General features: G+C 36.9%; 1 protein-coding gene across 1 annotated transcript; it reads right to left on the bottom strand.

Annotated features, from left to right (window-relative positions):
* Positions 1-40,090: 40,090 nt before the first annotated feature.
* On the bottom strand, positions 40,091-40,603 carry LOC143869879 (uncharacterized). Its single transcript, XM_077376438.1, has one exon. It carries the CDS (start codon positions 40,601-40,603, stop codon positions 40,091-40,093), a length of 513 nt encoding a protein of 170 aa, XP_077232553.1.
* Between the last annotated feature and the right edge of the window lie 31,486 nt (positions 40,604-72,089).

The following is a 72,089-nucleotide window of genomic DNA, read 5'->3' as shown; positions in this document are numbered from 1 at the left end:
GTGTGGGGTTGATTCGTGCGAGGAATGTCATCCAAACATTTAAGCTGCCTACGTACCCAAGCCTCACTGAGATCAGAGTCGACGTAGTTCGGTGCCCTAAACTAAGCTACATGCCTAAGACATCTAGGACACCGATCTAGACTGAATTGACTGTTTCAACAGTTTAAGAGAGATTATTTAGTTCAAGTTGAATAAATTTAATTATCCTAGGACTTCATCTAAGATGCTATATGTTCCTATCTAAGTGCAAAACGTTTCCTAAACTAATGCAGAAGAACCTACATCATAGGTTAACTAGGCTTGTCCTATAGGGAGATGGGTTAACTAGTGTAACTAGATATATGGCACGGTTACTATCCATAGCAAACGGCCGTGATGAGGCTGGACTCCTAACTCTAGGACACCTTAAAAGCTAGAACACGACGTGATGTAAGTGTTCCTAATCAGCTCTAAGGGTTCCTACGAGGTGATACCGTTATCCAATGGTTCCAAAAATATGGGTTTGATTAACCCAGATTGTGAAGTTAATGATTTTCAGTTCTTTAAAGGTTTCTAACTCCTAAAATCTAAGGAATTCCAATGGCTCTAAGGCTGACAAGTGTCATCCTTGGGTTGCATCCATGGAAGGGAATTGGGCTTTCCACCCTTGCACAATTTAGCAAATAAGTTATAATATATTATTGCCTAGCATGTTTCTCAGGATTTCCGTGGACTACAATCTTGGAGCCAACAACATACTATAATTTAAATACTCAAATTGTCAAGGATTGATCGCAATTAGGATATGATTATGAATGCCACCTTGGCATCTAAACTATGCTTACATGGCAAGTTTACAAAGAGATCAATAATTCCTAAGGTTTATATTTCGACGGCTTAAGGATTGAATACATGATGAAAAATTATAGTTTTCTGGAAATTTTCATGACACTTTGAATTAATTTCAATTTTTAATTGATTTTATCAGTTTCAGGCCAAGTATGTGATTTTACAAAGTAACCCGTAGCAAACTAAGTTCTCTATTCCAGAAACTTTGGAATATGATGTGTTCTATAAAATTATGTTCTTCTTGAATTGTTCACAATTTTAGAGATTAAAAATTGATTTTTAATTAATTTTACCAATTTTAGGCCAGATTGGTGACATTACAAAGCAATACATAGCAAACGAATTCCAAATCAAACCAAAATTTTACTAGAACATGCTCATAATAGTAAAAAATTATAGTAAAAATTCACACATTATTTCTAGATTTTACTCTTTTTAACAGATTTATTTATGTTCTGGTTAAATCTATTAAAAATCAATAAAAATATTAAAACATGCACAAAAATCTTGATAAATTCAAAATATGAATTTTTTGGGAAAATTCATCTTACTACTAAATTTCAGATTTTGAAGAGTTTATTTTGTGGTATCGCCTTTATATATGTGAAAATCAGTGATTTTATTTAAAAATTCTAATAAAAATAATAAATAAACTCAAATTTTTTTAAAATTTTTTACATGATGTTCAAATATTAAAAGGATTCTGAGAACAAAATTTCGTCTATTTTCGAATTTTTTTTTACACATGAACGAATTTTTATTCATCATATTTCCCATTTTTGAGTATTTTTTGAACGAATTTTAGAGTCATCAAAATAAATGAATTCTACTGGAACTTTTAGATTTTTGGTGTTCTTTTAACCCAATTAGAACTCAGAAAATATAACTTTGTGAAAAATTCTTAGTTTCGAAACACTTGCTTTGTAAAACGATTCAAAAGCTACTTGAAACCTAAATTGGTTAAACACCCAATTTTTACGTATAATATGGATCTTTTTTCACCAAAATCGGTAATAAAGGAAATTGACCCCATCAAAAATCATATTAGATCATGCAAGATAACTTCTCGTGAGATTCTCTACAAAAAAATGAAGAAAACGAAGAAAAGACAACCCTAAACAGGCTTTTCTAGTTCTTAGATAACAAAAAAGAAGAAAACCTACCGTTGATCGCGAATCCTTGTCTTTAGAGCTGGTAATCCAAGATATACGCTTTGTCCAGCCCTTTATACGCTTTAAAAAATCTGAAGACTAAAGAATATAGCCCAAATCGATATATATTGAAGATGAGAAGAAGATATCTAAGTGTGCTTTAATGGAGGAAACTTGAAAGTGATGAATTGTGGCCCAAAAAGAAGTGGGATGAATTTTCTTGAAGGGGGAGAGTGTTGAATGAATTTTTCAGTGATTTTCCAAGGTTGAATTGATTTGCTTTACAGAAAAAGCTAGGGTTTGCAAAGAATATGTAGTTTCCTTTGTGAGGAGTCTCACATTAGCTAGTTTCTTATTTCTCTTCCTTATCTTTCATTCCTTTTAGTTTTCAAATTAACTTGAATTCTAATTGTGATTACTTGCAAACCAAGGCATACTATCTTACATAAGGTAGATCTTTCAAGACTCTTCTAGAAGCTTTCACACAATGGAAATAACATATATATGAAATATTCTCTTCCAAAAAGGATTGCCCAACGTTCGAGCTCATTTTTGACCTATTTAGGGGCATAGTGAAGAAAAGTCATAAACTAGAAAGTTGTAGATCTCTTCGAGCTGTTCGAAACAAATATAATTGCAAATTTTTGAACTAGTAGGTAAAACATTATGGCTTTTTTACTAACCTGACCATACTAGCCATTTGTAATTATAACTCTTCATTCTTTTCATTTTTTTTTTCAAAACGCATCAAACATGACATCACCATCCCACCTCATCCATGTGGGGCACCCAATTATGTGGGGCGCCCAACCATTTGGGCCAACCCACATGGGTGGATCCACATGGGTCTCCCATATGGGCTCATGTCCAATAGGCCTTTTTAAAGTGTTTTTTAGACTTTTTAACAAAAATTCAATATATTCTCATTCAATCCAAATTTTTATGAATGAACGCAACCCATTTGACATTCATGGTGTACCCCTCAACTCCTGATCGAGCCACCCTTTTTTGAAAAAATAATTTTTTGGACCAAAATGCCCTCATTGGATAGATACACCTAAAGGAGACTAAAAATATTTTCAAATTGGATTACCCCTCTGTTTGGATGCCAAAATTTTTTTGGTTCTTGGGACTTTTGTGGAACAAAAAACTTCCTGGGAGATTGGTGGGAAAAAAAACTCCTTGGAAGTATCCCGGTAAAATAAAAATCCCATGTTTGGTTGACCGGACTATAGTGGGAAAAAAAATTCCGGTAAAATAAAAATCCTGCTTTGTTTGGTTGCTTGAACTGTTGGGAAGAAAAAAGTTCTTCTTTTCGTTATTTTGGTTCCTCGGATTTCATGCGGGATTATTTTGGTTCCTCGGATTTCGTGCGGGATTATTTTGGTTCCTTGGATATTTTTTTTCCAGCTTTGGGTTTCGTGCGGGGTTATTTTAGTTCGGGGGATTTTTTTGAGCCCACTATTTAACCAGCCACCAAACTTGGGTTTCCTGCAGAAATTCCACAAAAGTCCCAAGAACCAAAAAAATTCTGGCATCCAAACGGAGCAGGGGAAAGTTAAAAATAGAAACTTTTCAAGGAAAACCTTAAAAATAGCAACTTTTTAAGTTCGCTTCTCTTGGTGGACAAGATCAAACAGGATCATTTGGCATTCCCTAAAATGCCCAAAATGCCCTCGACACTAAAAAATTTTCAAATCAAGTGAAACCCCTGAGAAATTTCAAAACTAGCAGGTTTTTTAAAATTCATGGAATAACCCATAGCTTCTTAGATATACCCCGGGGATCAAATGAAAGACACTGGAAATGACCAAAATACCCCCAAGGTGTAAAAATAGGCAAAAATGAGGGAAATCCTGAGCAACCCAAAAATAACAGGTTTTCTTATTTGATTGGAAACTTGAATTTTCATCTTCCTGAGATCAATGGCACCCCCTAGAGATCTTTAGGATTGCGAATCAAGTTCAAAATTCCTAAAATGAGGTGAAATTCACCCTAAATTGCAAGAATACCTAATGCAGATGACTGACATAAACCAAACAAACCTTTCACTTTTTAAAGCGTAGCAAAATGGGGGTGTCTACAACATTCCAGATCCTAGTCACATTATTGATATAACCCCATTGGAATTGAGTGAAGACCTGTCATTCGAAGAGCAGCCAATTCTCATTATTGATCATAAAGACAAAGTTCTCAGGCATCGAACTATACCATATGCAAAAGTTCAATGGTAGAATCATTCAGAACGTGAGGCCACCTGGGAATTGGAAGAAAAGATGAGAGATAAATATCCATTCCTATTCGTCAACTTAGGTACGTGCTAAGTAAATTTCGAGGACGAAATATTTGTAAGGAGGGTAGAAAGTAAATACCCGAATTTGCCCTCCCATTAAAATTCGTTCCCCTTTTGTTTTATCAAGGGTATTTCGGTCATCAAGAATTTGATTAGAAATAGGTGTAGACACCCCATTTTGACCAAACCTTAAGAGCCTAGTTTGATTAGAAAATCTTTCAAATAGATGATCTAATGTCCCAAATCATACCCTAGTGTAGGTTAAGATCCCAATTAAATCCCTTTAAAAATTCATCAAAATCCGACAGTTTGTTTTTGCTTCGTCAACGAGCGTAGTAGGTAATGTGGTGTAGTCTAATGTAGCAGATAGGGGAGTGTTTTATCCTGTCTGAGGGTGGTCCAGTTAGTATATTCTGCAGTAAGGGGTTGTTCCTGTAATTAAAGAGGTACGAATTTAGCCCTTAATTTTAATAGAGTTTTTCTTCAAGACCACCTTTTGCTCAACCAAACCAAGTTAAAATATATCTAATGGGGGTGTCTTTTAAACTTAAGGGGGCCCGAAAACTTTGCCCGAATATCTATAAATAGGCATTAGCTTGCAAGAGAAGGGAGGAACTCATTTTTCAGATCTCGTTTTTTTTAGAAAACCCTAGCAGAGCGAAATCCCCAAATCCTCGAAGTTTTTCCTCTTCCGATCATCTTCTTCGGCAAGCTTGCCTGAGTTCCGATCGAAATTCCGGTTTATTTTCAGATCTGTGGATAAGAAAAAGGAAAAGATCTGTTTGTATTGAAGGAGTGAGGAAATAGAGCAGAAGAAGTGAGATTGAAGCTAAAAAAGAATTCGATCAACTTTCTTCTCCGGCAATCCGATCGGATCTTGGCCATTCTCTGGCAATAATTTCAAATCTGACCAAGATTTTCTGATTGTCACCTCTCTATTCAATAAGATCCAAAGAACTTGCTAATTTCTGCTCAGATCTGACCTTTCTGCATCATCTACTTTTAAAAACCCCAGATCTCAACCTACAACCTGAAATCTGTTAAATTCTTGGTGCTAAGCATCTAAATCTTAGGTTTTCGTTCAAAAAAAAAAAACATTGCTGCTCGAGAGAGAGAGAAAGGGAGATTTAATATTTTGAGGTTCTAATTTGAGGATTTGAAGAGTTTTGAAGATAATATCTGAGAAAGAAGTGAAGGAGTGGAGATTAGCGTGATTGAAGGGGTAGAAATAGATCAAAAGAGTCAAAGGAGCAAGATTTGGTGAGAAATTATAAGAAGAATAACAAGAAAGTTCATTTAACAGGTATTTTATCTTTGATTAGCGGCTAAATAGTTTATATGTTCAAAATCTCTTAAAAAAGATTATTTTCAGCAAAATTTCAGAGGTTTAATGATGTGATTACATGAGTGTTCCTGAAAATAGTGTGCTTAATGCTATGGATTTACGTCTTATAGTCTAAGTTCTTTTAGGTTTTGAAAATTTTGAAAAGGTTTCACAAAATTCGAGAATGAGATGAATTTTTTTTAAAATAAAATTTTTTCTTTTTAGCTGAGATTTTCTGTGTTAGAATGAGAAATATATAAAAAAAATTGTTGATGTATCCTCATGATATCTATTGAACAGTTGCTTTATTTATTAGAAGCTTGTAAAGATGGAGTCCGTAGTATAGATAAGAATTAGTAGTTTGGATGCAAACTAAGGTATAGTTCCCCTGTAATCTAAATAGTCATGTTCACATTGGGAATAACATAGAATTTGACTTTTCATCACTTTGATTGAATTTGTGCTACTATTATTCATAACAATGGTTGGTAATACAGGTGTTTAGTTTAAGATAAAAATTTTGAGACCTCTGTTCTTTATATGTTCTGTGTTTGGGTGGATGTCATAATGTGCATGCCTAAAAGAGAAAATAACATTAGTCAAGTCATTAGAACCAAATGATAGAGATACTCTGATATTTTATTACTAAACTCTGTTTCTATTTGGGTTCAGAACTGTAGTTTCATGTATAATGTAATCAAGAGAATACGTCTTGATTTTGTATTCTTGTGTCCCTGAAAATTTGGCAAGGCTTAAATGTCATGATTGTGCCCTACTTGGGCTGATATATACAAGATTTGTTTTGGTTATGGCCTGGTTAAGAATTAGGGGATGAGATCACGAATATGTCTTGTCATTACATCCTTATGTCCTTGATGATTAGATAGGGTTGAAATGCTTTTCATAAGTTGCTTTGAGGGCGTGAATTGAGTTAGGTTGATATCACTGTGGTATGACAATCATGCAATTTCAGTTTATAATACGCAGTGACATTGTGAATTTAATATAATCATCAAACAATTTGAGAAGGCCGTGTGTATCCAATGGTGTGAATTTTTATTTTTATTTTTTGTCAGCCCCTGCATATTTTTCATTTTCCTAAATAATGTCTTCAGTTTGGGGTGTTCTCATGTCATCGATCTGTGAGGATTTTAAGATTTTTTTTTAAGAGGATAGAGTTGTTTGGTTTTCTTTTAGTTAATAAGGGAAATTTGATTTAAGCCAAAGTTAAAATAATGTAAATATTTACATTCAGGTTTTTCTTTGGAGTAGTTGTTGTATATATCTTTCTTTGCGGTAATGATCATATTATTACTAATTTGTTTATCACTCCAAAATCAGTTTGGAAAATGAGATAAATATTCCAACGAATTTATCAGTGGTTGGGCAAGAAGCACTATGTATATTTTCAGTTTAGGCTATACATTTTTTTGACTATTTTATCACTCAAGAGGTACATATTCTTGCATATAACACCCATTTGTGAAGTGTTCCTGTGGAGTTTATTGGCAAATTTTTTTTTATGTTAAATACTTGTTGTGTGTTTATCATTTTCATATTTTGATTAGACTGCATGTAAAGATATGTTACTTTTCTTTTAGGGTTGTGACAACTTTGTGTCAATGAAAAAAGAAATTAAATAGTTAAATCATATAGTTGTAAGTGCCTTGTTTTTTTTTGTTTTTTTATGGACCGAAACATGAGTTGTCTGTATTGCTTATATTTTAGCTTATTTTGGGTCAAAGTCTTATTGGTAGTGAAGATTAGGGCAGTAAGCTAGCACAACAGATTGTGTGTGGATGAGAAAATCCAAATTCTATGGGACGTTGACATACGGAAGAATGATTATTTGGGCATTGTGTGTGGATAGTTATATCTTCATTCAGGAGATATATATCTCTGTTTGTAATAATTTATATATTTATAAGGCGTTTCCTGTAATGAATGATAATGCCCCCTAAGATTAAAAATTGTTAGGAACACCAAAGCATGATTGAGATAAGTATTGGTACTATTAGTTTTCTTCTTAGATATTTTAATGCCTAGCTGTTGTTCTATAGGTGTGTACACTATCAGTTATGATCTTTGTTTGATTAAAACCATATAGCTGCTGTCCTACAAGTCATCACATTTTTTATAGTGACAGCCCATTCACTCATTTGATAAATGCAAGTTTCACCCTCTCTTATGGCTTTAATATGCAGCCCCAACTAGTTTTGATATGTACAGCCTACACTCTTTTGTTAATATGCAGCCCCTAACCAGTTTTGATATGTACATCCTACGCTCTTTTGTTAATGTGTAGCCCTTACCATTTTGATTGTAGCAGCTCATACCCTTGTAAAATCAGTAGCCCCTACACCCTTGGTGCTAACAGCACGCACACCTTTGATAATAACAGCCCTCATTTCCTTTATTAGCACTCATCCCCCATTGATGTAGATAATCCTCGCAATTGCATTTTGATAATTATACTACAATGTCTGTGTCCATATGTTTTGAGGAATAAACTACAATGTTTTAGAGAAGGGAAGCAGCGTTAGTACTCTCACAAGACCAAAATCCATGAAAATCAAATGGACCATGGAATTTCATGATTGCATCATATATGTTGCTTGTCTATTAATGGTAAATTCTGAATTTCAAAATTGAACAGATTATGTCTTAGATTATGTCTTCGTATTTCAAATTAGATGATGATAATAATTTGACTAAATGTTAAGATAACTTAATTATGCCATATATAATTCTCTTACTGGTTTTGTATCTTATAGGGTGTATTTTCAATATTTTGAACTTTAGTGAGAAGGGCAAATTTATCTTGTCTCCTCTACACTATTATGTACTACAGGGTTAATAGTTACACTTATTCAGCTTTTCTCTACATTATTAGCACTACGAGTTTAGTTTCCCTCTTCATAGTTTAACATCTTAAAATCCTACCCAAAACAGCCCTTGTTTTATGTGCATTTCAGTGCACAATTCAACCCCCATTTTCTACACAATTCAGCCCATGTTTTATGCACATTTCTGTGCACAATTCAGCTCCAGTTTTACACAAAAACAGCCCATGGTTTTCATTAGGTTGTGTGGGAGCCGATCCCGCGAGAGAGTTGCGGCGCGAGCCGCCACGGTCTCTCTTGGTCTCTCGTACCCACGCGAATGGTGTGTGCTTTTTATTATTGATTTTAATTACCCAACCAAGCAGGCAGCAACCAAGCCATAGGGTGCAAACAAACGTGCAACCCAGTACCCATCAGGCCAGTGGTAAGCCGCCGAGCCTAGCGAGGTATGATTTAATTCATCTTTTCCGTGAACTTGGGATCACTAAGGTAATCCGAATTCCACACAAAAGAGAGTGACAGAGTCGCCACCTAGATGTGGGATCTAGGACCCATAATTAACCAGAAATCTAGACTCGTTACCTGGTTACAAGAATGGAAGGTATGGGGAGTTATCCACCACATCCACCATTCCTGCCCGATAACCGGTCTTCAATTTCAAAAGTTAACTCTTTTGAATTTCTTTTAAATGGCTCATTTAACTCTATGTTAGTGTGCTAACTATGTGACACGCAACCTATGATCTAATTTCAATGTAGATCCTAAATGTGTATCTTGATTTCTTAATTTGTTTGAATTCAATCTAAGTGAATGTTCTCCTAAAATTCTAATTTCATGGAAAGTCCTAAGTGATTTAATTAAGAATTTACAAGAAAATTAATATACAAAACCCCACAATTTGTTGTGGAGCCGACTCGTGATTGGTATGCCATCAAGCATCCAAGCTGCCTACGTACCCAAGCCTCACTGGGATCAGAGTCGACGTAGTTCGATGCACCTGGACTAAGCTACTTATGCCTAACTCATCTAGGACACCGATCTAGACTGGATTGATTGTTTCAATAGTTTTAAGAGAAATTATTTAATTCAAGTTGAAGATTTTATTATCCTAGGACTTCATCTAAGATGCTATATGGTCCTATCTAAGTGCAAGACATCCCTTTGACTAATGCAGGTGAACCTACATCCTAGGTAACTAGGCTTATTCTATGAGAAAAGTGAGGTGACTAGTGTAACTAGATCTATGGCACGGTTGCTATCTATAGCAAACGCCCGTGATGAGGCTGGACTCCTAACTCTATGACTCCCTAAAACCTAGGACACGACATGACGCAAATGTTCCTAAATAGGGCTCTAATGGTTCTTACGATGGAAACCGCAATCCAACGGTTCCGAAAGACATGATGTAAATTGATTCAATTTGCTGAAGTTAATGATTTTCAGATTTCAAGGATTTTCGGTTCCTAAACATCTAAGGAATACCAAAGGCTCTATGGTTCACAAGTTTCGACCTCGAATCACAACCATGGAAGGGAATCGTGCTCTCAACCCTTGTATAATTTAGCACGTGAATTATAGTATCTTATTGCCTGGCATATTTCTCAGGATTTCCGTGGACAGTGGACCTCGGAGCCAATATTATACTATAATTTACGCACTCCAATTATGCTGGATCGATCACAATTAGTATACGATTATGATTACGATCTCGGCAGTTAAATTGTCACAGTATAGCCAATTTACAAAGGCAATCTATGAACCCTAAGGTTTCTGTTTCAAAAAGTTAGAGATTGAATTTATGATGAAAGGTTAAGATTTTTTGGAGATTTTTACTGACTTTTTTATTGATTTGCTATTAAATTGTGATTTAATATCATTAAGACCAGATTGTTAGGAATACACAGTAACCCTAAGCAATCGAATTCCAAATCAATTAAAACGTTTCCAGTAACAAGATATGGATAATTGTAGCTTACTGGAAAAGTTTCATGAATTATCATTAAGATTTGATATCAATTTCTAATTTTCCAAAATTTAAATCAGATTATAGATTAACACATCAACTTGTAGCATATAAATTTTAAATTAATCCAAACTTTCACAGAATAAAGATAATCATGAGATTAGACTAGTGTATGACTTTCATGAACTTTATTACGATTTGACGCCAATTAAAAGTCACACAAAAATCGGATGAAACCAAAGAATTACTTAAAAAGCAAACCTAATAGTATCCTAAAATCAAATAAAAAATTCCAGTAGATATATAATAGATTATAAAATTTTCTATCAAAATTTCAAAACTTAAAAATTAAATCTCCTCCATAAAATTGATTTTAAAATAGAAAAGGGGAATTTGTTTCCTAGAAATTGAAACCCATTTATTAAAATAAATTACAAAACCATATTAAAACTTTTCAAAATCAATTTAAAATTTTTATCTAACATTCCAATAACCTAAGTTACTGGTTTGTAAAGAAAATTTTCAAAAATTTACTGATTTAATACGAAAAAGAATTACGGCACGTAAAACGAAAAAGCGATTAGAAAACAAATAAAAAAACTTTTTTTCAAAAAACAAATCTCATGAAAAATTCAATTTATTATTGAAAATTATTCTGGAGAGTTTCATTAATTTTTAAAATATTTTGATATTTATTAAAAATGGCCGAAATTTAAAATAATTTAAAACTGGATTAAACAAATTCAAAAAAATCTGAAACTTTTTGGGTATTCTGAAAATCAAAACATTAGTTTGGAAATAAGATTTTATAAATTTTGGACATGGTTTGATATACTTTTGGATTCGTTAATCAAGAAATATGGTTATTGTTTGAAAATTAGAATGAAAATGAAAACGGCCAAACCGTGATTGAAAATTAAGTTTCCACTAGTATTTTATTTTATAGAAATCCCAAAAAATATCAGTTTTTAAAGAAACCCACGTTTTCTAATATTTGCTTTGATAATCCGATTTAAATCCATATTGAATAAAACACGAAAGAAAATCATTATTAAATGGAGGAAATTTAATTTTTGGATCAAATTTTGGATTTTGAAAACTCATAATCTATAATATAACATACTGAAATTTCAAGAAAAAATTCATTGATTTGATCTATCAAAAGTAAAACCCTAGCATGCTTTTCTACTTTTTGATATTATAAAGATAAAGATCCTACCGTTGATCGCGCTCCTTGTCTCTAGGGTGAGTAGATCCGAGGTATACGCTTTGTCGCACTCTTTTATATGATGAAGAAGACCCAAAGAACACTCCAATAATTCTTGATTGTGTGATGCCTTCAAGAAGAAGAAGGAATTCAATAATTCCTTTTGTGAAGAACACTTGAGAGAGAGATCACACTTCAAGAGAAAAGAGATTTTTTTTTCTTCGTCTTGGGACGAGAGAGAAAAAAAATGAATTTGGATATTTTTTCCCTCTTTTTTAGGATTGTTTGCTTTGATTTTTATACAAAAAAGCTAGGGTTAAGAGAGAAATAGTAGTTTCCAATGTGAGAACTCTCATTTTTGGCTTGTTTCCAATTTTCCCCTCTTGCTTGCTTCTTTCTTGTTTCCAAATTGGATTTGATTCCAATCTTAATTTATTGTCCATCAATACATGCTAATCTTTATTCCACATTGCTTTTTTGGAAGAAAATCTTTTTTAAGCAATTATTCCTCTTTTCCTTCTTTCCTTCTTTTCTTTTTTTTTTATTCTTTTTATTTTTCTTTTAACAAATATGATGTCACCATTGTGACATCATCAAGGTTGGGTGCTCAATTCATGTGGGTCAGCCATGTGGGGCGCCCACCATGATGGTCGACCCATATGGGTGAACCCACATGAGCTCCGTCTTTACGGGCTTTAGCCCAATGGGCCATTTCACACGAGTTTCGGGTTTTTTCGTAAAAATTCAATAAAATCTTTCTAAATTCAACATTCTATATATGGACCCAACCCATTTGACATTTATGGTGCATCCCTCACACATGTTCGAACCATCTTTTTTTGGAAAAATAATTTTTCGGACCAAAATGCCCCTATTTGACAATTACACATCCAAATGTGACCAAAATAACCTTAAATTGGTTCACCCCTAAAGGGAAAAAGTTAAAAAATGGAAAGTCTTTGTGATCAAACTTCAAAAATAGAAACTTTTAAAGTTGGGTCCTTTTGATGGGCAATATATCAAACATGATCATTTGGTACCCCCTGAAAATACCCAAAATGCCCTCAACACTTAGAATTTCCAAATTAAGCGAAACTCCTGAGAAATTCTAAATTTAGCAGGTTTCCCAAAATTCAGGAAATCATTCATAATCTCTCAGACATATTTCGGGGATCAAAAGAATTACGCAGGAAAAGACTAAATTATCCCGAGGTGCTAGAATTTGGCGAGACTAGGGAAAACCTTGAGAAATTCTAAAAATAGCAGATTTTTGAAAATTTATGAACGGACTCAAGATTTCTTAGACACAACTTAGGGACTAAATATGATATGTTTGGAAATGTCTAAAATACCCCCGAAGTGCAAGACTAAGAGAAAATCTTGAGAGACCTAAATTTAGCAGGTTTCCCAAATCTTACGAAATTACTCTTAATCCATCAGCCGTACCCTCGAGATGGTTTTGGACATATGAGAAATGATTGAAATATCCATAAGATGATGAAAATGTGGAAGCCCCATGAGTTTCTAAAAATATCAGCTTTTTCAAAATTTGTAAAATCACTCAAGATTTGGGAGTCAAATGCGACACATCGGGAATGACCAAAATACCCCTGCAGTTCAAAATAGGCAAAAATGAGGGAAACCCTGAAAATTCTAAAAATAGCAGGTTTTTTTTCATTTGGTTGGAAACTTAAACTTTCATCTTCCAGAGGCCAAAGGAACCCCTTAGAGACCTTCAGGATCGCGAATTAACTTCAAAGCTCCCATAATGAGGTGAAATCTACCCTAAAATGCATAAATACCTAATCTAATGCTGAATACGGACTCAAGACTCGATGATACTACCGAATCTTTCGCTTTTTAAAGCGTAGCAAAATGGGGGTGTCTACAGGTTGCATAGCCTAGATACACATAGGATGTAGGGCCCACCTGCATTAGTTTAAGGCTAATCAACCTGCATTAGTTAGGGCATATAGAGAGTCCTAAAAATTACAATTCACATGAACTTAAGCAATTATACAAAAAGCTTTAAAATTCAGTCCAGTCTAGTGGATCGAGTCTAGGATAGCGGTTCTAGATGATTAGGCATCGTAGTTTTGAATAGGTCATCGAACTACATTGACTCCGATTCTTCCCGAGGCCGGGATACGTAGAGCAGCTGGGATGGACGGCCATCTTGGTCCGAGTCAAGTCCTGCATTAGAGTTTTAGGATTTGTCTTATTGAGCTGTGTATAGAGTGGATTTATGTTGTGTATTTTGTTGTGTTTTCTTACTTTCATGTACAGATCCTATACTTTTAGCTGTAGCGTGCATGTGTTTGTCCACCAGAACTTAGACACTCATTAGGAATGTCACTCATAATCTAGCTATTTTAGGTGACACACTTCTTTCATTTATCTTTTGTATTCTTATTATTTCTATTTCTCAGGAAATGCATGCTTAGGTAGACGACTCCTGAGGATTGTTCTCATTTCATATGATTTTACCCAAAATTCTTTGGATCTAATAATAAATGGCATAAGATACCAAGTGCTTGCACTCGGACGAATTGGAGACGCTCTTCGGACCTTCTCGATTCGTAATCAGGCACGAACCCATTCATTTCTGGTTATCCATGGTATATAGAGCTTATGTTTTAGGATCCATGGCTGTATACCATGGATGGCGACTCTGAGTTTTGTTTTTGTTTCGAGAGTTCCTTGGTAGAGCTCTCCTTCACGTGTGGATTATTCAAGAGGCCGCTGGGGGCTCGTCCCTCGCCTCTCTCTCGGATCGGGGTCCACAATAGGGCTTTTTAGAAAAGTCTATAAATACATCCTTCTGAGAGATTAAGAAACTCTAAATTGTTTTTGCAGCCCTAAGAGAAGATCTACATGGAGAAAGAGAGGAAGAGCGTGATTTGTAAGGAAAGAACGCAAATCGAGGTAAGATCTATGCTCTACATAAGATTCAGCATGTTGAGAACCCTAAAACAAGGATTAAAGTATTTAAAAGGTATGATTTGTCATCGATATGCGTTAGAATAAGAACCCTTTGATTGATCTTGGATTCCTTGGGTTTGGTATCGCCCTTCGATCCCCAACGAATCCAAGATCTGGCCGTTATGTTGTCAAATTTTAGTTTTAGGAATCTTAACCCAAAAGATTAGATTATTTTACAATAATTATTCGTATCGTTTTGGAGTGTGAAATTAGATTAGTTGGATTCTTCTCGTCGATACGAATCCAACGTATCTGACCACGCGCGAATCGGCGCTAAAACGAAAAAGTTATGGTCCGTTGAAGTTTTGGGAAAATCGGGATGAATTTGGAATTTTCGCAAAAACCAGTAGATGAATAGTGTCAGGCGTCCGATGAATAGTAAACTGAGAACCCGAGAGTGTGATTTTTCCTTTAGAAGTCTAGGAGACGTTCGATGAATAGTGCCAGGCTTCCAATGAATAGTGCCAGACTTCCGAACCCAGTGAAAATTTTGGAGTATTTTTCTTAATTTTAGGTGGTTTTAACCGTTGCTTTAGCCACTATCCTAGGCCTATTTATTGATCTGAATGCCATTGTTTGGGATGGGTATTGTGCCCTAGAAATTGTTGAAGGAATATATATTCATCATTCGAGGTACGTAATTTCGTAATACTTTAGTATTGCGATTTATCATTTGATATCATGTTCTTTGATCGTAAGTTGCCTAACTTCTTGAATATATGAAGTTCTGACTAGAATCTCAGATCTATGTTTGGGTCTTGCATGCTTTAACCCTTTTATTGAATGAACTCAATTGAATTTGGTTACTTGGTGCACTTATGAGGTGCAATATTTGGACTTGTGAAACCCCTTTCAGTTTTTTCTAACTATATTAATCTTTGAACTATCAGACATCCTCTACTATATGAATCCACTTTAGAACTATCAGACATCTCTAAAATTTGAACACCTCCTTTTGAATTGTGTGAACTTTGAACACCTATTGAGAGGCTTAGGTTATGTGAACTCAGAAAAGACTCCACTAGTGGGGCATAGGCATTAGCCTATATGTGAACATAAGAACTATGATCCCGCCAATGGGGGATAAACGTTGGCCCTGTCGACATGTATGTGAACCTAGGAATTAGTTCTGACACTGTGGGCGGTCGATGTAAGCAATAACTCGCTTTTTGGACCCGTGGGTAGTCGGGGTGAAAAAACTTGCTTTTTGGACTAAGCCAATGATCTCGGGGTGGTTTCGTACCCATATTGATTACCTTCAGTGACCTCCTTGAGTATTGTGACCTTTGATGTGATACTTGACTTGTGCCCTTATGAATCTTTTCTCCCTTCTTATTGAGCTTGTGATAATCGCTTTGCTTGTGGCTTGTACCCCTTTTTATTCAGCAGTGAACCTTTCCTTTGTAGCGCGCATGATCCCACTTTTATAGTGCGTTAATATGTACTGAGCATTTCAATTGACTGTGGTTATATTAACATTTTGAGAGATTGATCCTCGTGGAGTTGGCGAGGAGGCGCATAAGTGATCTCTGAAATCCGATCATCGTTATCTTTTAGTACTTTTACTTTTGTTAAACAATGAGTATTGTTTAGGACTTATTGAGACTGTGGCATTTGATTCCATTACTTTGATTATTATGGGATTATGGGTTAGATGAGAGAATTTGGGATTTTAATAATGGATTGATGTAAGACTTTTAAATTTAGTTATTTAGATTATTGCAGATGGTTTGATATTTGCTTTGCTAGCCTTGTATTCTTGTGAAGCTTGCTTTGCAGGTGTACGGCGCTGTCACACCCTTATGCCCTGTGTTGTGAATGTATGTGTATGTGTGTGGCTTGGGGGCGTGACACTGAGCAAGCTAAAAATGGCCAATCAGAGAAGTTTTGAGCGTAAGAAAAATAGAGAGGCTCTTTCTCCGAGAGAGGTACAAAAACAGTCACCGCTATTAGTGACACTTTTAGATATAAAGGCATGCACCCTAATTTAGGCACCCTTTTACAAAGTGTTTAAAACCGCCGATGTGAAGTGGAACGGAGCGAAGAAAGAAAAATCCTTGTTGACTCGGCGCATACGCGGCCAAGAACGCAGTTGACGCAATTGATGTGGTCATAAGTTAGAAGAGTTAAAGGAGTTTTTATTGACTCTATAGGGAAAAAACACGGAATGCAGATGCAGTGCAATGTGGAATGCGGCCAAGGTAAAAGTGAGTCGACTCGGTCGAGTTTCGAGCTTAGTTAGCAAAATGCCGTATTAAATGGTGTTTTTGTTTTTGAAAAAATCTCATTTTAATGGGTAGCCATATAATACGGTGCCTTTTTTTCAGTTTTTTTTCCACGGCTGCCGTTTAAAACAGTGATTTTCTTATGTAAACAATTAAAACGCAATTTAAACGTCCAAAATGTTTTTTTTTTTTTCAGTTTTTTCCAACTTTACCCCTCTCCCCTTTCAAAATTACAAACATGAAATAAGCCCTAAATCGTTGTTTTCTTCTCCTTCTCTCCGGTGCAATAAGAATGAAGCCCTTCTTTTCTCTGTCACTGTCGCAGTCCCAACCCAAACCCTAAGTCCTAACCTCTCTCCGCCCATTTGCCAGCCATCCGGCCATCGCCTTCCACCCTTAGGTTCATATACGAGAAGAAGAAAAGGAGAGAGAGAATAAGAGAAGACGAAAAAACTGGTTTGGTTTTGTTCCTTGCAAGATTTATAAACCCTTATCACAAATTACCACTTTGGTACCAAATTTCAACTTCCTCTTGATATATAGAATTGAAGTTACATGGTTTAGGGTCTTTAGGGTATAGAACTGTGATTACATGGAGTATAGAACTGTGATTTGGAACCACAGAACTTAGTTATAGAGTATTCTGTTCCTCTATCTGTTCTAAGTCTTTTAATTCTTTTAACTAACTGGATTTATAATTTTTTTATATATTTGATAAAAGGTTGTTCAGCCTCATCTTTAGTCCTAAGTAGGTATAATTTAGTGTACCTAGAGTAGTCATCTTTAAAGGTTACATAGTACCTTTTACCTCCTCCAGATTCAAGATTTTTGAAATCAGCTAGATCACTATAAATTAATTCTAATAATTTAGTTTTCTTTTCAACACAAAAGTGTGGTTTCTTGGTGAATTTTGCTTCAATACAGATTTCACATTTTTCTTTACTAGGTTCAATCTTTTCATTTATTAAACCTAAATTGCAAAGTCTTTTAATGTAAGGTGCACTTCTATGACCTAACCTACCATGCTATATATTTAAAGACTCAATCATGTAAGCAGAAGAAGATGATTTTTCATTCATGATTTCAAGTACATTGAGTACAAAGAGTCCAATGGCATTGTAGCCTTTGCCTACAAACACATTATTCTTACTAAGGATAGCCTTGTTCGCTTCAAAAGTGAACTTCAGTCCATTCTTGTTGAGAAGCGCGCCAGATACCAAGTTCCGCCGTATATCCGGCACATACAGCACATCTTGCAGTGCAAGTATCTTTCCTGAAGTTAACTTCAATAGGACCTTGTCTTTGGCCATGACTTTCGAGGTATGTAAGTTGCCCATATAGACCTGATCTCTTCCATCAACTGTATTGAAGTTGTAGAAGGAACTTCGGTCTCCACATATGTGCTTGGTAACACATTGTAAGCCCAAGTGCTCCCATGGGTTCAATCATTCACCTTACCTTCTTATTTTGATGCTAGCAAATCTAAATTGATTAGTCTTTATGGACTAATGTGTTGCTTTGAAGTGTTGTGTATTATACAGGAATTTCATATGTCATATCTCTATTACACAACTCAACACAACAGATGGCTTGCGGTTCAATGAACAATGGACCAAAGAGCTTGCACATACAGTGGAGACATCATATTTGGAAGATGTTCAAGTTAAAAAGCTCAAATTGATGATCCCACAAGTTGCCTAGTCAAGTGCTAGTAGAAGCTTGGAGTTGAACAAGCATTGGTGACACCTCATGGACCATTCAACATGCTCAACGAATGGAGGATGACACAAGAGCCCAAAGAGAGTTGAAGAGTTCACTCACAAGCCAAAGATGTCTAAGAGAGTGCAAAGGAGCAAAGACATTCCAAGAAGACTCAAGGTTTATACTTTTAGAACGTATTTGGAGTCCTCTTATTTTATGTACTTACACTGTCAAAGGTTTTCATAATTAACTTTTTACATCCTTGAAAATCATTCACACTCCCCAAAACATATTTGAAAACCTTGGACAAAAGCCCAAAGACCATGGCGCAAAGCCCTTGATTTTTATAAGTTAAAATGAATTTTCAAACAGGGCAGGTCGACCGGGGTTCCCCGGGCGACCGCGGTTAGGTGGCTGGAAATTCAGCACCTACCAAATTTTAGTGGGCCGGTTGACCGGGGCTTCCCGGGCTACCGCTGAGGTGTTCCTGGAAATCCAGAAACACTCTAGCATGGTTGGACCGGTCGACCGCCATAGGGCCGAGCGACCGTGGATAGGGAACTTGACAAAATATAAAAGTCCAGGTAGCTCTCGTCGGGCGACCGCCCCGGTTTGAAATTTGAAAATAAAAAGAGAGCGCCCGATAGGGCGGGCTACCACGATACCTCGGTCGACCGTGCCGGTTTGGAAAAATAGCTGTTGGGGCCTGAGCGGCTGGACTTTTTCAATCCCATTTTTTACGGTTTTGCCCCCAAACGGTCATATCTTTCCATGGGCTATTTATAACCTATCCAAACACAACTAAGCAACCTTTTTGCTCTTCAGTTCCAAATCTATTTGAGACTAAATTTGGAAATCAAAAGGTTCTTAGTTTATCCTCTTCTATGCTTTGATTTGTGATCTACATTCGACAAGAGGATTTTCATAGGCTAAAAAGTTGCTTATCTTTTGGAGAGTTTATGTGAGCTTACAAAGTTGTAATCCGCCTATTAAGAGGCATTGAAAGTTTTTCATTTTTGTTCTTCATTGTTGAGGGTCTACTCTTCGGCCCGTTAAGAAATGTGAAGACGTTGTAAGGGTCTTCTCTTCGGCCTATTAAGAAATGTGAAGAGGTTGTGAGGGTCTCCGATTTGGCCCGTTAGGAAAGGTGAATCCATTGTAAGTGGGTGTGTCCCCTTGCAAGGCTTCATGCAGAAAGGGTTTGTTCCCTTTGGAGTTGGAGAAGAAGTTGGGTTGTAAGGCTTGGAGATTCGCCATTTGAAGAATCTCAACCTTGGTGGAGCATCCAAGATGGAAAACTTGAAAGAGTGGAGTAGGTCTTGTGATAGACTGAACCACTTTAAAAATCGTGCGTTCCTTGTGGTGTGACTTCTTCCCTCTCTCTCTCTCTCTCTTGCACGTGTGGTGATTGGTAAACTCTAACCATAACTTGTGTTTATGCCTTAATTGAATATGGGTTAGTAAATGTGCATGATTAGAATGTCTAAACCTTAACTTTCATTAATATGCCTATTTGAACAAGAGTTAAACTAATTAGTGCTTAATTAGTGGATTAACTTTTAATCTCCCACATAATTAAGCCAAGAACTTTTAATTGACCAATTCACCCCCCCTCTTGGGTTGTCACACTTGTATTTCATTTGGTATCAGAGCTTAGGCTCTTAAATAGATTTTTAACTTTAAAAATCTACAAGAGAAAAGATTCGTGACAATCCAAATGGACTTTGAGAGAGACCGATCCATTCTAATTCCTCCATTCTTTGATGAAACGAATTATGGAACTTGAAAAATGCAAATATTAGCCTATCTCGAATCCATAGATTATGACATCTTAGATGTCATTGAAGATGGATTTTCTTTATCAAGGAAATGTACTAAAAATAATTTAAAATTATTTTCCTTGAACTCAAAGGCAATGATTTTATTGTGGTGTGGTTTAACTCCAAATATTTTTGAGAAAATTTCTAATTGCATCAATGCAAAAGATATTTGGACCTCATTAGAAAATATTTTTGAGAAAGATATTTATCTTTTTTCAAATGACAAAATTTTTGGACAAAAAGAGACTACGAAAATCTTTTACATATGAAAATTCTTTCAAACATTCAATCTCCGATTTGGAAAAGCAAATTGAAAATTTGAAATCGGAAGTAAATGAAAGTTTGAAAAGAACTAAAAAATTAAGTCATTTGAGCAAAATTTTGATACATAAAAATAGTGACTTAATTCAAAGATGCAATGCCTTTAAGAAAGAAAATAAAAGCCTTGCAAACACAAACATTGATTTAAATGAAAATCATAAACATGTTTGTGAAAATGAAGAACATATTGGAAACTCATTTATCTCATTAAAAAAAATGTTTTGAAAATCAATTGAATGAGATTAAATTAGAAAAAGAAGAACTCTCTATACAGAATCAAAGACTACAAGAAGAAAAAGATAAGCATATTTGCTTAATTTCAAAGTCTTATGATTCTATTTGTTCCACATCTACCAATCATTATTCATGTACTTATTGTGGTAGATTTGGACATCACAAATCTAGGTGTAAACTTAGATTTGTGAAATCTAACAAGTTTTTATCTAGTTTTCATAAGCTTAGTTGATATATCTTGTTATTCATGAATACAGATATTCATAAGTATGAAATTTTAACTTGAATGTATCTATATTCATAAGAGCCTAATGATCACATCATTCATTATCTATAGTCTATGAAGAAAATAATACTATACTTGTTTTAGACTATATTTTGTGCTTTAATTTGAATATCATTTGATAAATTTGTTTGTATAGATACTATGTGCTTATTCGTGTTTGATTCCATGTATCTATGCATGAATGTGCTTAAATGATAAATTTTATTTTGGTTCCAAAGTGTATATGCTAAAAATTATTTACAACTAGACTTTGATATATTGCACTGAATTGAATATCACTCTTGAATATTTAGTCTAAGTGCACACACATTGTGTTTTAAGTTTTCTTGCACTTAGTACTCATCCACAAAGAAAATCCGCATTAGAAAATTCAATGTGAAAACCATGTTTGTGCTAACATGAAAATCAACCACTCCTTTAGCCCATGAGTTCAACCTAAACTATCAAGTTCATTTCTTTTATATTTGAACTCTATTTTGGACAAATTTGACATTTGCTAGATCTTAGAATATTTAACTTGTCTACTATATTATCTCTAGCAAAATTAAGAGGTTACAAGCCATGTCTAAGAAAATCCACTAAAATCCTTTCTTAGACATCTCATGTGCCCTAGGTGAGTAAATATGTCAATGTCTTGTACCTAATTGTCCTTCAACCCATTCTTGTGTGCTTAATGATTATCATTAAATGTATAAGAAATCTTAATGGGTTAAAGTAGATGTGTTCCAAAAGCTTAAAATGGATATCCTCTCATGACTAAGATGAACTTTGAAATTTAGACGAAATTATCTAGTCATGATAGTTCATTTTGGAATGCATGTGTCCAAGGTGTCTATCACTTGATATTCTTTAAGTCCTTGGATCTTTCCTTAAATTCATATAAGAATATATTATATAGGAAAGTTGAAAATGAGTCTAGATTCAATGTATGAAACTCATTTGAGTAAAATTGAAAATGTCATAGGAATCTAGTATCATTGTTTGAGCACTTACTCATTATGGTGGTTGGCATAAAAAGCTTTGTAATGGCAACATGTGTCTCCCACACATCTTGGTTTTCTAAGGGCTTATGCACTTTGTGCTTAATGCCTATCTTTATTTTAAAAGTGGTTTGTGGATGTAGGAATAGATGTTTGGACCATGTACCTCATGTTTGTCATGATTGCTTATGTTCAAACATAGTAGACTAATCATGGATGTTGTGATAGGAATAACCCTTCATCCATGAGATCTACATTGTGTTCACATAGAATGGTTTAGAAATTAGAAAAATGCAAATGTATGTGAACCCATCATTAAAGAGAGCAATAGTAATACTCATTAAATCTCTTTAATAAAAGGCATGGAATCTAAAAGGATGTATATAGTGTGTGATATGACAGATCACTATAGAGTTTGAGTATCTATGTGTGTGATCTATAGATATCTTCATTTGAGTATCTTTAATACAGATCACTATAGAGTCTGAGTGAGTTAATAATATGAAAAATCTAGAGTCACTCAAACTTGTATCTCATGAGTTCATTTAAAATTATGAATATCTTCAAGATCATGAGAGTTTGCCTAAAAAGCCAAAAGTTTACTTAAAATGGAGAGATATATAAACCTGGCTTTAAAGGAAAAGAATTGAAATGTGTTTTGAAAATTACTTAATTATTTAAATTGAAACTAATTCATCAAAACACATATAACAAGTAAATAGGGAACATGAGCATGAAAATGAAAATGAAAATGAAAATGAACATTCCCTAAAAGATTACAACTAGCTTGCTTCGATAGGAAATCTTTTAGATCTAGTTGTCTTCATAGGATAGAGTTGCTTGTCCTAGGATAGTGTGCCTTATGAAACTTATGTGATTTTGCTATCCTTGGTGTGCTTTTTGTTTACTTATAGCACTCCATATATATTGTATTCCCCTTGTTTGGTATTAGTTACATGGTAAGATGTCAAATCCTAAAGTTAAAAGCTATTCAATTGGTGCTTTTAGCCTTCTTACATGTTAAGAAAGAGATTGTACCCTGATCTTTAATTTAAATATCTAATCTCTTTGGCTTCCAGCCAGAATCTTAACTATGATAAGCCATATGTGCTTTGAAGTATTAGTTATATATATAGATCATATATGCACATAATTAGGAGGAGCATGGTCTGCTAGGTTAACATCTCTTTTGGTATTATTTGATTAACCCTAGTAAACATGCAATTGTAGCCCAAGGGTTGTTTTTCAATCATTCACCTTTAAGACCCTTGGTGACTATATCTTGGACAACCATTTGGATTCATACCCTGTATGAGTCTTTAACAAAGGGGGAGCTATACATGTATAATATTTGTCCTTCTATTTTATCATATGTGGGTTGATATGATTATTACATTCTATATGATAAGTACACTCATGTGGAGCCCCATTGCTCCATTTGTGTATTTAGGGCTTGTCTCATGCTTTCATTTATGAGATCATCTCTCATCTATGACAAGTACCCTTAGCCTGAGCATCAGTGTCAAATCCTCATAGGCTTTATACTTATCTTAGATAGACTCATATGATTCTATCTCTGCCAATGATAAGTATCAAGTTCTAGAGTCTGAAAAATCTCTAGAACTCTCCTTCATAAGATAGTGCTTGAGTTGCTCATCTCATTGCCTATGAAGTAGTCTCTTATCATATGAATTTGAGAGAAAATATATCATTCATCATGATAAGATCTATTGGCTATGCTATTGCTGTCATATCTATAGCCAATTTGTATTGTCATGCCCTCTCACATAGATTTCACCTAGGGCCAATGACAAATTCATAGGGGGAGAGCAAAATGGTTTCTTATTCATGTTTATATAGACCATTGTGATGTGCTCACATGGTTTATTGCCCCCATACTTGTGCTAAACTTGTAAAATCTTAGATAAAAAAAACTGCTTATCATGCATTATGCTTGATTTTTCTTATTCAATCTTTGTGATAAGCATCAGATGAGCTTACATGTTATATCTTTACTTGTTTCACGGGCTATATAAGTTATTTATAGTATATACCCTTTTCATATGCCCATCCTCAAACATAGAAGAGTTTTAACCTGTTATTTCAATTGTCTATGTTTGATTTTTCTTATCAAGCATATTTCACTTATGTCATCTAATACTCATGACAAGTAGATAGGGGAGTAGTTATGGCACTATGTTTTGAACTTTAAATGTTAAAATCCTTCCCTTTTACTGTAGCCAAAAGGGGGAGAGTTTTTGGAATTGATTAGGCAGTCTATAGGTTATATGCACCACATGTTTTATATTCGCATATTATACTTATGCATATAGTGAGGGGGAGCTATGCTCTATAGTTATATCATTTAATGCTTATTTATCTATTTGTTTAATATCTCATTCCTCCCTAATCAATTTGGTTCCCCATCATAAAAAAAGGGAGAGAATGTAAGCCCAAGGGTTCCCATGGGTTCAATAATTCACCTTACCTTATTGTTTTGATGCTAGCAAACCTAAATTGATTAGTCTTTATGGACTAATGTGTTGCTTTGAAGTGGCTTATACAGGAATTTCATATGTCATATTGCCATTACACAACTCAACACAACACATGGCTTGCGGATCAATGAACAATGGACCAAAGAGCTTGCACATAAGTGGAGACATCATCCTTGGAAGATGTTCAAGTCAAAGAGCTCAAATTGAAGATCCCATAAGTTGCCTAGTCAAGTGCTAGTAGAAGCTTGGAGTTAAACAAGCATTGGTGACACCTCATGGACCATTCAACATGCTCAAGGAATGGAGGATGACACAAGAGCCCAAAGAAAGTTGAAGAGTTCACTCACAAGCCAGAGATGTCCAAGAGAGTGTAAAGGAGCAAAGACATTCCAAGAAGACTCAAGGTTTATTCTCTTAGAATGTATTTGGAGTCCTCTTGTTTTGTGTACTTGCATTATCAAAGGTTTTCAAAATGATTTTCATACTTAACTTTGTACATCCTTGAAAACCATTCACACTCCCCAAAACATATTTGAAAACCTTGGACAAGCTATTATTCATCTTGGTACCCCACTTACACTTTCACTTATAGATCCATCCCTTTTTGCTGTTGCCAAAAGGGGAAGAATTTTGGGAATGATTAGGTAGTCCAATTGTATATGCACCATATGTTTTACAGTCATTAATTATATTTGTGTATATAGTGAGGGGACGCTATGCTCTATTGAGTATACCACATCATGCTTATTCATCTATTTGGTTGATATCTCCTTCCTCCCTAATCAATTTGTTTGCCATCATAAAAGAGGGGGAGAATGTATGCCCAAGGGTTCTCATGGGTTAATCATTCACCTTACCTTCTTGTTTTGATGCTAGCAAACTAAATTGATTAGCTTTTATGAACTAATGTGTTGCTTTGAAGTGTTGTGTCATATACATGAATTTCATGTCATAATCGCCATTAAACAACTCAACTTAACACATGGCTTGTGGACTCTCTCACACATGATAAAAAAGCTTACACCTACATTGGAGGCATCCTCATTTGAAGATGTTCAAGTCAAGAAGCTCAACATAAAGATCCTGCAAGTTCAGCTTGTGGACTCTCTCACACATGATCAAAGAGCTTGCACCTACATTGGAGGCATCCTCATTTGAAGATGTTCAAGTCAAGAAGCTCAACATAAAGATCCTACAAGTTACCAACAAGTGTTAAGAAGAAGCTTGGAGTTGAACAAGCCATTAGTGACTCCTCATGCACTTAGGACTAAAGCCCAAAGCCCTCGGTTTTTAAAGTTAAAAATGGAATGTTACTCAGGGCCGGTCGACCGGGCTATGCCGGGCGACCGCGGGATGCTACATGGAATTCCAGGGCATCTCGAAATTTATCGGGCCGGTCGAACAGGGTAAGCCGGGCGACCGCGGATTTGTTTTCTGGAAATCCAGAAAACATCCAGGATGGGCTTAGAGGTCGACCGCTATCGGTACGGTCGACCGCGATAGTGTTTTTGAGCTGAATTTCTATTCAAACAGATTGCCGTCGCCGGGCGACCTCCATAGGGCCGGTCGACTGCGCCGGTCTGAAATTTGAAATTCAAATAGAGAGCCCGATAAGGGCGGGTGACCGCCGTGCCTCGGTCGACCGTCGCGACATGGAAATAGAGCCGTTGGGGCTTGCGCATGTTGACTTTTTCAAACTTGTATTTTACAGTTTTACCCCCAAACGGTCATATTTCCTTGTGGGCTATATATACACCATCTAAACCTTTCTAAACAACCTTTTGTAAGATCAAATCCTATCTTCTTGAACTAAAACTTTTACATGAAAGGTTAAACCTCTTTGAACTTGTATTTTTACATTCTTTCAAAAGGAACTCCATAGGCTTTACATTTTATCTTTCTTGGAGTGTTTGTGAGCTATCAAATTTGTAATCCGCCTATCTAAGAGGCATTGAGAGTTCTTTCAATTTAATTCTTCATTGTATTTGAGGGTCTTTTCTTCGGCCCGGTAACAAAGGTGAAGAAGTTGTAAGGGTCTACTCTTCGACCCGTTAAGAAAGGTGAAGAAGTTGTAAGAGGGAGTGACCCTTCGCCAAGGCTTTGTGCAGAAAGGGTTTGTACCCTTTGAAGTTGAAGGTGTTGGTGTACGGCTTTGAGATTCGCCCGTTGAAGAATCTTATTGGTTTAGTGAAGAATCCCAAGGAGGAAAACTTGGAAGAGTGGAGTAGGTCAAGTTGTGACCGAACCACTATAAAACTTGTGCCTTGTGGATGCTTTCTCTTCTCCTTCTCTTTGCACTTTTGTGTTTGGAAATCTCTACTCTTTACTTTTGTTTATGTTTCATTGAACAAGGGTTAGAGCATATAAGCATAAAGTAACATCTAATCCCTAGCCTACATTATATTGATTTATCAAGGGTTAGACTTGTTAAGGCTTAGTTGGTAAATTGATTTTAGTTAAGCCCCAATTTTTAATTAGCCAATTCACCCCCCCTCTTGGGTTGTCACATGTATTTCCTGTGGTATCAGAGCATAGGCTCTTAAAGAGATTTTTAAATTAAAAAGTCTACAAGAGATAAAGATCCGTGACAATCCAAATTGATTTTGAGTTAGGACAGTCCGCTATAATTCCTCCATTCTTTAATAGAACAAATTATAGAGCTTGGAAAGTAAAAATATTTTCCTATCTCAAATTCATAGATTTTGACATCTTAGATGTCATTGAAAGGGGATTTTCTATTATAAGAAAATGCACTAAAAATGATGCAAAATTATTCTTATTAAATTCAAAAGCTATTATTATAATATGTTGTGGATTATGTCCCAATGCTTTTGAGAAAATTTCATCATGTACAAATGCAAAAGACATTTGGACCAATCTTGAAAATTTTTATGAGAAAAATGATAGTCTCTATTCAACTGATAAAAGTGTTGCTTTTGAACAAAAAGAGACTTTACCAAAATCTTTTGCAAAGGAAAATTCTTTCAAATATTCAATTTTCGTCTTAGAAAAGCATATTGAAAATTTAAAATCGGAAGTTAATGAAAGTTTAGAAAGAAATAAAAAATTAAGTCATTTGAGCAAAATTTTGATAAACAAAAATGATGACTTAATTAAACAATACACTATCCTTGGAAAAGAAAAGGAAAGCCTTGCAAACACAAACAAAGAATTAAATGAGAAATTTAAACTTGTTTGTGAAAATGAAGAAAAACTAAAAGATAATTTATCTCAACTTAAATTAGTTAATAAAGAACTCTCATTAAAGAACCAAAGATTATAAGAAAATAAAGACAAACATATATGTTCACATATGTATTCTTGTGGTTTTAGTTGCTCTTCATCTACCCTTATTCATTAATGTTCATATTGTGGTAGATTAGCGCATCACAAATCTAGGTGTAGGCTTAGATTTATGAAATCAAGCAAGTTTGTTTGGGTAAGAAAATATACACTCCCGCAAACAAACTTGGTCGGAACCAAAGTGATTTGGGTTCCAAAATCCCCGACTCAACTCGTTATTTGAAATCATTGATATATGGGGTTGTGCTTTAATTGCTATATCATATGAATTCTCTCTAGATACTATTTCAATATTGCATTTATTGTATCTAGATCACTTGTGCTTTAATGATATATCATTTCATAATTAAGCATAGATACATACCATTAGTCATGTTTTTAATAGAATGTATCCTTGCTTATTGAGCTTCATGATCACATCATATATCACTTATATTTGTGGACCGCGATCCGAGAGAGGCGGGGGACGAGCCCCAAAATGTCTCTAGATCTTCCACGTATGAAGGAGAGCTCTACTAAGGAACTTTAAAAAAGTGCCTCTCACAGCATTAGTGGCGATGTAAAGTGAGATACCTCTCGATTTGGGGACTAGCCCGAATTCGAGATGTACCATAAACAAAGAAGAATTGCCATCCAAGAAAGTCGGCCCTAGATCTCATACTATGCTATGTTGCAATGGATAACCAGAGATATAAAATGTTTGTGCCTGGTTACGAATTTGGAAGGTCCGAAGAGTACCTCATCCGCCCAAGTGCAAGCACCTGGTCTCTTATGCCATTTATTTATTGATTTTGAAGAGTTTTGGGTGAAAATCATGTCAAATGGGAACATATATCTCCGTGAAGACGTCTATCTAATCATGCATGCCTCAGAGATGAATAATAAGCACACACAAAAGAAATGAAAGAAGTCACCTAAGAGTAGCTAGGTTTTAAGTGTCATGCCTAATTGGTGTCTAAGTTTTGATGGACAAACACATGCATGCTACAGCTAGAGGTATAAGGTATGCACAAGATATAGCAATATGATAAGCTAGAAAGATTAATGAGCTACAGCTAAGCATATGATCAAAGTAAGCAAGCAGGTAATTGCTACATCTAAGCATATGATCAAGACAAGTAAGCAAGCAAATGCTACAGCTAAACATGTGAGTAAGTAAAGAAATGAACACACACTATCATGATCCTATGCAAAAGTCATCATCAATATACAAACACAAACCCTAAAGCGCTAACAACAGACCCTAAGACTCTAATGCTTAAGCCCGAGTCTTTAAATGATCTGATGTTCATCCAAAGAAGCCTACGTATCCCCGCCTCTTTACAGGAATAAAGGAAACGTAGTTCTTCGCCCTATTCTAAACTATGATGTCTAACCCATCTAGGACTGCTATCCTAGACTCGACCTAGAAGACTTGACCTATTCTTAAAGATTCTTTTGCGATTATTTAGATTCAAGTTAATTGTGGATTTTTAGGACTCCCTATATGCCCTAACTATGTGCAAATTAACCTAGTCTAATGCAGGTGGGCCCTACATCCTATGTATAACTAGGTTGTGTCCCTAGGGAAAATAATGGGTTTACTAACGCATCATAGTCTAGTCATCAGTTGGTGAAACGTATCGCCAACTGAACGGACAGAGGCGTAACCTACTCCTAGCTAAGGCAGATTCCTAACTCTGGAACATACACAACCAAGACAGACTCCTAACTCTAAAACACCCAAAACATCTAGGACAGACTCTTAACTCTAGGGGAAGATTTTTTTGAAAAGATTTTGAAGAATTTATGTATTTTTTTAGAGGTTTAAAATGTTTATTTTTGAAGGTTTGACTGAACTTGGGATAAGGATCCCAAGCTGCCTACGTACCTCGTGAAAGAGGATCAAGCCAACGTAGCTCGGAACAGACTTTCCTAACTACTCCTAAGACTCGACTTTTCAGATGTTTTTGAAAATTCCAGATCTCTTTGGAATTTTGATATGCTTTGAATTGTTTCAAGTTTCTAATATTTTTATTTTTATTTTCAAGAGTTCTAACCCTTTTAGCTAAAGGGAAACAAGGAGACAACTAGAAAAAAAGAACACTCCTGTATTCCATAGCCTAAAGAAGTGTCAGATGAAAAGACGAAACCCTTTTAGCCTAAGGGTTGTCTTAAACAAGCAAATCGGTGTCTCAAATAGATGATAGAATGGATGAAATCCCAAGAAGGTGTGAAAACCTAAGAAGACCGAGTTAAACCCTAAGAGAAAGGAGAAGAACTAAATCAGAAATGAAGTCTTGCACTGTTCTTTTCTGAAAGAGTGTGCAGATGAGACAAGGCCTGTCTCTCAAAAAAAAAAGGCCAGTAGGATCAATGAGACATAGCTTGTCTCCTAAAAGAGAAGAATCGACAAGAGAATTAGACTGGGCGAGTCTCCCTAAATGAGAATGACCATCTAATGAGACACTGAATGTCTCCTATGAAAAGCTCCAGGTATCCTTATCATTGCCCTTGTAATGATAAAAAAGGAATATAGCAACTATAAGACCATGTTGGTCTTCAACTAGAAAGGGGTACAACTACTTGTGAGACTTGAGTAGTCTCTTGTGGATAAACTACTTTACTGAGACATAGCCTGTCTCCCTAAAGGGTTTGACTTTTCTGCAGGAGACATAGCTTGTCTCCTAAAAGAGGAGGCTCAGGCTAGCGCCATCATAGCCGTAGCAATGAATAGAGCTTACTAATGTTCAAGGGTTTCTATAGGCCAAATACTTTCTCCTAAAGTAGAGGAAAGAAGACCAAGGGTACTACCATGATCCGGTATGTCCCTCTAAAGATGGGCTTGGGATGACTCTGCATCGCCCTTACAATCATTTTCTGATTAAACTTATCTCAACTTGCCCTTAGTCACTAGGGTGCTACCATAATTATTATAATTTCTAGCACTAAATCCTAACAGGAATGATCTGTCATAAAAAAATTATCTTGCTGTACAAAAAGAAGACAAGTGCAAGTTACTGATGCAAGCTTAACAACATTACTAATCAAATAGATAAACATGACCAAACTGATGCCATGCACAACTATTGTTATTTAAAGCACAACTTTATTAAGAAAACCCATTGAATTTATAGACCTACTAAGACATAGATAACCAAAGACAACCACCAAGACATAAAGAGATAACAAATACAACCCGTATCAATTAGCTACTGATTTTCCATTTATGTCAAGAACTAAGTCAGTATATAAAATAAGACTAAAATATGCACTACTACGATTTAGCATGCCCTGTAAATTGTACTAACCAATTTTGTATCCCTTTTAATATCAAATACACAACTGTTGACTATATGAAATGATGGACATCAGCTGTGTGCTTTTTAACCCAACTAGAGTCACAACTATAGAGTATATAACTTGTAGGACAACAATTACGTAGGAATGGACAGCAGCAATGTGCTTTTTTAACCCAACTCTAATCACAACTACAGAGCATACAAACATTACTTGACGATCTAAATATAACTGACCTAATCTAAACATGATTGACCCACCTTATTTAATGACCAAAAGATAACCGACCAACATTAGTTGGTAACCCAAACACATCCAGCCCCATTATTAGAGAATAACGAATGACTCTAATATTGACCTTCTAATCCGATATAAATAATCTCACGCCTAATCATCTCATTACTCTATTCTCATAAATCAGGGACTACTTATCAGGTAAACCTTCGAATACTTCAAACACTCACAAAGCGTATCATATATATATATATATATATATATATATATATCAATGTTAGAAACAGTGATTAAACAAATCACGTGATTCATTCTCATTTTCATCATCTCATGATCAATTTTAAAACTAATTTACAAAGGTAAAAACTTAAGATCACAAATTAACATAGCTCACTAAATAGTGATATACAAAACCTAAACCTATTTGCATGTACAAATTGCTGATATTTACTAAATCATAAATCAACACAAGTCATTAGATAAAAACCAGAACTAATTTATATAAATCACTGAAACACGAAATCAAAATCATCACTCATGCTTTCTCAGAAAATGATCACACATCATAAACGAATCATAGACAAATTGTTTCTAAAAATCATCAATTTAAGCCACAATTACATACAGAAACGGCATAATATAAAATAAGATCATCGAGACTTACTAAATATTGCAATTAGAACCCAGGTTGAGGTGATTCGAATTGGTGCTTCACCAATACAAGAAATCTACCTTGCTTCTGAATTGAGTGATTCACAAGTTCTTTCCTTTCAGATTTTGGTAATTAGTGATGAATCAACAACTGTCGACGTTAAAATCCTCAGAGAAGATGAAGTTTCAGAAGAGAATAGAAATAGATGATTCAAACCTCATGAATCAAGATTCTAGTGTTTTTTTTTTATAAAACAAATATGAGACTTATGGTTTAGTTCTAAGGTTTCAAGAGTGGAAATAAGGTTTCTAAGGTAACAATGTAATGGATCTAGGGTTTCTTGCAGAAAAAGTCACAGATTTTGAGCTAGATGTCTAGAAAATGGTAAATTTCAGACTCCTTTGTCTGAGTTAGGGTTCAAGAATGATCTGAAGAGAACAAAAGAAAAGATGAACAAACTAGCTGAAATAATGATCAGAAAATTTTTAGAATCTGACGAGATCTGCTTGAGAATATAGAGGGAAATGAGATTAGGGCTTTGAAAACTATTGATTTAGGTTTCAAAATGAATGCAGAGGAAAAGGCTAAAATAAGGTTGAATATAAGAAGACTTATACAAAGAGCAGGCATTGAAGGAGCAAAATCCGGCCAGAAAAAATGGAGGTTGACCGGAAAATGATCGGAGAATGAAAATTTTGCTTTCTCTCTCTCTCTCTCTCTCTCTCTCTTTTTCGCTCTCTGAATTAGGGAAATGAAACCCTAGATTAGCCATGAAAAAGTGTTTAAGTGGGTATTTATAGGCAAATTTGAAAACTGATATTGGCACTCCAAGTTTTGATGGGCGCGCGGTTGCGCAAAGAAAATGATAGGCGCGCGGTTTTGCGTGTCCTATATGGCCAAGCACGTCCTTTCCAGGATAAATTCACCCCCCGGCTCGTTTGCAAGGCAAATCACTTGGATAGGGCTGAAATTTTGCAGGGACCATGGTGGGACCCTAACCTAGCCTAGGGTGGAATTTGGGGTCCCAAAAAATTGCTTTGATGGGGTTTTGTACTCAAATAAGGAGGTATAGGGGTTTGGTCAAAATGGGGTGTCTACAGATGCCCCTCTTTGGCATCGTGCGCTTGCCGCACGAATGCCAAAGCAGAATAGACAACCCATTTTGGCTGACCCGAAAATAAAACAGATCGAATGTTGGTTTTTATTTTTGAAAATGATATCCACAAGATCGAATGGTGAAATAGCCTTTCACCGGACTCTAATTCTACCAACGCTGGTGAGATAGCCTCTCTCCAACTTTTAACTTGGCAAGCATTGGTGAGATAGCCTATCTTGCAAAATATTAAAGGATAGATTTGGTTGTAAATGATCTTGGAATTTGAAGAGAAAATGGTTTTGGATGCCATGTAGAAACGGACTTAAATGCCGTGTGGAAACAGACTTAGACGCCGTGTGAAAACGGACTTAGAGGCCGTGTGGAAACAGACTTAGATACCGTGTGAAAACGGACTTGAATGCCGTGTGAAAACGGACTTGAATGCCGTGTGAAAACGGACTTAGATGCCCTGTGAAAACGGACTTGAATGCCGTGTGAAAACTGACTTAGGTGCCGTGTGAAAACGGACTTAAATGCCGTCTGAAAACGGACTTAGATGCCGTGTGAAAATGAACTTGAATGCCGTGTGAAAACGGACTTGAATACCATGGAAGGTAAAGTGAGGATAAATGCTGTAGAAACCAAAATATTGGATGATTAAGGAAATTGAATTGGATTCAAAATTAAGAAAGTATTTTGACTGACTTAACTGGGGATCGATTGATCATCTCTTACAAAGAGAAATAAAGAGTACACGTTTTCTGCTGAGAACAAGACTTGAATGACTTGAAAGGATTTCGAGTATTAGCCCCCTTCAATTTTTAAAATAGAATTGCATTCTACTGATGTGAAGATTATTTGGAAAACTGTTTTGAAGAAAACAAATTTTCAAAAGCATTGACTTTGCTGAAAAGAAATTGGTTGAAGAGCTGGATTCAAAGAATGTGCTCAAGCTCCTCTTATCTTAATTTGTTGAGAATAGCCATCTCAATTGTTATTGTTAGCTTGACATCTTTTATGACCTGATAACTCAGGTCATAAAAGATGCCCCTAGTATGATTTTACTTCCATGACAGATTCATAAGAGAGCAAATATAACAAGGAACAACAAAAGGCTTTCATTTCTTGAATGTTTGAGGTTACAAAACTTTTCTCATATACAACAGACTGAATCTGACTGACGTCTTTCTTTCATTTCTGCCAGCCATTAGTGCTTCAAATGGGTCTGAGAACCTACCATTCTTCTGAACTCTTGTTCGGCTTTGTATTACCTTTGAGGAGATACAACTGCATAATTTTTCTCTTATCACCCCAGCTTTGGGAGGGATACTAATCACACAGGACTACCCACACTGGACTTTGAAGCTTGACCTTGACTCGACAAAGAAAGGAGTTTGACAATAATATCAAGAACTTCGATGATGACATGACTTGAACTCTAAGAGAGACTGAATCTGCTTCTTAGCCTTATAAGTGTTTTAAAATGGTACAGTCTACCACACTTAGAATATTTTCATCATAGTTATTATCCATTTGGATTGCTCAGTCTTAACCCCCTTAGCCTTGAGAGTTTTAAAGAAGCCTCGCTGGCACTTACTCAGACATTGAAGTGATGCCAAAGCAAAAATGAAAGTCCAGTTGGCTTCTATAAGTTTTGTCCTTTTTGAAGTCACTGCCATGACCAAATCGCCTTTTCAGGTTCTTAATTTGGCTGACCGCATTCTTTGTATTTTGCCTGGACTGCATGCCTTTGTAAGTTTTCCATCCAGCAGGCTCAACACCCTGATTTTTGCTTAAGCCGCCCTTTCGGGTTTTCAGCTTAGCGGGTGAATAACCCTAACTTTTGTCTAGACCATCCTTGCGGATTTTTAGTCTAGCGGGTCTAAGACTCCATCATTTTTTTTCTTTCTTTCTGTTTCTCTACAAACCTGAGCCTAATACGCCAGAAGGACTTTTAGGTAGGCTTAGGTTCAAACAGGTTATACTTTGGTAAGTTTTCATGTATTTGATCGAATCTGGCCCTCCAGACTGCCTACGTATCCCCAAAGAAAATGGGAATCAGGTCCGCGTAGTTTGCTTTTTGGGGTTTCAAAGATTGTTTGTTCTGTTTCTTTTTTTTAAGGATTTGAAAGATTTGACCGAACCCAAATTGATCAGGTTGCTTACGTACCCTGTAGAAAGGGATCAGGTCATGATGTAGTTCAGGTTCAATATCTTTTATGACGCGAGTCATACAAGATGCCCCTGGTTTGAGTTTAACAAAGAAAGAACGGTTTTTTTAGGCCCAAAGGGTTTGCAAATGGTGTTTGACTTTGAGGTTTTTGGCTTTTAAGATCTGATCGACTAAGGACAGCCTCCTGGTGTATCTAAGCATAATACTTCTTTAGTTGGTCCAGGTTTGTAGGTTCTGTTAATTTTTCTCCATTTTCATCGAGGAGTCTTACGGCTTTTCCAGGCAGGACTTCATTAACAATGTAAGGACCAGACCAATTTGGCCTGAATTTCCCTTTTGGATCAAACACCGGTGCCCTATAGGACTTCAAGACGAGATCTCCCGGCTTTAGATCTCTGACTCAGACTTTCTTGTTGAAGGCCTTTTCGATTCTTCTCTGATACCCTTGGATGCGATATAAGGCTCTCAGCCTCTTTTCATCTATCACCTGTAATTCCTGATGTCTGGCTCTTGCCTATTCAGACTCTGGCAGATTTGCTTCCATCATTACCCTTAAGGATAGAATTTTCAGCTCAACAGGCAGAACTGCTTCCATTCCATACACTAGAGAGTACGGAGTTACACCTATAGAGGATCTGATCGATGTTCTGTAAGCCCATAAGGCAAAAGAAAGTTTGTTTAACCAGTCCTTATAAGTCTCGGTCATCTTACTGATTATGACCTTGATGTTCTTATTCGCTGCCTCTACAGCACCATTTGTCTGCAGTCTGTAGGGAGATGACTTATGATATTTGATTTTAAACTCTTCACATAGGTGTACTACTTCTTTCTTGAAGTGAGATCCATTATCAGAAATCAATTCATGAGGTACTCCGTATCTGTAAATAAAATTTGCACGGATGAACTTTGCAACTGTATTCGAAGTTATGGAAGCATACGAAGCAACTTCTATCCACTTCGTGAAGTAGTCAATGGCTACTAGAATGTACTCATGTCCCCTTGAAGATCTGGGATAGATTTTTCCATGTCAATGAGTAACTCCGATGGAGGCACATGAATGAGATTCGCATAGACTTGGCATTTATGACATTTGTACACGAATGCGAAGCAGTCTGCTTCCATTGTGGGCCAATAGAATCCAAGTCTTAGGATTTTCCTTGACAGCATCTTACCATTCATGTGAGGGCCACAAACACCTTCATGTGTTTGTTCTATGAGCTCTGCAGCCTGATCTTCATCAACACACAGAAGCTGTATCCCATCAAATGACATTCTGTACAATTCTTCACCACAAATGATGAAGCTGGCAGCTAACCTCTGAAGAGTTGTCTTCTCTTTACTTGAGGCCTCCGGAGGGTGTCCCTTGCTTGAAATGAGATTCTTAATATCTGTATACCATGGTTTTCCATCTGGACACCTGGCAAATATCTCTATGGCATTCACATGTGTTGGAGCCCATTGTAACCTCACAGCTAAAGGTTGAACCTCCATTGTCGTAGAAATGTCTAACATTGAAGCCAAAGTAGCTAGTGCATCAGTAAAATGATTCCTGGTCCTTGACAGATGAGTGAAAGTGATACTCCTGAACTTCTTGACCAGAGATTCTAAATATGTGTTATATGAGATCAACCTCGCCTCTCTTGTTTTCCAATCCCCATTTATTTGACAAATGATCAGGATTGAATCCCCGAACACATCTATGTCTTGAATTCGCAAAGCCAAAGCTGCCTCGAGTCCTGCGATGCATGCTTCATATTCTGCCATATTATTGGTGCATTCAAACTGCAACTTGATGGATATAGGGATATACTCCTTCTTTGGAGATACCAAAATTGCCCCTATTCCTTGACCATGATTATTGACGGCTCCGTCAAAGTACATAAGACACCTGGTACTAAGAGTCTCTTCTTCAATGTCCAGGATCTCTTCATCCGGAAAGTCTGCCTTTAGAAAAACATTCTCCTCAACAGGAGCATCAGCCAACTGCTCAGCGATGACCCGTCCCTTAATTGATTTCTGAGTGACATAAGTGATGTCAAACTCAGACAACAATAGCAACCATCTAGCTGTTCTTCCAGTAAGAGCGGGTTTTTCGAACAAATAATTCAACGGATCAATCCGTGAGAGCAAAAGTATCTTAATCGACAGCAGATAATGTCTAAGCCTTTGAGTTGCCCAAACTAATGCTAGACAAGTCTTTTTCAAAATAGTATACTTGATTTCATACTCTAGCATTATCTTGCTGATATAGTAAATAGGCTTTTCTTTCTTAGATCCTGCATCTTGCTGAGCAAGCATACAACCCATTGCTGTATCCGTGATGGACAAATACATCAGCAATGGTTTGCCAGGAATGACTGGTGATTAGACAGGAGGTAAAGACAAGCACTGCTTGACTTTTTCAAATGCTTTTTGACATTCGTCATTCCATTTCTTAGAAGAATTCTTCTTCAATAACTTGAAGATGGGTTCACATGTCATGGTTAGATGAGATATGAATCTCCTCAAGTATTGCACCTTGCCAAGGAATCCACGAATTTGCTTTTTTGTTTTTGGTGGTTGCATTTCTTGGATTGCCTTGATCTTTTGAGGGTCCACTTCGATTCCTTTTTCACTGACCATAAATCTAAGCAACTTTCCTGATGTGACCCCAAATACACATTTACTGGGGTTCAAGCGAAGTTGATACTTTTGGATTCGCTCGAAGAACTTTCTTAAGGCAATTGTGTGCTTTAGTCGAGTCTTTCCCTTGACAATCATGTCATCTACATAAACCTTGACATCTTTATGAATCATGTCATGAAGAAGAGTAGTCGCAACCGTATGATAGGTGGCACCAGCATTCTTGAGTCCAAAAGGCATCACTCTATAACAATATGAGCCCCACTGAGTAATAAATGCTGTCTTCATCATGTTCTCTGGTGCCATCTTAATCTGATTGTAACCTGAAAATCCATCCATAAAAGATAAGAGTGCATGTCCAGCTGTATTGTCAACCAGGAGATCAATGTTCGGCAAAGAAAAGTCATCATTGGGACTCGCCTTGTTCAAATCTCTGAAATCGACACACATCCTAACTTTTCCGTCCTTCTTGGGCACCGATACGATATTTACAAGCCATTCAGGGTATTCAACTACTTCGATGAATTTCACTTCCAGTAGTTTCTTAACCTTATCATGAACTTTTAAATCCCATTCCGTTTTTAATTTTCGGAGCTTTTGTTTCTTTGGCTTGATGCCAGGGATTAGAGGTAATCGATGTTGGACTATGTCCTCGCTCAATCCTGGCATGTCATCGTAAGACCAAGTGAAAACCTCCTTAAATTCTTTAAGTAAGATGATTAATTCTTCAGGCTCATCAGGAGATAAAGTTTTGCCAATCCGTATCTCCCGAATTAAGGATTCAGTACCTATATTTACGGTTTCAATTTTCTCTTCAAGTGGTTTTGCTCGGCGAGTCTCCTCTTGTTGAATCATGTGTTTGATTTTAAGGAGAGTTTCGTCGGCTTCCTCATTAGAGGGGGAGTCTTGATTATCATTATTAGTAACTTGATCAGGTTTAGAAACAGAATCAGTAGAAGAGACAAGTACAAGAATATACACAAAAGAGTCTTTTATTTCATCAGAATCAATGACGATATTAGTAAGATAGCCCACAACAGGCTTTACAGACTCTGAAACAGAATGAAAGACAAATTGACATCAGTGTCAATACAATCAGAAATATGTACAGACGAAACATCAATGAAGACGCTCTGAGACTCAGACTTGATGCCACCAGGGACAGACTCGTCACCAACTCCGGAAGTAGACCCGACCTTTACAGTACCTGCATCAAAAGAAAAGTTAGAAATGACAGACTCTAGGTCGGATTCAAAAGCTGACACAAATTTTGAAATGATTGACTCTTTTGAAGGGGCTGGACTATGCTGAAGAACTACTTGGGGTATAACCTGTGAGGTTCAGTTATCCAAAAGTCCCTCAGCTGGGGTGATACAGTTCTTTGGATTCATTAAGTATGTATCTCTTCCAATCATCGCAATGACTGGTGCCTCGACCTGAAACAGGGAGTCTAGGAGTTGCGATTCAAGATTCTCAACCCAATCTGAGTCTTGTTTCTCTGTCACTGCTGTCACTGCTATCTGTTCACTGTAGAAGTCCTCTGGCAGTTCATCTGTGAAGAAGATCTCAAGACCTGGCCGCTTTGTCCCGATTTCATCATACCATGGCTCAGGAAAACCGTAATAAGGGCAATCAGCTCTCTCTTTTCTGAATTGGCCATTCATAACCATGCTGTATGTTCCCATCAGAAACTCTAAACCCCTACGACGACATTCGACCAAATTCAACATGCAAGCTTTCATTTCCTGCACCTCCTTGTGATTTGGCTTGTATCCCAACCCAAACAATCCATCAATTGCTTTCATCTCTGGTCCCTCAGTTGTCGGACCCTGTAGATTTCTTCCCAGACCGGCTCCTGGGACATAACCATACCGTCGTATCATCTTAACCACTTGAGTGTTGGTCCTAGAGAGAAACATAATTTTTTCATTCATGGCTTCTTCTGAAGTGATAGTGGAAACCTCCACTGAAAATCCTGTCAGACTAACATCTCTTGTGTTTTCAATAACGAGCTCCTGAGATATCTGTCCGATTTCCGGTTCGGGATCTCCCCTGACTGTGATCACCCGGTTGTTTCAATTGAATTTCAGTTTTTGGCGAAGTGCGGAAGGAATAACTCCGACCTTATGCAACCAAGGTTGGCCAAGCAAAAGACAGAAGGAAGTTTTGATATCCAACACCTGAAATTCAATGTCAAAGGTTTCTCCTCCAATCTCAATCTCATTAGCCAATGTTCCTATAACGCCCCTTCGGGTGCCATTATATGCCAATATACCTTGTTCAGACAGTATGAAGTCTTCAGGCCCAAACCCTAAAGTAGTGGCAGTGTTCAAAGGACATACGTTCAGAGCTGACCCATTGTCTACTAGCACTTCCGATACTTTCTTCTTGTTGCAAAGTAGGGTAATTTTGAGAGGACGAGTATGGTCTTTTCCTTCTGGAGGAAAATCCTCGTCTGAGAAAGATAAAGCTTTTGAAGCTCTAGCCATGGCCACTAAGCTGACCAATTCATCTGGAGTGATTTCAACTGACACTTGGGATGCATTTAGCTCACGAAGAACAACCTGTCTGTGTTTTGGGGATGCCATCAGTAGTCCCTAAATGGAAACATTAGCTTGGGTTTTCTTAAGATGATTCAACAGGTTATCTTCCTCTTCATCTGTTTCTGATTGTCAACTGCTCTTACAACTTCAGCGGGATTCTCAACTCTGAGCTCGGCTGGTTTAAATATTCATCCGCCACGTGTAACGTGACAGAGTTCATCGCACTGATCATTCAGGAGTAGCAGATCATCATCTTCTATCTTAAGGATGTATGGGGTTTTCATATCTTCTTCCTCACCATCACTCACCCTTAAGATGTACAGAGTTTCGCTTTCTTTCTTTTCATCCTCACACTGGAGAATGTATGATAGGTTTGACGACCCAGCTACATCAGGGTCATTCCATGACAAGACATATGGCTCTTCCTTTTCTGTCCACTCATCTTCTTCTTCACATTTCAAAACGTAGGTTCCCTTAGATTCAACAGCGCATATCAAAGAAGCATTATCAATGACAAACACTTCAGCGGAAATGACATTGATCAAAGTTGGAGGCGGCATTGCATGTGTCAGAAGGGGCTTTCTGGTTACATTTGGCAGTTCAATTGGAAGCTCCTTCATGTCGATCATGTTCTGTATTTGGTGTTTCAAGGCTAAACACCTATCAATGATATGGCCTGTATTGCGGTGATAGTCACAAAACTGATCCTCTCTCCAGGATCTTGGCAACAGATTGGGCAAAGGCTTAATGTCAGGTAGTTTGATCTTCCTGTCCCTCAACAACTTCTTCAAAGCTACGGACAAAGAATATGGGAGGGGATCAAAGTGACGAGGTGGCTTCTTCTCCATCAATGGTCTTCCTACTTCAGTGATTACTCTGGGTGGTGGTCTAACATAATTGACATTATGTACTTCTTTTGGTGCCATCACAGGTCTCTTCCCCACTCTGACATCAGAGGAATTTCTTGACCTTAGGCCTTTAGCCAATGCAACTTCTATCTGGGTTCCCGTCTTAATGAGATGGTTAAAATCGAGAAAATACTGGATAGCCATATGATGGTAGTACTATGGAGACAAATTCTTAACCACAATCTTGATTTGGTCTTCATCAGACAATCTGTGAGTCATCTGAGTAGCTTTTCTCCTCCATCTTCGGATGAAGGAAGTGAAGGTTTCATTATGGCTTTGCTTCAATGCTTTTAGATCTCTTTTGGTTACATCGATTCCCTCTTCCATGGAGAACTGCTCGACGACCCTATTAGCAATATTCTCTAGGGTTCTGATCTCCTCCGATTTCAAACTCAGGAACCACTTCTTAGCTGTTCCGACTAAGGATCGAGGGAATAGGAGAGGAACCTACTCTGGAGATCAACCGCGCTGTTGTAGAAGCAGAAGAACAGACATTAAATGGATTCTAGGACACCCCGTCCCATCGTACTTATCCATATCTGGTACTTTGAATCTCGGAGGCAGTGTGACCCCTGAGTATATCATGAAATCAGCCATATTCAACTTCTTCGGGCCTTGAAATTTCATATTTTCCATCTCTTGAGTCAGCTTGTCCAATCTGTCTGTTATTCCTTTACCCTTATCAGTTCTATCCAGATGAGGGAGACAATTCTCTTCTGCGTACTTCTCATCATCAAAGTCCTCACACTCAGGCAGTACAGTGGGTCGAGTGACAACAGGGGGTGCAAAGGGTGCAGTCTGGGGTTGTGGAGGTGCAGGTTCCTTAGAAGTGGACGCTCTGTCATTTTTCGGTTGGACTATCTCCTCACTCGTATTATTCATCTGTTGGAGCATAGACTTCATCAACTCATTCATCTCGGCAAGGGTATTTCCAGATTCAGTCATCGGTTCTGGTGTTTGTGGAATGGGTGAAAATATTTTCTGGAAATTCTAAATTGGTAACAGAGTAGAGGTAAAAGAAGTAGGTGAAGAAGAATGTCGACTCAGCCTGGAATCAGTAGACTGGCGGGATCAGGTTGGTTTTGAAATTGTAATTTTCTTTGGAGCAATGGCTGCTCAGCCAAGAATCCTGTGAATGGAAGTATAAATACGAGATTAAAACGAATGATAAATTAGATAAAATATTCTGATAAAATAGTGACAAGAGAAACATAAACACACTTTCATTAATGAAATTCAAACTGTGATTACAATTGACAAAAATACTAATACCTGATTACAACTGGATAAGCAAACTAACAATAATGGGAACTGAAGAAATCAAGATAACAAAACATGATAGAGATCTTCAAGGTCCCTCAATCCGAGCTCTCCGGCTTGCGGGTTCTTCCGGTATTTTTCCATGTCGGACTTTAGCTGCTAAAGAAAACCTCCTCTCTATATTTTTGTTTCCCCAAGCAGCCACAATGAATCTAATGAGCTCAGGAGTGAGATCTTCGTAAAGAGGAGGGGTATTAGCTTTGAGAGGACATGGAATTCCCGTAACCTGATGGAGAAATCGTGTGAGTGCATAGAAAGAAGATTTCTCGATACTCATGAGGTAAACAAACGGATGTGGGTAGGTGCTAGTGAAAAATTGAAAGCATGAATGACTCACCCAACGAAACTGGTTCTCCTCTATATGCTGCAACCAATTGCGCCATTCCTTGATGGACTGAGGTTGATTAGCCATTGGTTGCCATAAACGGAAATTCTTCAAGGTATATGGGTTGTGTTTTTGTTGCTGAAGGATAATGAATTTTTCACAGAGCCAAACATATAGCAATTGAACACACCCAAAGAAATTGTCTTCAATCTTCTGACTAGCGATAAGGTCTAATCCCGAAAAGGTCTCTGCTAACATGGTGGGTATTGGATTCCTCCCTTCATTGATCTGATCTACTACTCCTAGTAAGGTCAAAGGAGCAACATAGGAATTTCTGTAAAGAACAAGACGTGCGAAGACCATAAAGATTAAAGCGTTACGTTGACAATCTTAAAAATAGGAGTTGTTAGGATTGACGTTTTTGGAAAAAAGTTTAACAAGGTCTTGAACTTTCACGCACGTGTCCGTTAAATACGGCAGAGCATCTACGATTTTGTTTTGAATACTTTGCAAAAAAGGTCACGAGGGGATTCTATTCTTGAAGGTTTGATCCAGAGTCCCTCAGACGGGAGCTCTAGCAGGGTAAACCAATCCTCAAATATGGGATAGAGTTCAAAAGAGCCAAATCGGAAGACATGAAGAATATGATCCCAAAGTCCAGCAACTGCCTGAAGAAACTTTCAATTTATATCACGACTGTTCAGATGAGTGAATGAATTGATGAAATGATCAGCCATACTTCTCTTTGAATGCTCATACGGAAGAGCTCTAATAGCATCGGCTATCTAGTTGTCCAACAAAATGTTCGCCATGATCAGACCTAACACTCAGATAAGACATGATAATAAGGGAATGAAGATAATCTTGAATAAACAAACAATAGAAATAAACTTAGCAATCAATCATAGGAAGGATACAATTGATGACACCGAATGTTCTATTGATGATCAAAGACGATCAGAAACTCAGAAAGCAGACCACGGCCACAAAATGATAGAAGTAAGTCATAGACCGGATCTAAATCTAAAAGATGGATGTCAAAACTGTTTGATCAAGATGATCGACAACGATAGACTATGGCCATAGAGATAGCGGACAAGCTATTGACCATATCTAAGACAAAACAGGTAAACAAGCAAAAATATGAGTAATACATATGCAATATGAATCTACGACACAACAAAAGAATGAATGAACGAGGTTCGAATTTGAAGGAAAATAACAGGTAAAATTTATCATCACCGGATAAAGGAAGAAACCACAGCTATGAGTGTAACAAGTAAAAGCCAGTAACCAGGTTTAGATCTGAGGGATGAATATACATGACTGATTGATTCAAACCAGGAATCTCTACTAGAAAGTAGGTCCGGATCTTATAATCAAGAAATATATGGACAAATTCTCCATGAAAAGAACAAAAGATAGGCCACGACCATGAGGGGGGCATGTAAAAGCCACTGGTCGGGTCTAGATCTGAAAAACAGACTGATATAACTGATTAGATTAGAGAAGGAAACCTCACTAAAGAGTAGGCCCTAATCTAATAATCAATATATAGATATATATACATATATATCCTAACCAGGGGCACCAGCCCTAAATATAATCCAGTAGAGTCAAGACGCTTGATTCAAGACAGACATGTGAATGCACTAGGACCGCGTTGTAGCCACATAAGGTGAGCTACCCTAGTCTATAGATAGGATAAGGCTCCCAACTTTAGGCTCCACATGTGTAAGCAACACATGTTCGTCCTTATATGAATGCAATATATATAATCACATGCAAATCCTAATTGGGTTTCACTAAGTCAGCAAATATATTTATATACATAATATATAAAATGAAAGTAGGGCTCCAGACTCAATATATCGTGCACTATGCGTATGATCCATACTTTAGATGTATAACACAAGTACGCCTAGTGTTATACATAGTATGCTTCATTGCTCATCGGCTGCTGTAAACACAAGTACGCCTCGTGTTTACGACTGCAGCACCGACGCATAGCTTGAAAATAGATACAACAATCCCATCAGCGTAATGACATCCCATCTGGCACGCACTGTATCTATCCCATGGAGCCAATAATGAAAAACAATGAAAGAAATAAAGAAAACAATGAAAGAAATAAAGAATATGATAATGCTTGCAGTGCAGTGTATGAATCCCTTGTTTTACGCACCTATTTGATGCCCTTGGATCTCTAAGCGATTAAATTCCCACTTTTAATGATTTTGGCCCAAATTTCTTCAAAATTAGTAAAATAGCATTTTAACAGAATTAGGCAATATCTCGAAATATGCCCAGCAGAGTCGCCAGCCTGTGGACCCAGATCCGAGAGAGGCGGGTGACGAGCCCCCAAAAAGTCTTTAGATCATCCACGTGTGAAGGAGAGCTCTACCAAGGAACTCTAAAAAAGTGCCTCTCACAGCATGAGTGGCGATATAAAGTGAGATTTCTCTCTATTCGGAGACTAGCCCGGATTCAAGACGTACATTAAACAAAGATGAGTCGCCATCCAAGGAAGTCTGCCCCGGATCCCATATTATGCTCTGTTGCAATGGATAACTAGAGATACAAAAGGTTCGTGCCTGGTTACGAATTTGGAAGGTTCGAAGAGCACCTCATCCGCCCAAGTGCAAGCACCTTGGTCTCTTATGCCATTTATTTATTGATTTTGAAGAGTTTTGGGTGAAAATCATGTCAAATGGGAACATATATCTCCGAGAAGATGTCTATCTAATCATGCATGTCTCGGAGATGAATAATAAGCACACACTAAAGAAATGAAAGAAGTGTCACCTAAGAGTAGCTAGGTTTTGAGTGTCATGTCTAATTAGTGTCTAAGTTCTGATGGGCAAACACATGCATGCTACAGCTAGAGGTATAAGGTCTGCACAAGATATAGCAATATGATAAGCTAGAAAGATTAATGAGCTACAACTAAGCATATGATCAAAGTAAGCAAGCAGGTAAATGCTAGAGCTAAGCATGTGATCAAGACGAGTATACAAGTAAATGCTACAACTAAACATGTGAGTAAGTAAAGAAATGAATACACACTATCATGATCCTATGCAAAAGTCATCATCAATATACAAACACAAACCCTAAAGTGCTAACAACAGACCCTAAGACTCTAATGCTTAAGCCCAAGTCTTTAGATGATCTGACGTTCATCCAAAAAAGCCTACGTATCCCCGCCTCTTTACATGAATCAAGGTAACATAGTTCTTTGCCCTATTCTAAACTATGATGCCTAACCCATCTAGAACTGCTATCCTAGACTCGACCTATTCTTAAAGATTCTTTTGCGATTATTTAGATTCAAGTGAATTGTGAATTTTTAAAACTCCCTATATGCCCTAACTATATGCAAATTAACCTAGTCTAATGCAGGTGGGCCCTACATCCTATGTATAACTAGGCTGTGTCCCTAGGAAAAACAATGGGTTTACTAACGCATCCTAGTCTAGTCATCAGTTGGCGAAAAGTATCGCCAACTGACCGGACAGAGGCGTAACATACTCATAGCTAGGATAGACTCCTAACTCTAGAACATACACGACCAGGACAGACTCCTAACTCTAAAATACCCCAAACATCTAGGACAAACTCTTAACTCGAGGGGAATATTTTTTTGAAAAGATTTTGAAGAATTTCTATATTTTTTTAGAGGTTTAAAATGCTTATTTTTGAAGGTTTGACTGAACTTGGGATAAGGATCCCAAGCTGCCTATGTACCTCGTGAAAGAGGATCAAGCCAACGTAGTTCGGAACAGACTTTCCTAACTACTCCTAAGACTCGACTTTTCAGATGTTTTTGGAATTTTGATATGCTTTGAATTGTTTCAAGTTTCTAATATTTTTTATTTTTTATTTTCAAGAGTTCTAACCCTTTTAGCCAAAGGGAAACAAGGAGACAACCAGAAAGAAAAGAACACTTTTGTGATCCATAGCCTGGAGAAGTGTCAGATGAAAAGACGAAACCCTTTTAGCTTAAGGGTTGTCTTAAACAAGCAAATCGGTGTCTTAAATAGATGATAGAATGGATGAAATCCCGAGAATGTGTGAAAACCTAAGAAGACCGAGTTAAACCCTAAGAAAAAGGAGAAGAACTAAATAAAAAATGAAGTCTTGAACTGCTCTTTTTTGAAAGAGTGTGCAGATGAGACAAGGCCTGTCTCTCAAATGAAAATGGCCATTAGGATCAATGTGACATAGCCTGTCTCCTAAAAGAGAAGAATCGACAAAGAGAATGAGACTGTGCGAGTCTCCCTAAATGAGAATGATCATCTAATGAGACACTGAATGTCTCCTATGGAAAGCTCCAAGTATCCTTATCATTGCCCTTGCAATTATAAAAAAGGAATATAGTAACTATCAGACCAAGTTGGTCTTCAACTAGAAAGGGGTACAACTACTTGTGAGACTTGAGTAGTCTCTTATGGATAAACTACTTTACTGAGACATAGCCTGTCTCCCTAAAGGGTTTGACTTTTCTGCACGAGGCATAGCTTGTCTCCTAAATGAGGAGGCTCCAGCTAGCGCCATCATAGCCGTAGCAATGAATAGAGCTTACTAATGTTCAAGGGTATCTATAAGGCCAAATACTTTCTCCTAAAGAAGAGGAAAGAAGACCAAGGGTACTACCATGATCCGGTATGTCCCTCTAAAGATGGGCTTAGGATGACTCCTGCATCGCCCTTACAATCATTTTTTGATTAAACTTATCTCAACTTGCCCTTAGTCACTAGGGTGCTACCATAATTATTATAATTTCTAGCACTAAATCCTAACAGGAAAGATCTGTCATAATTGCTGTAAAAAAAGAAGACAAGTGAAAGATACTAATGCAAGCTTAACAACATTACTAATCAAATAGATAAAGATGACCAAACTGATGCCATGCACAACTATTGTTATTTAAAGCACAACTTTATTAAGAAAACCCATTGAATTTATAGACCTACTAAGACATAGATGACCAAAGACAACCACCAAGACATAAAGAGACATAACAAATACCACGCATATCAATTAGCTACTGATTTTCCATTTAAGCCAAGAACTAAGTCAGTATATAAAATTAAGACTAAAATATGCACTACTACGATTTAGCATGCCCCGTAAATTGTACTAACCAATTTTGTATCCCTTTTAATATCAAATACACAACTGTTGAGTATATGAAATGATAGACAACAACTATGCAATGATGGATAGCAGCTGTGTGCATTTTAACCCAACTAGAATCACAACTATAGAGTATATAACTTGTAGGACAGTAATTACGTAGTAATGGACAGCAGCAATGTGCTTTTTTAACCTAACTATAATCACAACTACAGAGCATACAAACATTACTTGATGATCCAAACGTAACTAACCTAATCTAAACACGATTGACCCACCTTATTTAATGACCAAAAGATAACCGACCAACATTAGTTGGTAACCCAAACACATCCAACCCCATTATTTGATGATCCAATCAAATGAACTAAAAAAAATTGATGATTCAGATAGGGTGTGTCCATGCTATTTTGGTGATCCAAATGTAAGGGGTTCAAAGATCTGAACCAACCATTCATTGCACATTTAAAAAAAAAAACTCTTCAATAAAACCATTATATAGTGAGCATCTGTAGGTGACTAATGTTTGTTTTGAATTATTCAGATAATGTGAATCCTCCTATGGTTTAGGAACCAAATGTCAGTATATTCAACACAAGCAAGGCTCATTCAATCAAATATGAAGCCTTTTACATTATTCATGCTATCACCATTATCTTATAATATTTATAAACTTCTCAAAAAGACTATTTTACAAATCAAAAGTGTAACTTTTATTCTCCTCTATATTATTAATATGACCTAAAGATCAACATGTAAACAAGTGTGGGAAATAAGCCTATATTATAAATATGTGAGGGCTGCCATTATCAAATGGGTAAGGGCTGTTAATATCAAAAGGCATGAAGACTGTTAATATCAAAAAGGGTGTAGGGGCTGTTAATATAAAAAGGGTGTGAGGGCTATCCCTATCAAAAAGGGATGTGAGGGCTGTGGGATGTATGCTATGAAGACATGATATGGGAATGGGGATATGGGCTGATGCTTATGGGGATGAGGAATAATGACTATATGGATTCAATGCATGGGGGCATATCCATCAAGATGCATGTGTTGCTGGATTTGAAAAGCATATAGTGCATGTAGGAGTAGACTGTTTCAAAGAATACATATAATGCACACAGTACATACCACATGTGTGCTCAACACAAAATTGGATTCACTATAGTGTCGTGCAAACAGTGCCTTAGATTGATGGTCTACAGATGTACTTATTATACATACACAGGGGGTAGGTTTGGTTGCACAACATATTTGGGTAATTAGATGATACATATCGCTTGGTCTTTGGTTTTCTAGGCTTTGTATGTACATAAATGTAAAATGAGGGAATATATATATGTATAGAATACTATAAATGCAAAATAACACAACAGCAGTGTTATCAAGATATAACGATATAATCATCACCCTACACTCAAAGACTTAAAAGAAAAGTTTATCATCATGATGGTAATACCAGTAGTCAAGTACATAAAGGGAAATCAAGGGATTGAAATCAGTCACAACCATGCTAGTTTTTTAAAACACCCCAGCTTATAGCAGGTTATCCTAATCCTCATATACACTCCCTAAATAATTCGACTGACAGGAAAGAAATCAGTAAAAAGTAGCAATAAATTTGGGAACATGCAACCTAAATATTCCAAATTCCAAAATATACAACACCTACTTGAAAATCAATTAGGATTGTCATATTATCAAGGATTTAGATTACACATGTTCAACACAGGGAATGTAAAACGTCTACTACTATTGTGCTCATGAAATCCCTTGCCATTAGCACGCCAATAATTTATAAACAACATAATAATCGACCTTATACACATTCTGTTTCTTGTACACTTACACAACCATATAATTGTGACAGGTCATGCAAAATTTAGACAATGTTTATATTTTTCCTTCTCAAAATTCTACTTTATAACTTCAATATCCCTTAACTCTCCCTCTACTCTACTGTATGAACAATACAGGAACAAGTACACCCATATATTTCCATTATCACAAAGCCAAATGTATTCAAACCAAATAGATGAAAAGCATTTTTATTTGTAAAACTATCTCTATACTATGTTGTATGGTCAAAATTGAAGCATATGGCAAGAGAATAACGAATGACTCTAATATTGACCTTCTAATCCGATATAATTAATCTCACGCCTAATCATCTCATAACTCTATTCTCATAAATCAGGGACTTCTTATCAGGTGAAACTTGGAACCCTTCAAACACTCACAAAGCGTATCATATATATATATATATATCAACGTTAGAAACAGTGATTAAACAAATCACGTGATTCATTCTCATTTTCATCATCTTATGATCAATTTTTAAACTAATTTACAAAGATAAAAACTTAAGATCACAAATTAACATAGCTCAGTAAATAGTGATATAAAAAACCTAAACCTATTTGCATGTACAGATTGCTGTGGACCCCGATCCGAGGACGGTGAGGGAACGAGTCTCTAACATCCCCTCTGGATCATCCACATGAATGGAGAGCTCTGCCAAGGAACTCTCAAAACGGAAGCCACCCTCATAGCATAGCACGAGTGGCGATATAAAAAGAAAGAGATATGTCTTGATCCGGAGCCAAGGCTCGAAACCAAGACATACCTGAAATAAACTCAGAGTCGCCATCCATGGATAAGCCATGGAACCCCAATATCAAATCCTCTGTGCAATGGATAACCAGAAATATATATGGGTTAGTGCCTGATTACGAATGGGGAAGGTCCGAAGAGCACCCCCAATTCGTCCGAGTGCAAGCACTTGGTCTCTTATGCCATTTTCATTAACTCCAAAGAATTTCGGGTAAAATCATGTGAAATGGGAACAAATATCCCCGAGTGGACGTCTAACTAATCATGCATGACTCGGGGATGAAATAAGAAGCATACACAACATAAATGAAAGAAGTGTGCCACCTAAGCATCGCTAGGTTATGTGTGACATGCCTAATGGGTGTCTAAGTTCTGGTGGACATGCACATGCAAGCTACAGCTAAAGGTATATGATCAGTACAAGAAAGTAAGAAAACACATCAAAACATACAATAACAACACAACAAATCCTAAAACTCTAAACGATTTAGCCCGAGTCCTCGGATGGTCTGGTATTCATCCAAAGAAGCCTACGTATCCCCGCCTCCGCAAGAATCAGAGCAACGTAGTTCTTCGCGCCTATTCTAAGCTATGATGCCTAAGACACCTAGACCTCTATCTTATACTCGATCTAAAAGACCGGACCGGTTATTAAAGTTTCTCGTATGATTATTTAAATTCCAGTGAATTATGGATTTTAGGACACCCTATATGCCCTAACTAAATGCAGATTAGCCCTAAGCTAATGTAGGTGGTTCCTACAACCTATGTGTAACTAGGCTGTGTTTCCTAAGGGAAACAAAGGGTGGACTAACGTATCCTACTCTAGTCATCACTCGGCGATGTGGATCGCCGACTGACCAGACAGAGGCGCTCCTATAACTTTAGGACAGACCCCTAACTCTAAAACAAGTACACAATAAACAAACAAACAAACAACCTATAAAAAAAAACTCCTAACTCTAAAACTCTCTATCTAGGAGAAACTCCGAACTCTAGAGGAAGATTTGAAAACAGGGTTTTAAAGGTTTTTGAAGAAGGTTTAAAACATTATTTACAAAAAGTTTGGCTGGACTTGGGATATGGATCCCAAGCTGCACTACATACCTCGTGGAAGAGGATCAAGCCAACGTAGTTCGAAACGAACTCTCCTAATACGCTACAAAACTCAACACTTTAGCTGATTTAAGGTTTTTTAATGTTTTTCAAATGTTTTTTATATTTTTAAATTTTTTAAATATTTTTGAGTTTCAAATTTCTAATGTTTTTGGATTTTAAAATATTCCAATGCTTTTGGATCTTTAGATGAATTCACTCTTACAGAGAACAAACAAGCATAACCATAAACTAGGGCAAAGCCCTAAAGCAAAAAAGGGAAACCCCAAACAAGCAACAAAGGTCTCAAAGAGACGATCCACAACAACCAAACAAGCGTCCCAAGAAGAGAGAAAACGATCCAAGATCCCAAGCAAGCAAAGCTCTAATAAGATTGAGTTAGTCTCTAATCAAAGCGAAGTAATCAACAACTCTAAAGGAGAAACTCCTAACTCTATAACACTAAAGAGGGGTACAAATGAGTCAATGACTCTCTAATAACGCTACCAAGAATGGGGTAAAAAATGAGTCAAAGACTCGCTAGAAGAAATGGTTATTCTAACATGAGGCTGGGTAAACCTCGCAAAAGGAAGACTCCCTATATGAGACAAGGCTTGTCTTCGAGACACAAATGACGTAAACATCTGATGAGACTGGGCAAGTCTCCTATATACAAAGGAGGGCTATGCTACTTGGACTGAGCAAGTCCCCTAAGGATGGGCTTGGGCTAGCGCCTTCATCGCCCTAACTACCTTACCCTAGGAAATTATAAACAATTGTGCAAAAATTTCAACTGCAATGGGACATACAAGCTAATTTCATACCAATCAAAGGAAGAACGAAAATATCTACTGCATGCAACTTTTCACAAATGGGCTATTGCAAACAAGAATAACCACACCATGGGTAAAGGTACTAGTGCTCATAAAATGAATCTGTGGTTATCCTCATATACAACAACCCACTTGTGAGATGTCCTAACTAGAATTTGCCAAAATGATGCTACAATTTTAAAGATACTCATTCAAGCCCATTAACAGAAAAATCAACTTGGAGCCATATAGGCTTCCAAGCTAGATAAGGCTAAATAAGGAAAATGATATTGGCACCATCTCAAAACTTTTATTTTATTTTTCAAAGTCCAAAGAGCTTTCTAAATGATTCCGACAATTTCCAAGAATTGCACAAAGAGATGATTTCTACTTTCCTCCATTTCGGCATTCCCCTAACTCATACAAATGTCACAGTCATTCATAAGAAATTCTCGTGGACTAATTCAAAATGAGAGACTATCTACATTATGTAACAATCATAACTTGACTGGACCAAAAATCCTCCCATGTAGGAAGAGAAAATTGCAGGGTTAGGCAAACTCATGACTTGTAAATTTTACTCCCTGCCTTTAAGCTAAGTCTCTATTTCAAATGTACGAATACAAGATTTAATGAAGCCTTGCTCACAATTAAAAATGCTATAAGCATGATTCATAAAGAAGATAATAATCTCCACAATATTAACACACAAAGGAGACAATGATTACATATTTCAGAAATCATGTGATAGTCTTACTGATCTATACGGGAAATCTCAATTCATAAAAGAAAAAACAAAGATCAACATATTTAGCACATCCTGCACTTTAATTAAGAGATTTATAAAAATAAAATTACCTGATGATGGCGATTGTGAATAACTTTCCAAAATTAATGCTCTTTCTCAATCAAATTGCTCTTGAGAAGTCAGATCCCCAATAATGCGCAAGAGAAAACAAATTTCCAGCTTGGGATCGAAGGGTTTGTGAGGTGAAAACAAAGTAAGTCTATGATTCCAAGTTGGAAAAGACAAATCTGAGGTCTAAAACTCAGTTCTCAGGTTACTTGGTTAAGCTAGGGTTTTAGAGCAGAAAATAGGTCTTGAAACAGAAATTTGAGATTAAAAATGGAGTAATTAGGAAAGAAAAAGATAAAAAAAATTTGGTCGGAGATTGGAATCCGGTGAAAATATGACCGGAGAAGATGAAGAAAAGGAAAGCTAGACTTAGAACATCCTTCCTCTCATTCTCTTTCTCTCAGATCTGAGATTTCCCTTTTTATGGACAGATTTGTAGAGGGAAATCGGATCCAGGAAGTGGTAGAGGCGATGGCCGGTGGTTGATGACCGGAAAACGAGGCGAGTTCACCGGAGCCCATGGGGCTTGCCAACAAATATGATCCGATCAAAAAATCCGCCGGAGAAGATGGACGTGAGATCCCCTTTCTTGTTCTCTCAATCCCTCCCTCTCTTTCTCTGCCTTGTTAAAAATGAGATCCCCTTTCTTTTTCATAGCTGAAATTGAGAGAGAAATGATGAGATTAGAGAGGGATGGAGGTAGAATCATTGATTGTATTGGCTGGAAGGAGAATGAAGAGGGTTTGATGGTGGTGGTAATGGAGGTTTGGGACCGGAGCTTGGCGATGATGGCTTTGGAAATGGTAGATAGAGGTGGTGGCTGCTAGGGAGAGCCGAGATAGTGGAGATCGTGACCATAGGGTAGCAAACCCTCCTCATCTTCTTCTTCTTCCCTCTCTCTCTCTCTCTCTCTGATTTCTTAAGAAATGAAAAAGATCCCCCTCTAAAAATCTAACCGATGGCTTCTTTTATAGATGATGATGGGGCTGATTTTAGCAACCCTAGAAATTGGTTAATGCATACCCCCCCTCATGGTCTTTTCCTCTTTTTGGTAATACAAACACATGAATTGGTAGTGGCACATCCATATGCTGATAATGCACCTCCCTTTTTTCTTCCTTTGCTGTCATATAATATATTTATACCTTTTCCTTATTTGAGCAGCTCCTTAGAGATATTTGGCTTTCTTTTCATTTTATTAGAAGAGTAGTTTGGGTAAAAGCTAACCCATAAAGATGATGCTCTCCATTCCTCCCATGGACAGCCCTTTAAATTGCTTAATTCACTTCCCATTCGGTGCACTTTAGGACCACTCTTTTTGCTATAGGGGGCTGGGTGGAAATGGGCCGTAAAAAAATATGATGTATTTGCACTCCTTTTCTATCCTTTGGGCAGCCACTCTTAGCTAATAAATTTCCCTTAATGCTTATGACTACTCTTTTATTAAACGGGTTGGCACAGGTAAATAAGAAGGTGAATGAAAAGACATAGTATATTTACACCCCTTATTTTCATGGACAGCCACCCTAGATATCTATTTAACCCCCCTTGACATGCATTTAGGCCCCTTTTCTTCTACTCTCGACAACCCCTATTTAAACCATTCACTTCCCTTTTGACGTTAAGAAAACACCATAAGGACAACAATATTTTGCTAAAAGCACATACCAAATGGGCATCCCTTATTAACCTCATGTATGGTTGATATTGACACCCTTTTTCTCGATAATACACCTTTCTCTTTCTTTTTTCATCGAACAACCCATTCTATTGCATTTATCATTACTCTTTTGCCCTTCAGGGGCGGTCTCGGTTAGCAAAGGGCTCTTAAAATGATGATACATGAAATATTTTCTACACTCTCACAGACAAGGCGAGTTAGCAAAAACATCAAAGAAAGCTTGCAAGTACACATTAGAGCTTAGGGGTACAGATAAAGGAATGCCAAAACCAAAAAATAAAAATAAAAAACTCAACGGTCTTTCGTAATTTTTCCAAATTTTGGGAAAATCAAAAGAAGCTTAGGGCTTTCAAACAAAAGGGTACAATTGGGGCCAGGCATCATTTGGGCTCCTAAAGGCTTCAACAATGGTCTGCAAATGGGCACTTTCGGGTTCCCTTACATTTTAGGGCTAAATTCTTCAGAAGTTTTTTTTTTTACTTCGGTTTCAAAATTGGTTTGGGAACTTGAAACTTGATTCCGGGAGACTTTGAATTTGATTTCGGGACTCGGATTTCAGAAATTTAATTTGATTTTGGGGGATTAGGGTTCGGTTAAAATGGGGTGTCTACAATTGCTGATATTTACTAAATCATAAATCAAACACAAGTCATTAGATTAAAACCAGAACTAATTTATATAAATCACTGAAACACGAAATCAAAATCATCACTCATGGTTTCTCAGAAAATGATCACACATCATAAACTAATCAGTGACAAATTGTTTCTAAAAATCATCAATTTGAGCCACAATTACACACAGAAACGGCATAATATAAAATAAGATCATCGAGACTTACCTAATATTGCAATTAGAACCCAGGTTGAGGTGATTCGAATTGGTGGTCAACCAATACAAGAAATCTACCTTGCTTCTGAATTGAGTGATTCACAAGTTCTTTCCTTTCAGATTTTGATAATTAGTGATGAATCAACAAATGTCGTTGTTGAAATCGTCGGAGAAGATGAAGTTTCACCAGAGAATAGAAAAAGATGATTCAAACATCATGAATCAAGATTCTAGTGTTTTTTTTTTAAAACAATATATGAGACTTATGGCTTAGTTCTAAGGTTGCAAGAGTGGAAATAAGGTTTCTAAGGTAACAATGTAATTGATCTAAGGTTTCTTGTAGAAGAAGTCGCAGATTTTGAGCTAGATGTCAAGAAAATGGTAAATTTCAGACTCCTTTGTCTGAGTTAGGGTTTAAGAATGATCTGAAGAGAACAAAAGAAAAGATGAACAAACTAGCTGAAATTATGATAAGAAAATCTATAGAATCTGACGAGATCTGCTTGAGAATATAGAGGGAAATGAGATTAGGGCTTTGAAAACTATTGATTTAGGGTTTCAAAATGAATGCAGAGGAAAAGGATAAAATAAGGTAGAATATAAGAAGACCTATACAAACAACAGGCATTGAAGGAGCAAAATCTGGCTAGAACTTGGCCAGAAAAAATGGAGGTTGACCGGAAAATGATCGGAGAATGAAAATTTTGCTTTCTCTCTATCTCTCTCTTTCTCGCTCTCTGAATTAGGGAAATGAAACGCTAGATTAGCCATGAAAAAGAGTTTAAGTGGATATTTATAGGCAAATTTGGAAACTGATATTAGCACTCCAAGTTTTGATGGGTGCGTGGTTGCGCAAAGAAAATGATAGACACGCGGTTTTGCGTGTCCTATATGGCCAAGCACGTCCTTTCCAGGATAAATTCACCCCCTCTCAGGATAAATTCACCCCCTTCTGCAATTGCATCATGATCACTCTCCCGGCTCGGTTGCAAGGCAAATCAGGTCGGATCGAGCTGAAAATTTGCAGGGACCATGGTGGGACCCTAAGCTAGCCTAGGGTGGAATTTGGGGTCCCAAAAATTGGTTTGATGGGGTTTTGTACTCAAATAAGGAGGTATAGGGGTTCGGTCAAAATGGGATGTCTACAATAGTCTATAAAGAAAATAAGAAATTACTTTTGTAGACTATATGTTGTGCTTTATTGAGAATCCTTCTGAAAAATCCATCTAAGTGCAAAAACACACACATATGCACTTAGCATTCACAAATAGAGAGCTTATCCTGACAATATTTTGCTAGTCATATAGTAAACATATGTAATCATCCATATCTAGCAAAATCCATTTAGAACATCCACTTTGAGCTTCATTGAAAACATAAGTCCATTTATTTTATTTGAGCTTGAATGTTAGAAAAATAGAAATAAATTTTTAGATGTCCTCACATAGCCTAGGGATCGAGTTTACATGTTCATTAGAATCCCATAAATGCGAGAAAAATAGGAGAAAATCGATTTGTCCACAAAATCCCTTGAAAAATATCAAGAAATTAAAAACAAGGGTGTGGCGGTCGACCGAACCTTGGCGGGCGACCGCGGAAGGCAACCTGGACAAAAATAAAAAGTCAGTCGTGTCGTGGAGGGCGACCGGGATAGCCCGGTCAACCGCGACTGTCGAAAACTGTGTTTTAAAGGGCGTTCGTGAATCGACTTTTTCACTTCTGCCGTTTCTTTCTCTCCTAGGGATTTCTTCCCTCTTTGCTCCCATGCCATTTTCGGTTGAAGATCATCAAGATTAAGACATTCAAGTGAGTTTTGATCCATCCCTCTTCCTCTATTTCTCATTTTCTTATCTTCTTCCTTGTTTTCATCCATATAATCCTTCCATACCATTTCTTCTCTTTTTCTCTCGCCATTTCTCCCACAAATCTTTCATTTTCTACTTGTTCCCATCCTTTTCATCCATTCTCATCATCTTTCTCAAAACCCCCTTGATTCTCACTTTGATTCTTCAGTTTCTCTCAAAACCCTAGAATCTAAAATGTCAAGGAAGACGACCGCTCAAAAGGGCAAACGAATGAAAACCGAACCCGAAGAAGAAGTGTTCCCCACCGAGCGCTTATTCAGTAATGAGCAATGGACCACTACCAAGAATACTCAAAGCGTGTTCTCATCTCAGGAAGAAAAGTGATGTTCAAGGACTTCGAAAAATTCAAACTTAGGCCGCTCTTCGCACATCAAGGTTGGCAATTCTTCCTTCAATATGGTGCTATAATTTATCCTGAATTGATCAAATACTTCTATGCTAATCTTGATATTTCACAAAACGGTGTTGTGATGAACACATATCTTCAAAGAGAGGTTGGGCTAAATATAGCTGAATTCTGTAGAATTATTGAAGTGCCCAATGATGGTAAAAGAATTTTCTTCTGGAGTAAGAGTGAGATCGACAATCACTTCACTGTGATGGATGTATATGAAACCTTAGGAACTGTACCTCCTCCTGGAGAAAAGCTAAACGTCAATGCCAGCTCCATGAACTATACTGTTAGATTGATTCACAAAATAGTAGCCTACAATATCACTCCTAGGGCTGGAAATTTTGATGCCGTGAAACCTTTTGAAGCCCTAGTAATCCACTGTATCATGGAGAAAATTAAATTGAATTTGGGGTATATTATTTTTGGATACATGGATGAGGCTGTCAAGAGAGGACAGAGAGGTCTACCATTTGGGATTCTCATTACTAAGCTTGTAAGGCATTGAAAAATTAATCTAACAAATGAGCCCTACAAAAACCTTGATCCCGTGCTCAACGAAACCACCATTACGCTTATGAGAATTCCTATACTAGGTGAAGAAGGTCCTAGTGGGGTTACACCAGATGAGATTGATGAGGCTGTAGATGAAGCTGAACGAGTGGCCCTGGTGCAACAACAGAGTAGAGCACACGCGCAGGCACAGGCTCAGCAGTGCCAAGCTCCCACTACTGGCTCATATGAGGATCTAGCCAGAGACATTGCATCCTTGAGGACCGGCGTGGACACCCTCACGACTGGGTTTGATGCACTCCCTACTGCCTTTACGACTGCAGAGAGTCAGAGAGCCTCAGATCATGCGAGACTTATAGAGCTTATGGCGAGGCAGCATAGGAAGATGATGCAAGCTTATGAGAGGATTCAAGCCACCAGATACTACACCTCCCGGTCTCCATCTCGTGAGCATCAGCCTCCTCGTCCTCAGGAGTGACAGATGACCAGCACCTTCTTGGCAGCAGTTGCAGTTGATTACATATTTTTGCTGCTAGATCATTTTTCCCTCTTCTTGCCCAGTTTGGGCTTTTGGACTATATTTTTTATTCTCTCATGGATGATGTTTATGCCCGATGTGGGCTTTATGTTTTGGTCTGTATGCCTAGTATGGGCTTTATGATATGTGGATGATGCCCAGTGTGGGCTTGATATTTTGGTTGATAGTTGGTTTTGTCCAGTAGGGGCATTTTATGTGGATGGATATGTTGTGCATGGCATGATTATGGATGTACATGATATCTGCCCAGAGGGGCATTATGCTTTATGGTTCATTTTGTTTTTCATTTTCAGAGATTATGCGATTTTACCCATTGTAGTGGTGATGAGCTCTTGTTCCTCACACCCATCATTTGTATATCTCTGTCATATAGTTTTTGATGTGAAGAGGGTGTGTCTCTTCCATCGTTTATTCATGTATATGGGACCTCTTCTTGTCTCATCTTTATTTATACATGAATTCTCTTAGTTGCCATGGATGTGTACGTCTCTTGTCTGTCAGTTTGTCTCAAATTCATGTGTTTATTAGACTTTATGTGCTTCATCCATTATTATAATCCTATGTCTAATAATCATCCATTCTAATTCAAAGTGTACTTATCAATTGAATGGATCCATAATTGGAATGGTTAAAGTGATTAAAATCAAGGGCTTATGTGCTTGAACTATTACAGTTAGACTAAATGCACATAGTTAGGGGGAGCTTTCACTTCCAAATGTATAATTACTTAGGGTCAAACAACTTAAACTCAAAAGTTATTTTATAGTTCTGAGCATGTTCATGCTCAGGAAGAGACTTGTCTGCCCTATGACAAGAAAACCCCAACATAATGCAACTTGTGAACTTAAATGGTTATATCATAGATCTGAGCATATCCTTGAACAGGTAGATACTTATCTGCCTCAAAAGTTGTAAATGAAACCCACGTGTTCAAATCATTCACTTTTTTACATCATTGTATTCTGTCATGCCCTACAACATAGGTTTCACCTAGGGCCAATGACAAATTCATAGGGGGAGAGCTAAATAGGTATATATGCACAATTATATAGATCATTATGATATGCTCATATGGTTTATTGCCCCTATTCTTGTGCTTAACTTGCGAATCATTTGATCAAATCTTTTTTTAAAAGAAATGGCTTATCATGCATTTCACTTTTGTTTTCTCTTTGATAAGCATTACTAGAGCTTGAATGGTGTATCATATACAAAGCACATAGCTTAGTGTGGGACCCGATACCGTGAGAGGGGTGGGGCGCGAGCCGCCACGCTCTCTCTTGGTCTCTCGTACTCACGCGATTGGCGTGTGCTCTTTTAATATTGATTTTAATTCATCTTTTATGTGAACTTGGGATCACTAAAGCAATCCGAATTCCACACAAAAGAGAGTGACAGATTTGCCACCTAGATGAGGGATCTAGGACCCATAATTAACCAGAAATCTAGACTCGTTACCTGGTTGCAAGAATGGAAGGTATGGGGAGTTACCACCACATGCACCATTCCTGCCCGATAATCGGTCTTCAATTCCAAAAGTTAACTCTTTCAAATTTCTTTTAAATGGCTCATTTAACTCTATATTAATGTGCGAACTATGTGACATGCATCCTAAGATCTAATTTCAATGTAATTCCTAAATGTGTATCTTGATTTTCTTAATTTGTTTGAATTCAATCTAAGTGAAAGTTCTTCTAAACTTCTAATTTCATGGAAAGTCCTAAGTGATTTAATTACTTTTAATTTAAGGATTAATGTACAAAACCCCACTTATGTGTGGAGCCGACTCGTGATTGGTATGCCATCAAGAATTCAAGCTGCCTACGTACCCAAGCCTCACTGGGATCAGAGTCGACGTAGTTCGGTGCACCTGAACTAAGCTACTTATGCCTAACTCATCTAGGACACCGATCTAGACTGGATTGACTGTTTCAACAGTTTTAAGAGAAATTATTTAATTCAAGTTGAAGATTTTATTGTCCTAGGACTTCATCTAAGATGTTATATGGTCCTATCTAAGTGCAAGACATCCCTTTGACTAATGCAGGTGAACCTACATCCTAGGTAACTAGGCTTGTCCTATGAGAAAAGTGAGGTGACTAGTGTAACTAGATCTATGGCACGGTTGCTATCCATAGCAAACGCCCGTGATGAGGCTGGACTCCTAACTCTAGGACTCCCTAAAACCTAAGACTCCCTAAAACCTAGGAGACGACCTGACACCAGTGTTCCTAAATTGGGCTCTAATGGTTCTTATGACGGAAACCGTAATCCAACGGTTCCGAGAGACACGAGACAAATCAATTTAAGCTCTTGAAGTTAATGAATTTCAGATTTCAAGGATTTTTTATTTCTGGACATTTAAGGAATACCAAAGGTTCTAGCGTTCATCAATTTCGGCCCAGAATAGCATCCAAGGAAGGGAATCGTGCGCTCTTTCCTTGTGCAATTTAATACTTAAGTTATAGCACCTTATTGCCTGGCATATCTCAGGATTTCCGTGGACAGTAACCTCGGAGCCAACAACATGCTATAGCTTATATATTCAAATTGTCAAAGATCGGTTGCAATTGGGATACGATTATGGATGCACTGGCCATTTTACCAGGAAAATCTAAGAATCCTAAGATTTCAGTTTCAATGGATTAAGGAGTGAACATGTGACAAAAATTCAAGGTTCTTTAGAAACTTTATGATGATTTTTAATTAATTTCAAATTTTCAATGGATTTTATCAATTTTCAACCATATGAGTGATTTTACAAGTGAAATTATTGCAAATGAATTTGAAATGGATTGAAATTTCTACAGCAACAAGATGGGAATGTATGTAGCTTACTGGCAGAATTTTACAGATTTTTATATTAAGTTCATATTTAATTTTGATTTAACAATAATATGACCAGATTGTAAAAATAACGCTGAAACTACTAGAAATAGAAATCCAAATTCATTGAAATTTTTACAGTAGTAAGATATGAGTAAACATAGCATGCGGTGAGATTTTCATAAATTTTAGATTCTATTTACTACCAATTTCAGATTTTTCAATTTTAAGACCAGATTATGAATTTACACTACAATCTTTAGGAAACCAGATCTAAATCAATTGAAACTTTTACAGCAGCAAGAAATATGGAATATAAGAATACTGTAAAAATTTTGATAATTTTAAGTGTGATTTGATATCAATAAAAAATCTCACAAAATCTGACAATTTTCAAAGAAAGCATCAAATAATATACAAAAAAAAATCCAAAAACCTTTAAAAATTCATGGTAAAATATATCAGTACCATATTATTTTCTCACAAAATTTAATTAATTTTGAAATCTATTTGGTATATATTTTATTTTTCTTCGTAAAAAAGATATTTTTGAAGAGTTCTCTATTTTTAAAACGTGATTTTTGAGAAAATTACGACTTCGGAAAATGTCCTCTAGTCTTGTTCTGATGTGATGAACACAAGAAAATTTTAAAATTCCAAAAAATAGGTCATCCTAAGATAGCTATTTTTTCGAATTTTGTAATTTCTCAGCCATTATTTTAAATAAAATTCCATTCTTCCCTCAAATTTTCAAAATCCTTCGATCCAATGTCCGATCCAATCCGATGGTTATTTTAGTCTATTTAAATGGATCAGCCTATTAAATTTCGAGACGAAACGGAATTGAAACACTCATGTAGATCATGATTTTTAGCACACACATATAATATTGAATTAAATTCAATTAAATACTAAAAACCATGCAAAATACATAAAAAATACCAAATAATCCTGGAAAAATCTGAGAATAGTGCACCTACCTGTGATTGAGATCCTCGCCGAATCCGAGAGCCGAAGAATCCGAAAAAATCCCGCGGACGTGCACTTCAATACGCTTTCTTCCCTTTTTTTTTCCTTGTTTTCCTTCCTCACTGTGTAGAGAGAGAGAGAGATGAATGGGAGATTGGCAGGGATGGTTCGAGGGAGTGGTAGAGAGGATGATACAGAGGATAGTGGGAGATGTAGAAAAGCAGAAACGGAGGAAAGAAGTGGGAAACACAGAAACAAAGAGAGGGAGTTGGAAACCGAACCAGAGAGGTGGGAGTGTGCGTAACAGAGAGATGGGAGTGTGGGTAACGGAGAGATGGAGAAGGTGAGTGTAATAGAGAGAGTGAGAGAGAGGGAGAGTAATAGAGAGACACAGAGATGGATAGCGACAATAGAAATGAGAGAAACAGAGGAGGTTTGCGCGAGAGAAAAAACAGAGTATAAGATACTCTGTTTTTTTTTCTCTCGTTCTCTTTTTTTTATTTTTTTCTAAAGATGGAGTTTGGGTGAGAAAGATGAAAGGGACAAAAGGGTGTAGAGATGAGTGGGGAAGGATGAGATAGAAAACAGAGAGAGATGAGAGGCTAAGAGGGTGTAGAGATGAGGATTGAGAGAATGGTTGAGGGTGGCTCTGTTTCTTTTCTCACTTTTTTTCTTTTCAAAAACCGGTACTCTGTTTTTAGAGGGAGGGATTTAGAGAGGTGCTGGGAGATGCAGAGTGGTGGCAAGAGTGTGAGAGTGAGGGGGAGAGACACAGAGGAAGAGTGGGGATAGGGAAAATGGAAGCTCTGTTTTCTTGTCTCTTTTGTTTCTTATTTTTAAAAAACAACTCACTGCTTGCTGTTGGGGAGAGAATACTGAGAGAGAGGCTGTTTGAGAGAGTAGAGGATGTAGGGAGAGAGATCTGTCAAAAGAAAATCATCAATGCTACTCAGGGAAGGTTGCAGAGAAGTTGCACTCTCCCTTCTTTTCTTCTGAGCTGCTCCCCCTGTGGAGAACTGGGTTGTCCTCCTTAATGGAATGGTAATTGCCCTAATTAGAGAGGGCTGCCAAAAATTATCTGCCGATTCCCAATAAGGCTGAGTTATACTTTTTTTTTTTTTTTTTTTTTGGAAATTGCCATAAAAAATCCCTTCCCCAAGTGAGCAAGAAAATATTGCACTATATTTACCTCTCTTTGATAAGATTTCGATAGATATTTTTGGCCCAAATCCAATTCTTACCTTGAGCATAGAATCCTAATAAGGGAGAAAGGGAGAGTATCATGCATGTATGATTTATTTCTTTTTTTCTTTTAGCAGACCATGCAAGCATGGGTGTGAATATCAACCTCCTTCTTACAATGTTTAACTGCCAAGTATATCTCAAGATGGGGCCCACCCCATGGAGCCATCCGAACCAACTAATTGATGGGCCGCAATGCAAATTAGTTGCACCCAGCGAATCCTTTTCGTCGCATAATCTGAATTGTCCATTAAACATGCATCAATATATGAATTAGTTGCGCCCCTCTAAATCATTTCGGCGGGCCGATCCGAGCCGTTCAAATAACTAGCTATCAATTAATTGGCTTGGATTACTCATAATGTGGGCCCCCTAAATCACTCCCATTGGATGATCCAAATTGTCCAATTTGACGAGCCACAACTTTAAATTTTAATTTTTCACAATAATGGGTCCATACCAGATTGGCAGAAGTACACTATGCCCATCATGGAAATTGATCTTATTCATTGGATCCAAATAAATTCAAAAACCATATTCTTCATTAAAACAATGCAGGGCACACCTGTTTGATCTAAATCTAAACAATTGTTCAATGCGGGCCCCCCAAATGGGTCCAAATTCTCTCTTGCTTTAATTCTTGCGAACAACCACTCTCAACAATTATCAGGATGACGCAAAACATGACAGAAATAACCGAAAAGATCGAGAAAACATAGGGGACGGACACCGAAATGGAGAATACTGACAAACTGACAGCGAAACACTAACTTCTTTGTTGATTAAAGCGAATCAAAATGGGGTGTCTACACTTAGACAAGCTATTATTCATCTTGATACCCCACTTACACTTTCACTTGTAGATCCAGTGGACCCCGATCCGAGGATGATGAGGAAACGAGTCCCTACATCCTCTAGATCTCCACATGAAAGAGAGCTCTGCCAAGGAACTCTCAAAACGGATGCCACCCTCATAGCATAGAACGAGTGGCGATACAAACTAGATACCTCTTGATCCAAGGATAAATCCTCAAACCAAGATGTACCTAAAATAACTCAGAGTCGCCATCCATGGATAGGCCATAGAACCCCAAAATCAAATCCTCTGTTCAATGTATAACCAGAAATATATATTGGCTCGTGCCTGGTTACGAATGGAGAAGGTCCGAACAACACTCCTAATTCGTCCGAGTGCAAGCACTTGGTCTCTTATGCCATTTTCATTAACTTCGAAGAGTTTTGGGCAAAAATCATGTGAAATGGGAACAAATATCTCCGAGTGGACGTCTAACTAATCATGCATGACTCGGGGATGAAATAATAAGCATACTCAACATAAATGAAAGAAGTGTGTCACCTAAGCATCGCTAAGTTATGCGTGACATGCCTAATGAGTGTCTAAGTTCTGGTTGGCGAACACATGCATACTACAGCTACAGGTATAAGTCTGTACAGGAAAAGGAAATCTAAAAATTAGCAGTTAATCATGAATAATGAATGAAATAAGGAACAAACAAAATGCCAGGCAAATAATAAAATAATGAAAGAAAACCTACGGCGAACACATAGCGCCTATCTACATTGGGACGAATATATAGCGCCTAATATAAAATCCTTGCACATCCCATCTAGAAGGCAGTAAATGACAGATAGAAAAAAAACAGTAATAAAAACCTATGGCGTACACATAGCGCTTATCTACATTGGGGGGAATACATAGCGCCTAATATAAAATCCTAACACATCTCATCTAGAAAGTAGTAAATGATAGATAGAAAATGCAGTAATACAAACCTATGGCGTAGAGATAGCGCCTATCTACATTGGGGCGAATACATAACGCCTAATATAAAAACCTAACACATCCCATCTAGAAAGCAGTAAATGACTGATAGAAAATGGAATGCCAAACCTCAAGAGACAACACATTTTGGCAGATGATGAACACATTTATGTGTGAATGGTAGTGATAGGAAACACGCATATTTTGTCCTTTAAAGCAGTGCTACTAAGGTATTTTCTTGTTTTTGGTGTTTCAGGGTTCTAAGTGGATTTTTGAAGGAATTGAAGCTAAAAGATGAAATATTGAAGAGAAATAACCAATTTCCAATGTTGGCTGAATTTCACAAGAGACCAAGAGGGTGGAAATTTTGACTATATATGATGATCCAGACCATTTGTTGGGCAACCCAACTGTTGGATTTGTTGATATATCCGGACAAGATCATATTATTGGAATTGTAATGTCCCAATAAAGTGAATGGTTTGGATCGGCCGTGGGAAATGATTTGAGGGGTTTTACTAACATTCATTAAAATTGACGGTTCGGATCAAGTTATGGAGATGAATTAGAGGAGTACAACCAATTTACATTATCGCCCACTATTTGGACGGTTAGATTGCTCTATGAAAACCACTATGGAGACTTTCAAATTGGTGGTTTGGATCATGCCATGATGCGCAATTCAATTTCTCTAAAAGAGGGAACTACATTAGCATTTTTAGAAAGTGATGGAATTTTTAGAAAGTGATGGATCGAGAAAAAGTAAACATTCTCGAACATGGAAAATAGCATATCTATTCTTTGATAAATAGAAGCTTCACTTTTATAATTTGGGCCCACTTGAGGTTTGCCTCAATTCACAAAACGTTGGGAAAAAGGGGCTGTGGTTACTAATTTGAAAATTCTAAAAACTTTGGAATTGTTGACCATGGCAGTGAGCAAGATGCCATGTTTAGAATTTTCTTGTTCTATTCTTGCTTCAAGAAATCACATGCAGCCACTTTTTGGAAGGCAATATTTCCTAATTGCTACACATGCATACTCACGTGGGACCCACTTGGACATGGGTAAAAATATAGCATGCATGCAGCCCACGTTTTTGAATTTGTAAGAAAAGAAATACTTTGCAATTTTCTACATGCAATGGTGGGACCCACGTGTGGCTCTCTCTATTGGATTGGGAAAGCATCCCATGTTTTTGGTTTTTGGCTTGCAATATATATTATATAATATAAGTGGAACCCACCAAAGAAGGAAACAAAGAGTTGCCAAATTCTCCACCTTTCCCACGTATTTTCTAATTGCATGTAATTTATATATATTCAATTATGTGGGACCCACTTGCATTTGCTAAAATTCATTCCCTTTATGTATGAGATTTTATATGGTTTATAATATATGCATAATCATTCTATTTCGTCTTGTAGCAAAAATCTTAACCCATATTCCTACTTGGAAGGTCAAAAAGGAAGAGACAACTTACCAAAAATGGGTGCTAAGTTGCTGAAATTGTGAAGAAAGAAAAGAGTAAGTTTGCTCTTACCAACAAATACTAAAAGTTTCAAAAATTGCCAAAGACAGGTGGGGTTGCCAAAAATACAAAAAGATGCCAAGATTGTGTCTTTTCTTGGAGATAAAAATAGAAGGGGAAGAAAGCTACATATGGGAAAAAAGAAGACATTCTTTTCACTCTATTTTCTCTTTTTCTCTCCACTACTCTCAAGCTCTCTCCCTTAGGTTTTCTTATTTTTTCTTTTTCTTTTTCTTTTCAACTCTCAATCCAAGGCATCATCACCCACCATTCAAACTCAAGGTGACATTAAAGCTTGAAGGAGGAAGATGCAACCAAAGTTGGAGGAGAAAAAGACTAAGTTCTATTTAATTTTTGTTATTTATTTTAAGTTCAATTTGATGTAATTTTGTTTCAATTCAAGTTAGTGAAGAAGTAATTAGTTTTTGTTTAATTTTCTTTCAAGTTCTATATGGCAATTCTTCTCCCATCTATCTCGTTTATTTTTGTTTTTCTTCCCTTCTTCATGAGTAACTAAATCCTATTTACTTAGGGTTTAGTTGAAACCATGGGGAAGGAGAAATATTTACAATTAAATCAATCTACTCAATTGAAAAAATTGTGTAGGAGTTTGTGTTTGGAAAATCCCAATCATTCATGCCATTGGCTTTCCCCTTTCGTATGAATGATTGTTGATTAACAAATATAAAGTTCTATATAATCACTGTAAATTGGAGAGTGGATTTGATTAATTACTTATAAGGAATGACATCCCTTTGATCTTATTCCTTATTAACTAGTTAATCGAATTTTCAACCCAATTCAAGAGTTGTTTTAATTAATCAATTTAATCCAAACCCATGGTGGATTCTAACCCTAAGTAATCTTTTATATTGAATTAAGGTTTTTACACTATTCTAAATTACTTTCGTAATTTTTCAATTAACTTAGGTCTTTAGAATTTTAGTTTTCTAATTAGATTAGATAAGTAGTTAATAAAGATCATTAGAATTTTGGTACACTTTGCCTAAATTAAGATTTCCAAATCAAGATCGTAGTTGAATTTGATTCTTAGATTGAATAGAATACACGCTTATATATAGTGTTGGCTCCGAGGTCTAAGTCCACGGAAATCCTGAGTCCATTCCAGGCAACATTATATCATAGCTAGTATTCTAATCGGTAAAAGAATAGGATTGACAACTAGATTTCTGTTCCTTGAGTTCGACCCGTATTTACACGATCCGTGCACTTGCGGTTATTTAATATTTCAAACAGCAAACCCAAAAACAAAGTAAAACAAATTTTTGGAGTTTGGTTCTAAAAAGGTATTCACAATGGTAAACCGGCAAAAAGACTTTTCAAAAGACTCAAAATCCGCAGGCATTGGTGAGATTGCCTCTCTCCGACTCTTAACTCGGCAATCATTACATCTCGATGAGATGGCCTCTCTTGAAACTCTTAAGTCGACAAAACATATCTGTAGACACCCCATTTTGACTAAGCCCTAAACCTTTCCGACTCGTGCCAAATCCATCCGAATCTCAGCATTAGGGTTCTAAACTTCACCCTAGGCTGGATGAGGGTCTCTTCTACCCCCCTGCAAAATTTCATCATGATCTGAGCGTGTTTGCCCAGCAAACGGGCTGAATTGGTGTGTGTAGTGTAATGGGAGGTGGCCCACTAGGTTTTTCATTTTACCTAAAAATCTATGTCCTTTAGGGAAAATTCAAGTTATCCAAAGATCCTAAGTACCCATGAATACATTTTTGGAAACCTTAAGACCCCAGAAAAATCCCTGCAAAATTCCAGAAAGATCCGACGAAGAAATTCGAAAAAAAACAAGTGGAGTTAGTGCAGTTATCAAGCGTGGGGAGGGTGCATTAGCCAGCTGGGGTCGCGCATGTGTGCGCTTATCAACTTGGAGTGCCAATATCAACATTCATTTTCTCTTATAAATAGCCATTTAACCTCATTTAAAAAAAAAAAAATTTCGCAAGAGAAAGAGAAGAGAAATCCCCAAATTCGCCGAAACCCATTTCTTTTCCGATCTTCTCCGGCTCATGCTCCGGCTAGCCCCGATCTTCTTCTCCGAATAGTTCACACCATATCTTCCACCCTCCTTTCATTTACAGCCAACGAGCGAGAGAGAGAGAGAGAGAGAGAGAGAGAGAGAGAGAGAAGAAGTAGATCTGAAGAACCGAAACCTTGTTCTTAGATTTTCCGATCAGAATTCTATCTTCTCCGGCAAGCTCAACCGGATTCCGGCCTAATTCCGATCCGATCCAAACCCTAGATCTGCACAGAGAGAAAAGAAAGAGAAAAGGAGAGAGAAAACAGATCTGAGATTTCAAACCCTCTTCGATCGTATTCTTCTTCTCTTTTTTTTTGTTTTTTTTTTAGTCAATCATTCCGGCAAACCTCCGGCCATGGGAATCATCTTCTCCGGCTAATCATCTCCGGCGAGCTACTCTTTTCCGATCAAGTTCTTCTCCTCTCCGATCATGCTCTGCCCTAGATCTACGAATTTGTTGAGAAAAAATTAAAGATCTGCAAAGAGGATCTGTAATAGAGAGAGAAGGCGATTCTCAAATCCTAATCATTTTTTCCGATCAAAAGACATCTCTCCAGTGGAGGCTTGCCGGAATCTGCAGAAGGAAAAGAAAAAAAATCAGATAGTAGAGGTTGAGAGTTGAGGTGTAGAGGAAGGGATTGAAGAATCTGAGAAAAGAAATACATAAGAGGAGGGAGGAAACCTTGTCTTCTCTGGCCGATAGATTAGAGCTCTGATCTGTCCATTTGTTATGAAATTTAACTTCGAATCTCCTTGATATTGATTATCTTCCCTTCATTCACTGGAAATTGAGAGGTTAGATCTAACTACTGGCAATTGGATCGAGGATCTGATAAATTCTAGTACAATTCAAAAGAGGTATTTTCCTCATCACTCTTTCATTCTACTGTTTGATGTTTATGTTAACTAATTGCCATGAAAAATGACACTTGCACAACTTTGATTGATTATTTTATGAGCTCTATAATGTCATTCATTTCTTTTTGAAGAGATGTCAAAATTTCAAGGTTTAGTGGCTGTAACATAATTCAATTACTTATGACACTTATTGAACACATAGTTTCTTGACTTTAAGTTGTTTCTCATGGTGTTTTGATAATTTCCTTGTATGAGAATTATTAGTGTTGATGTTGAACACAAGAGATCAGTGGATTGGACTATTTGGCTAACTCACCTGAACCTAAGATTTACTTACGACCATTGCATCCCTTTAAGAAATTGCAATTGTACATGTGTTGATGTTGGAAAAGTATCAAAGAACTAGAGAAGCCCATAACATTTTTTTAAAGGTTTCTATCCTTGATAAGTATATGAAATTGGTTCATTTTTCTTGGAGATTGGAATAAATTCCGATAAGAGACTCTCATGCATATATACTGCCAATTTAAGATAATGGTATTGAATCTCCCTGCACTTTCTATCATATTTGGTAGCTCAGTTGAATGTTTGAGAGGTAGTTATTTTGTATAGGAGCCAAGCAAAGAATGCAAGTAGTGTTTAGAGTGTTGCTCCATTTTATGCCTCAGCTCATGACATTAATTAGTTGCAATGGTAGTATGGAATGAATTTGTCATTATTGTTTTAACCTGTTACATCTGTTATGCGATTGAAGTAACTCATGTGATTATCTCAAAGCTTATTATAATCATTTCTTTTTATTTAAATAAATTGTTTAATAGGAAGAAGGAGATCAGATGACTACTCTATTCGATATTATCGATATGAGTACTGTCTGATCTCAAGGCGGGATTAGAAATATTATCATGTGTATATGATATCAGATGATTACTTTAGCATCATCTGATTTCATCCCCATATTGGGGTGGTGTTTGTGGTTGGGCATAGAAGTGTTTGATATTGTTTTCTTTTACTTTATTAGGCTATCCAGCGGCTGGTCTGGACTAATTAATGTTGTTTATCATTTTCTGATTGCTATAGATTGTGTATTGTTTTTTTATTGAAAATTCTTCTTTGCTTAGCACTTGATTTATTTTTATAAGAATAGAGTGGAATTTGCAATTATCTGGTAGCTTTTTCTTCTCTCTTTGATAGACTAACACAGTCTTATAGATTGCTGTTAATTTTCTTTAGATACTAGAATCCCCTTTTCTTGTAGGGCGATGAAGGTGGTAGCCCAAGCCCATCCTAAGAGACTTGCCCAGTCTTGCTAGCATTTTTCTCTATCTCATCTCTGTGCCTAGGAGACTTGCCTAGTCTTGTTAGCATTTTTCTCTATCCTA

Source organism: Tasmannia lanceolata, unplaced genomic scaffold (assembly GCF_043159265.1).
Source record: "Tasmannia lanceolata isolate RefF3 unplaced genomic scaffold, GAP_Taslan_0.1 ptg000003l, whole genome shotgun sequence".
NCBI lineage: Eukaryota > Viridiplantae > Streptophyta > Magnoliopsida > Canellales > Winteraceae > Tasmannia > Tasmannia lanceolata.
The sequence above is the reverse complement of the archived record's forward strand: the minus strand, read 5'-3'. Positions and strand labels throughout refer to the sequence as shown.

Bases quoted from the DNA above. Each gene is read 5' to 3' on its own strand.
- LOC143869879 (XM_077376438.1), bottom strand. From the start codon at position 40,603: ATGGCATCCCCAAAACACAGACAGGTTGTTCTTCGTGAGCTAAATGCA.